The 72,089-nt window shown below is 39.1% G+C and overlaps 1 protein-coding gene and 1 non-coding gene across 2 annotated transcripts; one reads left to right on the top strand and one right to left on the bottom strand.

The window, feature by feature from the left end:
* Positions 1 to 41,139: 41,139 nt before the first annotated feature.
* Positions 41,140 to 51,137, bottom strand: LOC110881510 (transcription initiation factor TFIID subunit 3-like). Its single transcript, XM_022129740.1, has 5 exons — positions 49,766 to 51,137; positions 49,535 to 49,669; positions 41,747 to 42,218; positions 41,479 to 41,560; positions 41,140 to 41,364 (listed from the first exon to the last, which is right to left on the bottom strand). The coding sequence occupies exons 1-5, from the start codon at positions 51,135 to 51,137 to the stop codon at positions 41,140 to 41,142; spliced, it is 2,286 nt and encodes a 761-aa protein (XP_021985432.1).
* A 16,475-nt stretch (positions 51,138 to 67,612) lies between these two features.
* LOC118483537 lies at positions 67,613 to 67,718 on the top strand. Its single transcript, XR_004870827.1, has one exon. It is a non-coding gene; the product is annotated as a small nucleolar RNA R71 (small nucleolar RNA).
* The last annotated feature ends 4,371 nt before the right edge of the window (positions 67,719 to 72,089 follow it).

Raw genomic sequence — 72,089 nt, 5'->3', positions numbered from 1 at the left:
TGAGTTTAAGTTCTTAATAAACCTAATTCGTATCCTGAACATATTGAAAATTGTGTGAGAATTTAAGTGGATCAGCATATCGACAATCTAAGCGAATTGTTTAATTCTAAGTATGAAATTAAACCTTAACGGTACTAGTGACTTGTCTGATAGCTGATATGATTCCCTAACACGCTCACCAAAAATATGTATGTAAATAGTTTACTTTATTACATTCTGCATTTAAGTTTCTGTAATTCATTTTCTAGTTTAGAAACTTTATTGAAAAAAATTCAAAAAGATTTTTCATTTCTGCTTTATTTTCCGACAAACCAAAGTGGAAAGTTGATCTTCAGAATCAGAATGTTGGAGCAGATGTAGAAAGATTCTAGCTGGATGATGAGTTGGGAGCTTAATCTGTTACTTGAGAAATTGGAAAGTCGAAACAAGTTCATTAATTTGAAACTTGTAATTTTCAGAAAATGTTTGAAAATTCTTGAACAAAAATCAGTTTGTTTTGTCACAGATCAACCAAGGTCATTAAATTGGACTTGGTAGATAAATTAAGTAATCGGGTCATTAATTTGGACCTGAATACTTAAGTGGATTTCTAAAACTGATGAACAGTTGAAAATTTTTAAGTTCATATAGATTGTAATGTTATATGTTTGAGAAACAGGAAACAGGATTCAACATCCCCATGGCAACAAATTGTTAAAGATTCAACCAGAAATTCGAGTCCCAGATTACCGAGAGGGGGAGTCTGTGAAAGGGGGAGTCAGAATTCTGGATCAATATTGAAAGGGGAGATTGAAGATAGAAGATTGAAGGGAGTTTTTACAATGCCAAATCAAATTGGAAAGAGATAAAGGCTGAAGACTCGACGCCGAAGACTTCGTCAACATCCAAGGGGAGTCTGTTGGTGCATCTAGTGTCTGTTAAGTTCTTCTTAATCGAGTCTTATGTCTAGAACTAGATAGATCAGGGTTCGGAAAACAAGAAAGTGTGAAATTAGAGGTAATTCCGCTTGAAATGACACTAGGTCATTTCAAGCGAAATCAATTGATTATAATTCCGCTTGAGTCTTACATGAGTGATTTCGCTTGAGACTGCTTGGAGCGAAATCAGGTTCCGCTTGAGGATGTTTCAAGCGGAATCAGCACAACTATAAATAGGAAATGTGTTGTGTCATTTGAAGCGGAATCAGGTCATTAGTTCTGAGTCGAGGTGTTGTCCGTTTTTCATTTGAACGTGTAAAAGCTCAGGAAATCAGTAATAGAAAAGAATTGAAAAGGAACAAGCTGTTTGACATTGTTTGCATTGATTCCGCCTTTGTAAATGATGATGAACTACTCATACTGACTGTTTAGGGTCACACAACGGTCCAACACTTTGTTTCATTATTTCTTCGATTGCTCACATGTGAGTTGGTTGGATCAATTTCAAGCTGCACTTTCAAGTAGTTCCTCGACTTCAAACCACTGAACTACGATGGCACTGGAGGTGCAGTGGCATTTGTACGTTGGACGGAAAAGACTAAAGCCACTATCCGCATGAGCAAGTGTACCGCGGATCAGCAAGTCACTTTTGCTGCTGGGTTGTTTGTCGATGAAGCTCTTACGTGGTGGAACTTACAAGTTCAAACTCTGGGTGATGATGCTACATACAGTATGACATTTTTAACCCTCGAATTTACATAATTTCAAGGTTTGTCAACGAGGGGTAAATATACTGTATAGTAACCCTAAATGATGCTCGTACCTTCAAACGAATAAATCATGGATCGCACAGAGCGAAATGCGGAAGAAAGTGAGAGATTACAAACTACAGGGGCTAATTGTGTCAACATGTTTAATTTATACCTCTGAGTGACCCTTTGACGAACTCGAGACTTTGTAACAGTAAAATACGCTCACTAGAATATACAATATAAATTTCGCGAAGTTCCGTTCTAAAATGAGAAAGTTATGATCAAATTCGTATGCGAGGGTTAAAAGCGTCAACAATGAAAGTTAAGGCTTTTCGGATAGTAATTAAACTAACCGGGGACATAACGACACGGGTAAAAGTCACGAGGCCCTTATTCGTAAATAATCGAGGGCCAAATCGCAAAGTTACCCCTTCGAAACCGAAAGGTCAGGCTAATCATGACAAAAGATTGGAAAATCTTGATTTACAGGCCTCAGGCGGGCCGCGTTAATGAAACAAGCAAGCTAACGCAGGCCGCGAGCCATGTGCAGATTCGTTTACTGACTTAAGGATTCAGGCGGCCAGCGTGAGCCTAGCCTGAATCCTAATGCGGGCCGCGTGAGAGTGCCAGATGCAGAAACTTGGACAGATTCATTGTTTGAGCTTGTAAACGATCATTGATGCATTAATTGAAGCATGGGCGCCCTCTACATGTCCCCTAGCACTATAGGACACCTGCTGATCATCCATGAACAATTGTAGGATGAGTTGTAATGATCTTGTGCATCATTTTTCACTATAAAAGGCCATCTGATGCACCAATGTTCAACACACCTCAAACCTGCCTTCTAGTTCACTTCTGGAGCTCCAAAGCATTCCTCTAACATCTCTAGTCGTGCACCAAGCTTCTGTAAGTATGCCTACCCTTTTGTGGCTTAGTTTTTGCATAGTTTAGCTTAAAAGTCAATCCGTCGTAATTAACGATTGACTTTGCGATAAATCACAAATGGTCCAGTGGTTTGTTGAATCAAAGGTAGTTATACGTTGGTAATCATGTGGGCTTTAAACCCCTAAAAGGGCACCCTCTGATTCCAATTCTAACTAGTCCGAATGTCGAGTCAAACTTGCTTAGAAAAAGTCAACAGAAATGCTATTTTGCGATTTTATGCATAACCAGTAATGTAGATGGTGTGTAACCTGTTTTAACACTCATAAAACATGATAATAAGTATATTATCTAGTCTAAGCTTGTTTGATACAACCATTTACTGTTTTGACCCGGTTCGGAGCCGAAAGTCGCAAAACTTTGACTTTTGCTTTGACTTCAGTTCTAACCCGTTAAAGTATGATTTAGATATGCCTTAGGACTCTCTTAGGACCAGGTTACATGATGGTATAACCCTCTGTGACAGGATCGTTGTTCGTCCGAGTCTTTTACACCTTTCCGTTAAATGCTTAAAAGTTGACCGTAACGCCCATTTTAAATTAAAACGAGAATTTCGGACATGTGAAAGGACCATAACCTTGGTTACTGATTTCTAAGCATGTCCCTAAAATTTCACGTCAATCCGAGGTCCAGAATAGGAGTTATGCTAAATAGCGCAAATTACGGAAACATTAGTAATTAAATAGCGCAATTAGCATAACGCCTATCTAAACCCAGATTTCGACACCAAACCTTTTACACATTGATGTAAAATAATATTTTGGGATTTTTAAAGATTTTTAATTATTTTTAACCTGCTCATAACCTGCGGTTATGGCAGCGGTTCGGTAATTACCGAATATACCCTTTTCGGACATAACTTGAGTTCTACAAGGTCTTTTGACCCGATTCCAGTTGCTACTGATTTTAAATAATAAATAGATTATTTTGAACTTTATAAACTGTTCGGAAAACTCAGATTTCCTGTAGAACTCAGAAACCACTTTTATAATCTTTAAAATGACTGAAATACCCCTACGGGGCATAAAATGGATTTAAACTCGTTACGGGCATTATGGAAGGTATCCTACTGATACCACAACCTCTTTAAAGCATATTGACTTAGGAAACCTGTGTAGGACTCTTACGGTTACCCGTTACGCCTTTTGTGCGCACGGTTCGGTTTATGTAACTAGTTTACATAAACTAGCCGAAACGGGTCAAACCTTATTGATTTGACCCCAAAATCCAGAGTGTGATTATTATACCCATATAAAACAAGTCTTCAAACTTGTTGGGTCCAAATCACATTCTATTCCCGGTTTTCGCCTTTGACGCGATTAAACCGTAAGTATCCTTTGAAACCGACCGGTCTAAGCTACGGCTAAATTAAAGACCCGTTAGGATTCTAATAGGTTATTTTAAACCTTCGTTCCAGAATAGGAGACCAGTAAAAGCTATTTTCAATTTATTCGATTAAGGATTTATACTTGCAAAGGTAAATACTTTTAAGTTATTTTCCGTTATACGGGCTTGGGTTACGGTATATAAAATACCGCTTGATCGGGCATCAAATCTTCCATCGTTTGGTGGTTAATTGAATAACTTGATCGGCTCGTTTAAACAGTTTTGTTTACTTAAAAGCCTTTGGGGGTTAATGACCATGTCCCGGATATCCCTGGCAGCATTTTACGAAATGGCCACGACCTAAGCGCGGAGTGTAGGCGTACACTCGTTAGTGCATAAATAGTTGATGTGGCGCGTCTATTAATCTTTAACCCGGACAAGATCCGGGCTACTGAACGCATAAGGAACATGTAATACGTTCACAAGATTATAAATTTAAATAATTCTCCCAAGTTATAAAAGAGTTTGTGCCTTGTGCATTCAAATCAATTTTTATAAACATTTTTCAAAAGTGTCGGTTGAATGTATTTACCAGTGTAAACTGACGTATTTTCCCAAAAAGATTAAATGCAGGTACTAAGCGTAATTGGCTGGATAGTTCTCCTTAGCATCCATAAAGAGTCTCGCAAGCTTAAGATGCCTACGTCTGTTGAACAATTATTTTTATCTTATTATTGATCCCCTGTGGATTTTATTTCAACGAAGGTGATACTTTGATATTACATTAAATGTTGAAATATATTTATCTTTATGCTTCCGCTGTGCATTCATTTAATTCTGTGGTTTGACTATATTGTTGCCAACTACGTCACGGTAATCCCCCACCGGGCCCACCGGTGAGACACGTGGAAATTGGGGTGTGACAGGTTGGTATCAGAACCAACTTTGAGTGAATTAAACACTATCCTGATGTGTTTAATCTCAATGACACAATTGCACGTACTTGAGTCTAGACAAGAACATAGGACAAATTCAAATTGCTATTCTAGTTTGTCTTTTATTGTATATTGTTGATTTAAAAGTTTGAAAGCAGGAAATATGCCACCAGCAATTAGAAGAGGAGGAAGAGGCAAAGGGCCGATCACTACTCATAATGATCACGAGGCCGGACCTTCGAACATGTGAGCTCCTTCCAGTACAAAGAGTGAAGAACCACAGAGGCGTAGAAGGAACCTCTTTGAACCTGCTAGACATTCTACCTCGCACAGTTCAACACCTTCATACCGCCACTCGTTGGACCAAACTCAGAAAATGAACCCAATAACCCTCAACCTTCGTTTATACCTCTCCAGCGTTCAGCTTCACATCGTTCTTTTGGCGATCCTTCTCCTTTCTTCCGAGGACAGTTCAACCCAGCGGATTATGTCCAAGAGACAATAGGGTATAACCCTTTAGGACCAGAGGATCACTTTTCCGAGGATAATGCAGTGGATATGGACGAGGATACGGACCCCGTCGAGCCTGCAAGGGGTACTCCCAATCATCCAATCGAGATCTCTGATGGGTCATCCTTTCATGGAACACCCTATCAAGGTCCCGACAGTTACCAGGCGAGGTTTGACCAATGTAATTGGTACTTCACACCTTCTCATCATTTCTCGCCTCATGACCAACAGCAACAACAGGATCCTTCTGAGGATTCACGGTTCGTGGCAGTTACGCCACCGCCTCCACCGCCACCAGCTCAACCAGTACTTCCAGATCCGCCAAGGCGTAGGAGATCAGGCGCGCGGATGTCCACCCAAGGAGGGGAATTCCATTTTAGCAACCCTCGCCACTCGAGTGCGAGTCACTTTCCGTCAGTTCCTGAAGAACCACAATTAGGTGAACCTTCGGGTCACCCTGCAGAGGTGAATTCTGCACCAGTTGCACCACCTCCGCCACCTTTCGGCTATGATAACCAGATACCAGCGTACGGCGGTTCCACCGCGTACAATCCGTTTGAGCAGCCGACTCACACGCACTAAAACTATAACTATGATGCCGACCCATACGTGGTAGCGGCTAATTACAATGCCCTCCATGGAACCTCTTGGAGACCAGATTACTCAGCTCATGGGTATCCAATACCTCCTAGACCTCCGGTTCAGCAACCGTCGCAGCAGCCACGTTTTTCTCCACCGGAGCAAGAAGAAATCCTCCACCGACTAAACCGAGTGGAACGAGACTTCGAACAAGAACGTAAGAGTAATCGTGGATTCCTCAAAGGCCTAGCAAACCTACTAAAAGGGAGGAAGAAACGAGATCATTAGTCTCCTTATGTATTGTTGTATTTACTATTGCAAGCAAAATCCCTGCGAGGACATTTATTTAGAGTATTTTAGTCCCTACGCGGACAATTACTTTCAGTCCCTGCGTGGACTTATCTTTTAGTCCCTGCGCGGACATCTATCTATGTATTTGGTCCCTGCGTGGACTTGTTTTCTGTAAACCTCTGCGTAAGTATTTATTTGTTTAAAAAGTCCCGTTTAGGGTAGCGTGTAATCATTATTATAAGAAATGGAATGTTTTGTTATAAATTTCATTTTTGTTATTATATACGAAATAAATAAAAAATCATTCTTTTTTTTTCAATTAATCTGCCTAAATAAAGAATCTTAATGGTGAAACCTAGCCAGGTGTCATTATAAGACCCGGCCAAGATGGTAAGACCTGATTAAAAGATTCAGATTTCCAGTTAACATTCTTGGCAGATGTGATTCGTTAAAATCGCACGCGTCATTCTCATATAAGAATCCTTCTAAGGATTCCGAAGCCCAAGGTTATGATTTATAAAACATGGGTTAAATCGTCAATGAAGATGATCATTTATTAAACATCCATTAGCGATGTAGTGCCTACGGGCCAAACTTATTAAACATCCATTAGTGATGTAATGCCGACGGGCCCTACCTATTGTCATATAAGACAAAAGGCAGTTGTAGTCTATGACTCCCTGTCAGAAAAGGTAAAAGGACCACGGTTCAAACCTTCATGCCTTGATTCTCTGTAATCCCGGCTTATATTATAAAAACGTCCTTGTGACTAGGCTTTTATGCCACTAACAATATTGTTTGTAATTAGGATAAGTTATATTCAAATCCTAAATAAAAGTGAGTAATAAATTAACCAGATATGGTCTATGTCTACCATGGTTAATGAATTGCCATAAAAGACAATTCCGTAATAAACTCCTAAATAAAGCTTTGTCATTATCTTCTGTAGCAGATTCAAGTTACAATGGCTGATCCCAATGAAGTGAATAGTCACTCGAAAGAAGATGAAAATGATAATGCCTAGATTCATTTAACGGGCGCGGAATTGAAAGCACTAGTCGACGGCGCTGTTAAGGCAACCCTGGATCGACAGTACGAAGAATACACTGAGTCCCGGAGCAGAACCATATCTAAACCACACTCAAAGCCGAAAACCCACTCAAAATCTGACAGCAAACCACCCTCAACTCCGTCTAAGCCCAAAAAGGACGATGATAAACACTCATCCAATGAAAACAGTGTTCGTCCTAAAGAAAAAGTGTTTACTGATGCATCTCGCGCCAGGGGTTGCACCTACAAGTATTTCGTATCTTGCAAACCCCGAGATTTCACTGGGGAAAAGGGCGCGGTAGATTGTATGACATGGTTAGACGAGATGGACACCGTGGTGGACATCAGTGGTTGTGCAGAGAGAGACGTGGTAAAGTTTGTTTCGCAATCATTCAAGGGCGAAGCCCTGGCTTGGTGGAGGTCGTTGGTTCAGGCCTCGGGGAAGGCTGTCTTGTACAGCATGACGTGGGAGGAATTCATTTCTCTCATCAAGGAAAATTACTGCCCTCAACATGAGGTTGAAAAGATCGAGTCCGACTTCTTATCATTGGTTATGACAAACCTTGACTGTCAAGCTTACCTCACGAGCTTCAACACAATGTCCCGGTTGGTTCCGTATTTGGTAACCTCGGAGCCAAAGAGAATAGCTCGTTTTATCGGTGGTTTAGCCTCTCGGCCAGCGACCTTTAGATCTATAGCTGACATATCTTTGTCCCTCACTCTGGATGCGGTCAGACAAAGATCGCTGAGGAACAAAGAGGCTGAGAAGAGAAAGCGTGAAGATGATAATTCACGTAGGTCGAGCAAGAAGCATAGTGGAAACGGTGACAACAAGAGAGGGTCTGAGTCAAGGAAAGATGGGCAACAAACTGGTGAGAAGCCCAAGTGCAAGAATTGCAAGAAACAACACTTTGGAAAGTGTAGACTCGAATCGAACTCACAGACTCAGTCAAAGTCATTTGCTAGTGGGATATGCAAGTCCAAGGACCACAAGACCTTGGATTGCAAAAAGCTGAAAGATGCAACTTGCTACAGTTGAAATGAGAAAGGGCACATTAAAACCAACTGCCCTAAATACGCCAAGAAGCCTGAAGAGGCCAAGAAGACTAATGCAAGAGTCTTCAGGATGGATGCGAAAGAAGCTGTGCTAGACGATAACGTGATCACAGGTACTTTCCTTGTAAATGATGTCTTTGCAAGATTACTTTTTGATTCAGGCGCTGATAAGTCTTTCGTAGATCATAAATTTTGAAAATTGCTAAATATGCCTGTCAAAACCTTGAGTATAAACTATGAGGTAGAGTTAGCAGATGGCACCATAGAAACCGGCTCTATTGTATTAGATGGATGTGTGATATCCATTAAGAACCACTCTTTTCCTCTATCTCTACTTCCCTTTAAATTGGCCGGTTTTGACATAGCATTGGGTATGGACTGGTTATCTCACAACCAGGCCCAAATCGTCTGCAACAGAAAGCAAGTAGTGATAAAGACTCCGTCTGGTGAATCGTTTACCATTCGGGGAGATACCCAGTACGGATTACCTGAGCAAGTGACTATGCTCAAGGCTTCAAAATGTTTAAAGAAGGGTTGTGTCATCTACATGGCACAAGTGATTATTGAGGAGCCTAAACCGAAGATAGAAGACATCCCCGTCATTTCTGAATATCCAGAAGTTTTTCCGGAAGAACTACCTGGTTTACTACCAAGTAGGCAAGTGGAATTCAGAATTGACATCATCCCTGGAGCAGCTCCTGTTGCTAGAGCACCTTACAGGTTAGCACCAACCGAAATAAAGGAGCTGAGGACACGACTAGATGAACTGCTAGCTAAAGGTTTCATCAAACCTAGTTCGTCTCCCTGGGGAGCACCTGTCTTGTTTGTCAAGAAGAAGGACGGATCGATGCGTCTGTGCATCGATTATCGCGAGCTTAACAAAGTCACGATAAAGAATAGGTATCCTTTGCCCAGGATCGACGATTTGTTCGATCAGTTGCAAGGGGCAAGTTATTTCTCGAAGATTGATTTGAGGTCAGGCTACCATTAACTGAAGGTCAAAGATGAAGACGTATATAAAACCGCATTTAGGACTCGTTATGGTCATTATGAGTTCCTAGTGATGTCTTTTGGGCTCACTAATGCACCGGCTGCGTTCATGGATCTCATGAATCGCGTTTGCAAGCCATACTTAGACAAATTCGTCATCGTTTTCATCGACGATATTCTTATCTACTCTAAGAACCAAGCTGACCATGAGAAACACCTTCGCTGTATTCTCAAACTCCTACATCATGAGAAACTCTATGCCAAATTCTCTAAGTGTGAATTCTGTCTTCGAGAAGTCCAATTCCTTGGACATGTTGTCAGCGAGCGTGGTATCCAAGTGGATCCCGCTAAAGTGGAAGCTGTCATGAATTGGTAGGAGCCAAAGACGCCTACAGAGATTCGTAGTTTCCTGGGGTTAGCAGGATATTATAGGCGTTTCATTGAAAATTTTTCAAGGATTGCTGCGCCCTTAACTTCCTTGACCAAGAAGAAAGTAAAGTTCGTTTGGGGCCCTAAGCAGCAAGAGTCCTTTGATATTCTGAAACAGAAGTTGAGCAACGCTCCTGTGCTGACATTACCTGAAGGTACCGAAGAGTTCGTAGTTTAATGCGACGCATCACACACTGGCATGGGATGTGTACTTATGCAGAAAGGCAAGGTCATTGCCTATGCTTCAAGACAGTTAAAGGTGCATGAAAAGAATTACACCACCCATGACTTAGAGTTGGGTGCCGTTGTGTTCGCACTAAAACTGTGGAGGCATTATCTGTATGGTATCAAGTTTGTGATCTATTCTGATCATAAGAGCCTTCAACATCTGTTTGATCAGAAGGACTTAAACATGAGGCAGCGCCGTTGGATGGAGACATTAAATGATTATGATTGTGAAATCAGATACCATCCCGGCAAGGCGAATGTAGTCGCTGATGCCTTGAGTTGGAAGGAAAGGGTGAAACCCATCCGAATCAATGCCAAGAGCATTGAAGTGAAGAATAATTTGATTGAAAGGTTGTTAGCTGCACAGAGGGAAGCTGTGTTGGAAGCTAACTATCCTAATGAAAAGCTAGGAGTAACTGAGGAGCAGTTAACTCTTAGCAAGGAGGGAATTTTATGATTAAATGGACAAATATGGGTTCCAATTTACGGAGGACTTCGAGATGTCATCCTCCGGGAAGCCCATAGTTCTAAATACTCCGTTCATCCTGGAGCAGATAAAATGTACCAGGATCTAAAGGCAAATTATTGGTGGATAGGCTTGAAAAAGTCTGTAGCCGCTTATGTAGCCAAACGCTTGACTTGTGCGCAAGTCAAAGCTGAGCATCAAAAGCCGTCAGGCTTGCTACAACAGCCTGAACTTCCCGAATGGAAGTGGGAAATGGTAACCATGGATTTTATTACCAAGTTACCCAAGACGAGGAAAGGAAATGATACAATATGGGTTATAGTTGATAGACTGACTAAGTCAGCACATTTCTTACCCATCAAGGAGACTCATAGCTCCGACATGTTGGCCTAGTTATACGTTGATAAGATTGTAGCCTTACATGGCATACCTGTGTCTATTATCTCTGACAGAGATACTAGATAAACGTCGCATTTTTGGAAAAGTTTCCAGCAATCTTTGGGCACCCGTTTGAATTTTAGTACGGCTTACCATCCTCAGACAGACGGTCAGAGTGAGCATACTATTTAGACGTTGGAAGACATGCTGCGTGCATGTGCGATCGATTTGGGTGGTAGTTGGGATAAGAACCTACCATTAATCGAATTCTCCTACAACAATAGTTACCATACCAGCATTAAGGCTGCGCCCTTCGAGGCATTATACGGTAGAAAGTGTAGATCGCCCGTGTGTTGGGCGGAAGTTGGAGATGTCCAATTATCAGGACCAGAGATAGTCTTCGAAACGAAGGACAAGATTGTCCAGATTCGAGACCGTCTCAAAGCTGCCCGAGATAGGCAGAAAAGTTACGCAGATCCAAAGCGTAAAGATTTTCACTTCGAAGTAGGTGATAAAGTGTTGCTTAAAGTGTCACCCTGGAAGGGAGTGATGCGTTTTGGTAAGAAAGGCAAGCTAAGCCCGAGATACATAGGACCTTTCGAGGTTATCGAACGTGTCGGGTCAGTTGCCTATAAGTTGAACTAACCTGAAGAGCTCAATGGAATTCACAACGTGTTCCACATCTGCAATCTGAAGAAATGCTTCGCCGATGAATCACTGGTAATACCCCATACAGATGTGCACATAGATGAGAGCTTAAAATTTGTGGAAAAACCTTTGTCGATTGAAGATCGACAGGTAAAGAAGCTTCGAAGGAAGCATGTACCTATTGTTAAGGTCAAATGGGATGCCCGTAGAGGTCCCGAATTCACGTGGGAGGTTGAATCCACGATGAAAGAAAAATACCCTTATTTTTTATAGTAAATCTCGGATCGAGATTTATTTTAAGGGGGTGAGGATGTAACACCTCGAAATTTTGTGTCCAATAATGTGTTGACACGTGTCATGAGTTAACACGTGGTATTTAATACTAAATAAAGGACTAAAGTTGACAAACCTTGAAATTATGTAAATTCAAGGGTTAAAAATGTCAACGAGGGGTAAATATACTGTATAGTAACCGTAAATGATGCTCGTACCTTCAAACGAATAAATCATGGATCGCACGGAGCGAAATGCGGAAGAAAGTGAGAGATTACAAACTACAGGGGCTAATTGTGTCAACATGTTTAATTTATACCTCTGAGTGACCCTTTGACGAACTCGAGACTTTGTAACAGTAAAATACGCTCACTAGAATATACAATATAAATTTCGCGAAGTTCCGTTCTAAAATGAGAAAGTTATGATCAAATTCGTATGCGAGGGTTAAAAGCGTCAACAATGAAAGTTAAGGCTTTTCGGATAGTAATTAAACTAACCGGGGACTTAACGACACGGGTAAAAGTCACGAGGCCCTTATTCGTAAATAATCAAGCGCCAAATCGCAAAGTTACCCCTTCGAAACCGAAAGGTCAGGCTAATCATGACAAAAGATTTGAAAATCTTGACTTACAGGCCTCAGGCGGGCCGCGTTAATGAAACAAGCAAGCTAACGTGGGCCGCGAGCCATGTGCAGATTCGTTTACTGACTTAAGGATTCAAGCGGCCCGCGTGAGCCTAGCCTGAATCCTAATGCGGGCCGCGTGAGAGTGCCAGATGCAGAAACTTGGACAGATTCACTGTTTGAGCTTGTAAACGATCATTGATGCATTAATTGAAGCATGGGCGCCCTCTACATGTCCCCTAGCACTATAGGACACCTGCTGATCATCCATGAACAATTGTAGGATGAGTTGTAATGATCTTGTGCATCATTTTTCACCATAAAAGGCCATCTGATGCACCAATGTTCAACACACCTCAAACCTGCCTTCTAGTTCACTTCTGGAGCTCCAAAGCATTCCTCTAACATCTCTAGTCGTGCACCAAGCTTCTGTAAGTATGCCTACCCTTTTGTGGCTTAGTTTTTGCATAGTTTAGCTTAAAAGTCAATCCATCGTAATTAACGATTGACTTTGCGATAAATCACAAATGGTCTAGTGGTTTGTCGAATCAAAGGTAGTTATACGTTGGTAATCATGTGGGCTTTAAACCCCTAAAAGGGCACCCTCTGATTCCCACTCTAACTAGTCCGAATGTCGAGTCAAACGTGCTTAGAAAAAGTCAACATAAATGCTATTTTGCGATTTTATGCATAACCAGTAATGTAGATGGTGTGTAACCTGTATTAACACTCATAAAACATGATAATAAGTATATTAACTAGTCTAAGCTTGTTTGATCCGACCATTTACTGTTTTGACCCGGTTCGGAGCCGAAAGTCGCAAAACTTTGACTTTTGCTTTGACTTCAGTTCTGACCCGTTAAAGTATGATTTAGATATGCCTTAGGACTCTCTTAGGACCAGGTTACATGATGGTATAACCCTCTGTGACCGGATCATTGTTCGTCCGAGTCTTTTACACCTTTCCGTTAAATGCTTAAAAGTTGACCGTAACGCCCTTTTTAAATTAAAACGAGAATTTCGGACTTGTGAAAGGACCATAACCTTGGTTACTGATTTCTAAGCATGTCCCTAAAATTTCACGTCAATCCGAGGTCCAGAATAGGAGTTATGCTAAATAACGCGAATTACGGAAACTTTAGTAATTAAATAGCGCAATTAGCATAACGCCTATCTAAACCCAGATTTCGAAACCAAACCTTTTACACATTGATGTAAAATAATATTTTGGGATTTTTAAAGATTTTTAATTATTTTTAACCTGCTCATAACCTGCGGTTATGGCAGCGGTTCGGTAATTACCGAATATACCCTTTTCGGACATAACTTGAGTTCTACAAGGTCTTTTGACCCGATTCCAGTTGCTACTGATTTTAAATAATAAATAGATTATTTTGAACTTTATAAACTGTTCGGAAAACTCAGATTTCCTGTAGAACTCAGAAACCACTTTTATAATCTTTAAAATGACTGAAATACCCCTACGGGGCATAAAATGGATTTAAACTCGTTACGGGCATTATGGAAGGTATCCTACTGATACCACAACCTCTTTAAAGCATATTGACTTAGGAAACCTGTGTAGGACTCTTACGGTTACCCGTTACGCCTTTTGCGCGCACGGTTCGGTTTATGTAACTAGTTTACATAAACTAGCCGAAACGGGTCAAACCTTATTGATTTGACCCCAAAATCCAGATTGTGATTATTATACCCATATAAAACAAGTCTTCAAACTTGTTGGGTCCAAATCACATTCTATTCCCGGTTTTCGCCTTTCACGCGATTAAACCGTAAGTATCCTTTGAAACCGACCGGTCTAAGCTACGGCTAAATTAAAGACCCGTTTGGATTCTAATAGGTTATTTTAAACCTTCGTTCTAGAATAGGAGACCAGTAAAAGCTATTTGCAATTTATTCGATTAAGGATTTATACTTGCAAAGGTAAATACTTTTAACTTATTTTCCGTTATACGGGCTTGGGTTACGATATATAAAATACCGCTTGATCGGGCATCAAATCTTCCATCGTTTGGTGGTTAATTGAATAATTTGATCGGCTGGTTTAAACAGTTTTGTTTACTTAAAAGCCTTTGGGGGGTTAATGACCATGTCCCGGATATCCCTGGCAGCATTTTACGAAATGGCCACGACCTAAGCGCGGAGTGTAGGCGTACACTCGTCAGTGCATAAATAGTTGATGTGGCGCGTCTATTAATCTTTAACCCGGACAAGATCCGGGCTACTGAACGCATAAGGAATATGTAATACGTTCACAAGATTACAAATTTAAATAATTCTCCCAAGTTATAAAAGAGTTTGTGCCTTGTGCATTCAAATCAATTTTTATAAACATTTTTCAAAAGTATCTGTTGAATGTATTTACCAGTGTAAACTGACGTATTTTCCCAAAAAGATTAAATGAAGGTACTAAGCGTAATTGGCTGGATAGTTCTCCTTAGCATCCATAAAGAGTCTCGCAAGCTTAAGATGCCTATATCTGTTGAACAATTATTTTTATCTTATTATTGATCCCCTGTGGATTTTATTTCAACGATGGTGATACTTTGATATTACATTAAATGTTGAAATATATTTATCTTTATGCTTCCGCTGTGCATTCATATAATTGTGTGGTTTGACTATATTGTTGCCAACTACGTCACGGTAATCCCCCACCGGGCCCACCAGTGAGACACGTGGAAATTGGGGTGTGACACGTGCAAAGCTGAATCCACGATACATCGGACCATTCAAGATTTTGGAAAGAATTGGTACTGTGGCTTACAAGTTGGAATTACCGGAAAAACTTAATGGAGTACATGATACGTTCCATGTATCCAACCTCAAGAAGAGTCCAACACAAGAAAACGTGATCATCCCTGCGGATGAAGTGCATATTGATGACGCCCTCCGATTTACAGAACAACCCGTTGAGGTTACCGACTGAAAAGTCAACAAGACCAGGAGGAGCAGTTTAAAACTTGTCAAAGTACGTTGGAACTCTAAGCACGGACCCGAGTACACGTGGGAACGTGAAGACCAGTTCAAAGAAAAGTATCCCCACCTGTTCAAGAAGACTCCTGCGAGAGTTAGTTCATCCTGAATTTCGGGACGAAATTCTTTTAACGGGGGGAGACTGTGACAACTGGCACCAAACCGGTAATTTCCGTACAATTTAGTTAATACTTAATGACTGCAATTATGTGCTTAAATGTCAACATTGTTCGATTACATGATATACCTGTGAATTCATGCATGTTATATACTACAAGAATTACTTTATGCATTAATGAACTGCGTTGCGTCAAAAAAAATACTAATAAACTCAACGGTAAGACACATTGTGTCGACAATTCTGCAGAAAGCAGTTAGACAATAGAATTGGAGCCTAGGTGTAGGTCCAATGACAAGAATACATTAAAACCCAAGAGTACATACAAGGATTAACATATAGATATTCCGGAAGCTAGAATATGCACTAAAAAGCACCCGAAACGCACTTTAAGTGCAGAATTTTACAAAATACAGCTATATTCAGCATTTTAACACATAAATATTGTGCAGAATTCATGTTTTATTATCCAGAATAGCCTCCTAAGTGTTGGGAATTAAAAGGGTGACAAAAGGATACATAAAGGACACTAAACGGTCCAATTTAGCACTTTAACGAACCGGTATTTAACCAAACAACCGGACATTACCCGGAACATAAAAATATTACTAGAAGCGTTGTTTTAATGTTTCTAAACTAGTTATGGTCCCCGAACACCATAACACCCCTTATAACGAAATAACACCTCAAGTCCCTAAAAATTACACATGAAAACTTACTTATTTATGAAATTCAAGATTGAAGTTTCACATTACCCCCCCCCCCCTCTCTTTGGAACGGTCACCATGGACCCCACCAAAATCACCAAAGATCCTACAATATTCACTTGGATCTTTCTTGGATTTGATCTAGATTGTGTAAGATTTCAATAGATTTTGTAAGATATTGCAAAGATTATTTAAAGACAAAAGCTCATTCATCACTTCACACCATCTCCTCCTCCTCCCTTCCCCTACTCTCGGCCTCCATCCATCACCACACCACCATTATTTTCAGCCATTAATCCTTCATTCCAAGACCTTTTTGAGGTGCAAGAAGCGAGATTTGAAGGTGTGGAACTATTGGAACTTGAAGGACCTCCCTTGCTAGCTTTTATCTACTCAGTTTCTTCATTGTTCTTCCCAAGCTTTAAGCTAGTTGTAAGCATCTTGAACACTCTCATTTACTTCTATTTTTAGTGTTAAAAGACTTGTTATGTTGAAAATCTTAAGAACACTAAAGAATATGAACATGAAACTTGAACATAAAGCTTATATACATGATGAATCTTGATGAAATAGTGATGTTTTGCATATGTGTGATGTTTGTTGTTGTTGTTTATTTGAGATGATGATGATTAATCATCACACGAAGCTTGCTAGGTGATGTTTAAACACTTAATCTAGCAAGTAGGGGGATGATTATGTAACATCCTAGAATAATCGACATGAACTTGAAGAATGAATGATTTCTTGGAAAAATATTAAACAAAGCAAGCTAGAAATCTTGTGAATCTAAGATTCATGAGTGGTATTTCTAAAAGAACCAAGTTTAAAATATGATTTTTAGAAGATCACGATTTTTTTTACTCAAACTTACACTATCTTTAATGAAATAAGTATAAAAATACTAGAGAAACAAGAAAATGTTACAAATAAACATTTTTGTGAAATTTGATTACAAGTTGTAAAGGACCAAATCCTTTAATAACATGATTTACAAACAAACAACCATGTTTTTAAAGGTAACTGGACCTACTAAATAACATAGTAGGTTACTACAAGATTTTACAAGAACTTCAAGTTCATGATGTAGTGTGAATTATATGATTTAGGCATATGGTAAGACTTGATTGTGTTGTTGATGTTGATGATGATTTAAAAAAAAATAAACACATATTTTGAAAACATTGGAAACCTCCATTTTTAGGGGAAACTCTGTCAAAATTTCTATAGAATTTTGACACTTAGAAAAATATAAGTTTTTGAGAAACTTATTCCCTAAAAATGTATCTAAAAACATTTACCAAGGTTTCCCCTAATTTTTGTTAAGAAATGATGATTTCTTCAAGACTAAAAATTGAAATTAAGTATGTATATTTTTGAGAAAATATATATATTTATTGATCACCGAATTTTGTGTTAAGTGTATGTAGTATGTATTACATATAATAGTGTATTAGGACTGGAAAAATACAATAAATACTCCCAAGAAGTAAAAATACAAAAACACACATACAACATACTTAGACAAATACAAGAAAATATATTTATGAAAATATATTACTTGATAGAATAAATAACTTGGACAAGTTATGAACATGAAATGAGGTTGTGGACAAAATACCTAATTCGGGTGAAAAATACAAGATACTTATATTTATATTTGAGAAAATAATATAAGTAAGACATATAGTTAAAAATATAAATTATTTTTAACACAAGAATACATACACAAAAGATAGTGACTTGTACTTGTGCGATACAAGTCTAGTGACTAAGGTTAATAAAACATGTTTAGGTCACGACGCTAGATAAGCAAATCTGGTGAAGTTTACGGCGCAGGAACGCAAAGTTGTGAGTTCATGCTCCCCTTTTTCCTTTAACTGTTTTCAGTTTTATAACTTCGGGGGTGAAATACATGTTACAAATATTACAACGTTTATAAATGGTATGATGGATAAAATACAAGAAGCACTCTTGGTGATAACTAGTAGCAAGTATGATCCGTTTTGAGGAATGATACGAGAAATCGTGTCACGAATAGGAAACCATAAGCACCATTAATCGTGCACATACTTAGACCGCAGAACAAAAGGTTAGATCAAATGGGTACTAGGACAGCCCCACTCTTGGTGATAACTAGTACCGAGTAGTGTTTTTGTCTCTCCGTCGTGAATTGACAACTAGAAAAATGCCTATGGTTTGGTTGCTTCCGATGTCGTGTCACATGTTAATGGCCTTGCAACCCATTAACAACTTGATACATACAGGAATACTTGAGTTATACAAGAATACATGATTTATACAAGAATACTTGATTTATACATGAATACTTGATTTTCACAAGATACATACCATGTTTTTCATACAAAGTATACAAACGTTCAATACAAGAACTGCATGAATTCACACCAACATTATGTTGACGTTTTTCAAAACTCATATGTATTTCAGGTAACTAAAAGTGGATGTGCGCTCGGTCTTACTCATGCTTGTGGATGTCGTTTATGTTTGTCTTAAATAAGTTGTAAACTTTCATACAATATGTTGTTTCATGATGTAAACACTTAAACTATGTTTTCTGTTACGTAATGGTAATGGTGTTTGAAGTTATTTTTATGAGCATGTAGTATGTTTACCAATCGTATGCAATGAAAACCTTTCATGATCACACCTCGTGCTTCCGCCTAAGAAAGGGGTGTGACATGCATCATAATTTTGTCTAACAGGTGGTGGACATTTCTTGTATCCAATGCACGTGACATCCTTTTTCTCTTTTTGTATGTTAATGATGTGATCTAGCACATATCTAGAGTTTGAGTAACTATCTAGCTTAAGCTGGATTGCCTCACTTTCACACTTTACACAGGCTAACTCTTTTTGCATGACCTCGAGACGATTAATGTAACAGTTTATGTCAGTTTGTTTTCTTGAAACCATTTTAGTTAGCTCTGTTTTATCTTCTCTCAATTTGTCAATCATCGTTTTAAACTCTTTTTCATGGTTTTCATAAAACATGTTAGCCTCTTTGCATTTCGAAAGATCCACTATCAACTTTTGATTGTGGATATATGTCACGTCATACTTGCTTGCAAATCATCATATTTGCTTTGCAAATCCGACAATTTATCACCTAATCTAACACATTTATCACATTTATCAGAAGTTGGTTTATCGACACATACCTGACTTGATGAACCGCCAACATTAGCCATAAAGGCTGAATGAAGAAAAGAAGAAGAATAAGCAGCTTGATCCACCAATATAGATCTATTATGATTTCCTGCTGCAGCTTCTCCCAATAGTTCATCAACATCTGCATCGACTGTCACACTTGATGCTTCATCCAAATGATCATCGCCTGATGTTGAGGATTCTTCATCTGAACTTCTACTGTAACCAGAACTGTCTTTATCTTCAGAAGATTCACCACCACTGGCGGAAGATTCTCCATCACTGGTGCGTTTCAGATCCTTTACAACCTCAGCGAAACAAGTTGTTCCATCCTGAACATCACTTCCCAATTGAATCGACCAGTCACAACCTTCATCGACTTGCAGCACAAGAGCCTGGTTGGCATTTGATGCTCCTGCTTGATTTGGATTGTTCACAGGCATCAATGTACGCTCGTTATTCCTGTTTTGATTCTGATTCTGCTGGTTGCCTTGATTCCTGAACATATTCTTATTTCCATGCTGAGCTGGCTTGGTACATTCTCTCTTGAAGTGAGCTCTTTCACCACAATTGAAGCACTTGACTGATTGTTTGTCGAACCCCTACTTGGTATCCTTCTTGCTTTCCAAGCTGGTTCTACCAGTCCTTTCCATGAAGTCCTTAGCTCGCCTAACAGCACTAGCGAAAGCCCATTTGATGTCCATCAAATCCATTTCCTCCTTATCAATCTGCTGATAATCTTCTTGTGTCAGATTAATGTTCCCAATCTGACCTGCGATTAACCCACAATACGCGCTCACCAAAGTGTTTAGTAGCTCCATATGTTCTTTAGCTACTTCAACACTTACTTTCAAGAAGCTTGAAGTGTCGAGCCGAACTGTATTCGGATTAGATGACGGACTAGCAGATGAGGTGCTTCCATAACAAGCTTGTTGGGGAACTGGTATAGGATTTCCGTACATATCTCTTGCTCCGGTATATTGATGGCTTTACTTTGAGACTTCTGGTTGTTGATTTCCGTACATGTCAGTGCTTGAGACAAAAGCCATTTGAGTTGAGGATGTTGGTAGTGGATTTCCGTACAAATCTCTTGATACAAAGGTCGTTTGAAGCTGAGCATGTGGAGCAGGTCTTGCAGTAGTGCTAGAACCTCCACAGTTTCCATAATACATTTCAGGATTCCGTGGTACTGGAATCCTTTTGGCCTTCCTGATTTCTTCTTGATCTTTGTTCTCCAAGAGCTGAATGAAATCATTGATGTTTGTCGCAGCCAAAGTGCCATTGTATTTCAAGATTTCCAAGAAACCATTCCATTGAGCTGGTAATGCGTCGGCAAACTTCATAACAACTTCTTCTAGAGTCACTACTACCCCAAAGTTACTTAACTCAGTCAACAAGTGATAAAATCGACTTGTCAAGTCTCCCAAAGATTCCCTTTCCATACACGTGAAGACATCAAACTCCTTCTTGAGTAGATTATGTCGCAATTTGCGTGACGCTTCATTTCTTATACCTCTCGTCTTCAATGCATCCCATAAACGCTTTGTCGTCTTGAAGCTGACAAACTGATGATATATATCCTTGCTCAACACTTGAGTTAGAATAGAATATGCTTTCTTTTCTAAATCATATGCCTTCTACTCATCTGCCATAAGATCTGCAAATGTCGCGGCAGTTGAAGCGGCAACCTCAAGTGCTTGATCGAAATCTGTAGTAAAACATAACCACAATTCCGTGTTTTGCCCAAGGACATACGTATGGAATCTTTCTTCCCATCCAGGATATTCATTCATGTGCATTAGCTTCGGTGGACGGTTAAGGCTTCCGGTTTCACTTTCGCTTAAAAGTATACTTTGAATACTTTGAGTTTGATTTGAAACGAACGCCCATTGACTTGACAAAATTTGATTCGCTTGCGATGGAATAGACGAAGATGCGGATGTGGGAGATTCGGCCCACGATGGCGATAATCCCGTGCTTCTATACTTGCTCTCCGTATTGGATGGAATTCCCCACCAATCCGAACTCGTTTTAGATGAATAATAATGAATACCTGATTAAATCACGTGAAACAAACAGTTAAAACACTTTTGCAAAGCCTCTGTGAAAAAGTTACAAGTGACTCGAGGAAACACAGGATCTATGGCGAAACACTATTTGATGAAACACTCTATGACGAAACACTGTTTGACTAAACACACTTCGATGAAATACTAGAGTTTCGTCAAAGTGGAATTTTCGTTAAAGACCAATTGTGAGTAAAAATTAGAGTTTCGTTGACTTATGTTGCAAAGGAAAGATATTTTCAAAATCCAAATCTTATCTCCTGACACACACAAAGTTGGTGAACCAATTTTTTAAACACCCATACCTTTCATCATATTTTCAAACACGGACCATTATTTTACCAACTTTTGTTTACCAAACATTACAGTAACAATATTATAATAATAACATCAATAGTGTAGTCTTCAAACAAACCCAAAGAATGAAGAAAAATATGTGTTTTCCGGTGAAAGTTATGAGTTTTCCGGTGAGCCGAAAAATTTTCGAACACAATTTTTGCAAGAAAACTTCAATAAAAACCTTGACACCACATATATATAAGAGATTTAACAAGGTTTTGTATGAACTATTCAGCAAAAACACCAAGTTTTTCAAAGATATAGACTGATTTTCCCAGAAAGAAAGTACGAACTCCAAACACAAGAAAACGCTCGGTTTTAACAAGGAAGAGAGCCTTGGCTCTGATACCTCTTGTAGGTCCAACTAGCGGAGGATCTAGTCGCCTAATCCTTGTATACGAACAAAGCCGGTTGTGCGGAATCCAACCGGGAAAGCAAACCGAGATATAGAACACGAACACAAATATTCAACGTTTAAATAGCTCAAACATATTCGAACCAGAGAGTTTGTTAAAAAGATTACAGAACCGTATAATGCTCTCACAACCTCTCACTTCTCTCTCGGTTCTGTGTTCTCTGTGTTCACTACTGTCTCTCTGTCTTCAGTGCTTCTTATATAGAGGAAATAGTCGATGAAACTCCTTCAGCCGGCGAAAGTCCTCGACGAAACACCAATGTGACGAAACAAAGTGTGTTTCGTCACACTCCCAAGTCGATGAAACTTGTCTCTTCAACAGAGTTTCGTCAACAGCAGGTAACAGCAGGAGTTTCGTCATGTTACATTGAGCAGGAGTTTCGTCATTCATGAGTTTCGCCAAAGCAGGATTTTCGTCGCAGACATACAGCAAACAGAAAATAGTTCAGTACAAAGTATCTGATATGATCCGCACATGTAGATCAGCAACTTTCATCGAGACTTGATGGAGGAAATCAAGTTTTATAGCGATGTCGAACCGAACGAGCCGCGTCCACATATATGCATCAACAAACCGACCTGTATAAAAATATAATTAGAAACCAAAAACACAGTGGGGTTTGGTTCAAATTGGCATTTTAAAAAATGGGTGGGTCGAGTAATGGGTTGCAAACAATCGGTTTTGACTGTTGGAAGTTTGGTGTGAATGGAAAGTCTCAAGTGGTAAAACCACCTTGTCCCACATTGGTGTGGGAACAAAAGAAAAGGCAATTTATAAGGCAAAAGCTTCTCCAAGCAATTGTAGTCTTATGACATGTTTTACCACAAGTCCTACCCGCGCGTGCGCAGGGGGGGTGCAAAAATTTGAGTTTCGGAGCTGGAATTTGGTTGAACTCGTGCGTGCCCGCACGTCCTGCGGACACGAATGCAGCTCCGAAAACCCGGGCCCGCGTGAGGCCAGTTTTTGCACAGACTCGTAACTGTTATTCTCGTTTTTAATTATGATCATTCTTTTCAGTTTCTAGACTGTTATGATTTCTTTTTAATGATCATTATGTTTCAGTTTTAAAACTGATTCAATAATTGCAATAATGACCATTAGTCTGGTCTTTTAATATGCTGCAATGATGTTGAGAACACAGTTACAATTTTATGGCTATAAAACCGAACCTTTTCGTTCAGTTTAGACACACCGAAATCAACAGTCTCTTCTCTTTCTCTCTACAGCATTCTCCAGTTTTCTTTCAGGCAAGTGTTCAAGTCCGGCAGCGCTCGGTGCTGTTTCGAACCGGCGTACCCTGGGAACAGACGGCGAATCTGTTTAAGGGAATTGTGTCAAACACAAGCCCGGTTAAATCGTTTACTGTTTCTTTTATACTTCTATTTTTGCAACCTTTCTAACCACTGTTCTGATCAGTGGTTCTGTTTCATCTTGCCACTGCTTCAACCGACAGTGGTTGATCAGCGGTCAGACTGATCAGTGCTTAAAACTGATAAGTAGTTAAGTTCATCAGTAGTTAGACAAACTGATCAGTAGTTTATCAAACTGATCAGTGGTTTTCAAGCAATGGTTATTTTTCTAACAAACTTAAACAGATTTTATTTACTGATTACCAGTTTTCTTTCAGAATGGAATCTCAGCCGATGACTACTGCTGTTTCTGCTGTCATGACCAGTGCTGTTTCTGCGGTCATGACTTCCGCTGTTTCTGTCACTACCGGTCTGGTTGCACCATTGCCTAATGCAGTTTCGCATGCTGAAAAACCAGAGAAATTCAATGGTGTGAATTTCAAACAGTGGCAGCAAAAGATGTTCTTTTATCTGACCACGCTGAATCTGGCAAGGTTCTTGACTGAACCGAAACCCCATGTTGAGGAAGGGGAGATGGATGCTCAAACTGTGAGCGCGATGCATGCTTGGAATCATTCGGATTTCCTGTGCCGCAACTTTATCTTGAATGGTTTGGTGGACACATTGTATAATGTGTATTGCAAAGCCAAGACTGCCAAAGAATTGTGGGAGTCTTTGGATCGCAAATACAAAACAGAAGATGCGGGCACTAAGAAATTCGTGGTGTCAAAGTTCTTGGACTTTAAAATGATAGACTCAAAAACTGTCATGAGCCAAGTCCAAGAATTGCAGGTTATCCTTCATGATATTCATGCGGAAGGAATGATGCTCAGCGAGACATTCCAAGTTGCTGCAATGATCGAAAAACTGCCACCAAGTTGGGTTGATTTCAAGAACTATCTCAAGCATAAGCGAAAGGAGATGACCATTAAAGATCTTGTTGTTCGTCTTCGGATTGAAGAAGATAACAAAGTGGCCCTAAAAAAGGTTGATGGTTCTGAAACTGTGAAGGCCAATCTTGTTGAACATGGGCAATCTTCAAAGGGAAAAAACAGTGGAAAGGGCGGAAAGAAAAGTCATGGGAAACGCTCCAACCTTGGTCCTAAGGGGGGAGTTGGGAAAAAGAAGTTCCTTGGAACTTGTTACAATTGTCAAAAGCAAGGCCACAAGGCTAGCGAATGCAAGCTTCCCAAGAAGAAGGAAAATGCTCAACAAGTGAACATGGTAGATGAAGTCGATAGCTTGTTGCCATGGTCACGGACCTCTCGATTTTGGTCACGGAAGTGAACATGGTTGGGCAAAATAACAAGGATTGGTGGGTCGATACGGGGGCTACTCAACATGTGTGCTTTGACAAAAGCCTTTTCAACACCTTCAAGGAGGTGACTAATGGAGAAAAGGTTTTCATGGGAAATTCTGCCACGGCAGAAATAAAAGGCGAGGGTAACGTGGTTTTGAAGATGACTTCGGGAAAGGAACTCACTTTGTCCAATGTGTTGTATGTTCCCGAAATTCGTAAGAACCTTGTGTCGGGATGGCAGTTGAACAAGTTTGGTTTCAAAATGGTAATTGAGTCGGATAAGGTCGTGTTGACCAAAAATGGTGTTTATGTTGGTAAGGGCTATGCCCTCAATGGAATGTTTAAACTGAATGTAATTGTCGTGAATGCAATGAAAGAAAACGCTACTAGTTCTACTTATTTGATTGAGTCTTCGAATTTATGGCATGGTAGACTAGGTCACGTAAATTATAATTCCATTCGTCGTTTAATCAAACTTGATTGCATACCAACATTCGATATCGACTCAATTAATAAATGTGAAACTTGCGTAGAAGCAAAACAAACGAAATCGTCATTCAAAAAGGTGGAACGATTCACCGAACCCCTCGAGATGATCCACACTGATGTGTGTGATCTAAAAGCAATTCCTACTCGTGGCGGGAACAAGTACTTCATCACGTTCATTGATGATAGTACAAGGTATTGCTATGTGTACTTACTTAAGAGTAAGGACGAGGCTATTGACAAGTTTATCTTGTTTAAAGCCGAAGTTGAGAATCAACTAAATCGGAAAATCAAAATTGTAAGGAGCGACCGAGGAGGTGAATATGTTTCACCTTTTATTGACGTATGTGCAAAAAGTGGAATCATCCACGAACTCACAGCTCCTTACTCCCCTCAATCAAATGGCATAGCGGAACGAAAAAATCGTACCTTGAAAGAAATGATGAATGCCATGATGATAAGCTCCGGTGTAAACCAAAACATGTGGGGGGAAGCAATCTTATCGGCAAATTATGTGTTGAACATGATACCCAATAAGAAAAAGGATGTAACGCCATACGAATTATGGACGGGAAAGAAAGCACCATATAAATCCTTGAAAGTGTGGGGGTGTCTAGCTAAGGTGGTGGTCACACCACCTAAGCGGCTACTAATAGGTCCCAAAACGGTGGATTGTGTATTTATAGGATACACCCGTCCTTATGGACCTTATCGTTTTCTTGTGCATGATTCTAAGAATCCTGGAATATGCAAAGGCACCATAATTGAATCTAAGGATGCATCATGGTTTGAACATGTGTTCCCATGCTTAGATAAAAGTGAACCGAGTTCTTCTAGACCGGTTGAGGAAATTGTTCCCGAGGGAGAAGTTGAAAACGATGAACCTCGAGAACAATCTAAGACCGAGGAAGTTGAAATCAGGAAAAGTAAACGACAAAGGACTGAAAAATCCTTTGGACCTGAGTTTCTTACCTATATGATAGAAGATGAACCTCAAACGTACCAACAAGCGGTACATTCCTCAGAAGGACCTCAGTGGAGGGAGGCAATCAAAAGTGAGATAGACTCTATCTTACAGAACCATACCTGGGAACTAGTGGACCTTCCTCAAGGATGTAAACCACTAGGATATCGATGGATCTTCAAGAAGAAGATGAAACCAGATGGAACCATCGATAAGTACAAAGCAAGGTTGGTGATCAAAGGATATAAACAACGAGAAGGTTTAGATTACTTTGATACATATTCGCCAGTTACGCGAATAACATCCATCAGGTTGGTGCTTGCCATTGCCGCCATTAGAAATTTGGAAGTTCACCAAATGGATGTGAAAACAGCTTTCTTGAATGGGATTCTCGAGGAAGAAATCTACATGGAGCAACCCGAAGGCTTCACAGCTATTGGGCAAGAAAAGAAAGTGTGTAAACTTGTGAAATCCTTGTATGGATTGAAACAAGCTCCAAAACAATGGCATCAAAAGTTTGATCATGTCATGCTTGATGCTGGGTTCAAAATCAATGAATGTGACAAGTGTGTGTATGTGAAGGACACATCTGATGGATATGTCATTTTGTGTCTATATGTAGATGATATGCTCATTGCTGGAAGCGATGACAAAATCATAAAATCTACAAAGAACATGCTAAAAGCAAGATTTGACATGAAAGACATGGGTCTGGCGGATGTGATTTTGGGGGTCAAAATCACGCGAACCCAAAATGGACTCGTTTTAAGTCAATCCCACTATGTGGACAAAATTCTTGAGAAGTTCAATGCGAATGACTCTAATGAAGCTAGAACTCCACTTGACACAAGTCAACATCTAGCCAAGAATAGAGGTGAACCCGTAAACCAGTTGGAATACTCAAGAATTATTGGTAGCTTGATGTATCTTATGAGTTGTACTCGACCAGACATAGCATTTGCTGTGAGCAAGCTAAGTAGATACACAAGCAACCCAAGTTCAATGCATTGGAACTGTATCACTCGGTTGCTTTGTTACTTAAGATACACTCGAGAATACGGGTTGCATTATAACAGATATCCAGCAGTTATAGAAGGACACTGTGATGCAAATTGGATATCTGACACGAATGATTCCAGAGCAACAAGTGGGTATGTATTCACACTTGGAGGTGCAGCGATATCGTGGAAATCATCAAAACAAACGGTTATTGCTAGATCCACGATGGAATCTGAGTTCATCGCTTTAGATAAAGCAGGTGAAGAGGCAGAATGGCTACGTCAATTTGTTGAGGATATACCAAGATGGCCTAAGCCGGCAACGGCCATTTGTATACATTGTGATAGCCAATCGGCACTTGGCAGAGCTCGTAGCACAATGTATAATGGTAGGAACAGACATATCAGACGTAGACATAATACGATACGACAACTAATCTCTACAGGAATTATCACTGTTGACTACGTGAGGTCAAAGGATAATATTGCGGATCCGCTAACAAAAGGCCTAAGTAGAGAGTTAGTACAGAAGTCGTCCATGGGAATGGGACTGAAGCCCTTGAAAATAAGTTCATATGATGGAAACCTAACTCAGTAGACTGGAGATCCCAAGAGCTGAGTTCAATAGGAAAACCTAATTGTATGAATTAATAAGGTCACTGTGGGAGATAACCCTACGTATATATATATAAGGGAGTTTATTGCAAGGCTTAGTAAACTTCCTAGTCCATTCCAAAAAGTGACAAGTGTGAGGCTAAGCCTATGGCTTTTAATGATTCGACTAAGATAACCATACATGGTGAATCACCTATGTGAGAGAGAAGTGGGGTCGCTTCGAAGGGTGTTGTTGGGGCACAATACCTAATGGCTCTCGCAGAACCAGGCTCATGTTCATGACCATAACGAACATAACTATGAGGACTTGACTTTGTCAGGGAGAGTCTTGTGTGAAGTGCATTGTCGTCTACACAAACGGCAGACGAGTTCAAAGACATCGAGTTCTACTCAGAGCTAGTGGGCTAAGTGCATTTCATGAGCGAAGGTTCAAAGGGTAACACCTACCTATCGTATGCAAAACTCAACTGCTGAAATCAAATTGGAATAATGTTGTTTCTGAGATCGACCTCCATTCATGTGGGGGATTGTTGGAAGTTTGGTGTGAATGGAAAGTCTCAAGTGGTAAAACCACCTTGTCCCACATTGGTGTGGGAACAAAAGAAAAGGCAATTTATAAGGCAAAAGCTTCTCCAAGCAATTGTAGTCTTATGACATGTTTTACCACAAGTCCTACCCGCGCGTGCGCAGGGGGGGTGCAAAAATTTGAGTTTCGGAGCTGGAATTTGGTTGAACTCGTGCGTGCCCGCACGTCCTGCGGACACGAATGCAGCTCCGAAAACCCGGGCCCGCGTGAGGCCAGTTTTTGCACAGACTCGTAACTGTTATTCTCGTTTTTAATTATGATCATTCTTTTCAGTTTCTAGACTGTTATGATTTCTTTTTAATGATCATTATGTTTCAGTTTTAAAACTGATTCAATAATTGCAATAATGACCATTAGTCTGGTCTTTTAATATGCTGCAATGATGTTGAGAACACAGTTACAATTTTATGGCTATAAAACCGAACCCTTTCGTTCAGTTTAGACACACCGAAATCAACAGTCTCTTCTCTTTCTCTCTACAGCATTCTCCAGTTTTCTTTCAGGCAAGTGTTCAAGTCCGGCAGCGCTCGGTGCTGTTTCGAACCGGCGTACCCTGGGAACAGACGGCGAATCTGTTTAAGGAAATTGTGTCAAACACAAGCCCGGTTAAATCATTTACTGTTTCTTTTATACTTCTATTTTTGCAACCTTTCTAACCACTGTTCTGATCAGTGGTTCTGTTTCATCTTGCCACTGCTTCAACCGACAGTGGTTGATCAGCGGTCAGACTGATCAGTGCTTAAAACTGATCAGTAGTTAAGTTCATCAGTAGTTAGACAAACTGATCAGTAGTTTATCAAACTGATCAGTGGTTTTCAAGCAGTGGTTATTTTTCTAACATTGACATGTTATGTTTGAAACTGGCATTTTAGAAACGACCCTTTACCCCAACCAAAGGTCGGAACATGTTCTGACTCAACCCAATTTGACCTTTTTTTAAACAGTTTGTTTTAACATGTACATAGTTTGGGTGGAACTCATTCTTACCCAAACTCCACATGACTGGTTACCCCATCCAACCCCACCCCTTTTACCAAGTTTATGCCGTATACGAAATATATAGAAATTTTCAAAAACGTACAAATATATTGTTTCCTCTTCTAAAAGGATCCTTGAAAATGATTTGAGGATTGTTTACCCAAGGATTTAGATTATTTAATTATCATGGTTATTTTTGTATTAATTATCTATAATCTTTTTTGAAAGCATACAAAAAGTGTTTGTGGTAAATACGACCCGACCCATTTTGACCCATACTAAAATGACAAATTTTAATCTTAACTAAAACCTATTTTGACTTCTTATCCAACCCTCTCATCTTGTTATCACTTAAGAAAAGAAAAGTGATTTTTATTCTAGAAGCGACTTACCATCCTTCACAATGAACTCAATTTCCTGGGATTTTGAAACTAAACTTCCATCATCAAGTCATGCCTCATACTTGACTGCATAACAAGAACCTATGTCACAAAAAAAATAATAGAAAATAATTTATTGGGAAAACTATAAAATAATAAATAAAAGACAAGTGGAGGGGTGGACCAAAAATGTACCTAGAAGACTAGAACTTTATCTGGATCTTTAGGGGTCTGCCAATTCACTCCTCCAGTCAGTATTGTTTTCAAAATACCTCAGTTTTTACATATATCTTTCACCTTGGTCCATGATATCATTATGAGCTCAATTTCAAACTGAAGTGTTGCTTTAAGAGGGATGGTTGGTGCCGATCTGGATTCACCATGTCACACCCCCAAATTCCACCTGCGGAGTACCATCCGCTTGAGGGCGTGACTGACCAGGATCCAGCCACCAATTATACTGAATAATTGAATTAATAACCATAGTAATACTTACTAACCATACGATTAGCAAATATCATGTTCAGAGCTTAAAGTTTTAAGTTCAAATAGTAGTAAGTAGCGGAAGCATAAGTAAAACAGTTTAAAACAAGGTTCATAGTTCATGTTTATTTAACACCCAACACAGGGGTGGATGAACACTACTCATCCCCAAGCAGCAAGCTCCTCAGTCACTGGTTACCTGCAAAGCATGCAGTAAGGTGTCAACAATAATGTTGAGCGAGTTCACTAGCTGTCCAGTTTTAATTACCAAAAACTTCAGTTAATTTATCCGTTTATACATGCCATGGGGAGCTACCCCAAAAGTAAGCGACTAAACTGTTTTTCCAATACTGAATACTAAGTTAACCCCGCGTTTCCGCTGTGCCCCGTTTGTCAATGTTCTATCATCATTGACGGTTGTCGGAGTCTATTAGTTCACGCCCGTTCCCAGTAACAAGGGTCGGTGTGAGGCTGGTTAGACCTAAATAGCGCTATCAACTAATAACCCGTTCGCCAGACCCCGGCGACTAATCGGTATAATGCAGTAGGGACTTAAGTGATAGAGTTTCGTTTAGTGCCGTTTGTTGCAATCCGTATAAACAGTAATTAACTAAAGGTTCCTAATAACAAGGGAAGAAAAGTAAGTTGTATCCCTCACAAGGGGATAGTGTTGTCTTTAGTTCCGTTTCCCAAACCACCGGGAACGCATGCTTTAAGTTGTGAACTCACCTTGGGTTGCTCGGTAGATAATTACCCGGTCAATCACGTTGGTCACCACGTCCTAGCATGGTCACCAAATATAGGTCAAGTTGGGGTACAAGTAATCACATAAATCCTACACAAGCTAACACATAGCATGCATACAAACATACATTGGGTTATTGGGCCGGCCCTAACATTTACACAGTCATTCAGAGTTTAGCAACACATAGTTCAGTTAAACAGGTAGCCCAATTAAACAAGATGTGGCCCAATAACCAAAGCAGGCAGCCCAGTCGAGACAAGGCGGTCTCAACTCGAGAACACACGGTCTCGAGTCGCAACTAGGAGATCTCGTGTTATCATGTTTTGGTCTCGAGTGGTGCTGGTCAGGAGTCGCAATCTCAGAGGTCTCGAGTCCAGTCTCGAGTCGAGATCATGAAGTCTCAAGTCGAGACTTTGCCGGTCTCGAGTCCCTGAAGTCCGTCTTTTAAACACTATTTATTTTTTAGCCCCTAAACTTATTACACTTAAATCCCTGACTTTTAACAAAATTATAGATAATTAGTTACACTTTTCCCCCTCTACAACAAACTTATAATTTCGTTATGTATTCTTGACATATCTTCTAAACTATAATGTTTAAAAAAATCCAAAGATAGCACGATGAACTCCACATTTTTGTCGACGTTTCGGTAGTTGTTTTGTTCAATATCGACACACGGATTAAAAAGTACAAGTTGATGATGCTTTAGTGTACAAGTGATTATTGCATTTATAAATACCTTTGTAGCAATTTAACGTAAATTAATCACAAAGAAGGTAGTGAAAAAATGGGATGATCCGAATAAAATTTTCATAGATGTCCAATGGGAAGTGCAATTTTATAAATACCTTTCTAGCAATTCCCTTCGTGTACGGATATGAAACATATACGTTAATATATCAGACGTATTATTATATAACTGTTTCTTTATTATCATAATTATTAGTGTGTTGATAGTAACATTGTTATCATAAGTATTATTAACCTATAAATTTTTTTATCATAAACACACACTCACCATTTGAGAGAAAAAAATTATACATGTTTTTTAATCAACTAAACTTCCCAATTTAAAGGGGTTCTTTTTGACAATTTTTTTTTTGAAAGGATAACTTCATTAAAAAACCGGAACACCCGAGAACCGGGCCCGAAACCAAAACAACAAAGCAAAACTACCCTACATAATTACAAATTTACACCAATCTGACCAAGAAACGAGAGGGAACTTGGACCTATACTTGAACCAAAGGAACCCCAAGGACCTCACCTCGCTAAAGATATCCTCAACTTTAACCACCTCCTCTGAAAACACAGCCTTGTTCTTAGCCTTCCTAATGCATCAGCACGCCACTCTAACTATACCTTGAATGACCATTTTTTTCTGAAGCACCGACACCGCAGAAATTGTAAACCTCCATAAGATCCGAAACCGAAAAAGCAAAAATGTTAGGAATTCGACCAAGTTTAACTAAGATAAAAATTATGTATTTTAATCAACAAAACTTCCTAATTTAAAGAGGATTCTTTTTAACAAGGTTAACAAAATAAAAGATAAAAGTACCCTAAAAAAATTGGAACTAGCTGATTAATCATGTTTTTACACTTTAGTTTCCTAATCTAAAGGGGGTTCTTTTAAACAAGTTTAACAAAATAAAAAATAAAAGCAATGGTAAAAAAATTTATAACCAATTGATTGAATATGTTTTTACACTTTAGTCAAATATCAACAAAACTTCCTAATTTAAAGAGGTGAAAAACTCTTATAGATAACCAAGTGGGAAACAAACTTTTAAAATTTAATTCCTAAAGTGCACAACTACGTTAAATATATAGCAATACACACCTATATTTCATTTGCTAAATCATTTAGGAATGGATCGAAATATAACTTCAAAGGTCGAACCTTCTAAGGTTAGTTTGCTTATGTTTTACTAATTATACCGTTTCAATATATTCGAATCATGATAATATAGTTTGTGTGTTGTTTGGATCATTGTGTTAATTGGTACATTTAACATATTTTATTTAAAAGTTGATATTATATGAAAATCTAATATATTAACATGATTTCAAGAAGACGAATGCACATATGATTTTATTTTACTCCTATGTAAATCTTAACTTTTTTTCTTTTTGCAAATTCATTTCGACGAAGAACATACTGATTTGAACAAACCAATAGCCATACAATCGTCTAAGGTTGCGTCTGAGGTTGTACTTTTTTTAAAGTTAAGCTTTTTTTTGTATATCTTCTATATTAACATGTTTGGTATGTTATGTGGTATATTGTATGTGTTTTATTGCAAGATGATGGCGATAATAGTCTTAGATCATTTGTTATGGTTCAATGTTTAATACATACAAGTTTGCCTTTAATGTGAATTCAGTGAAAAGGTAATATCATATTTATTTAATCTTCTTTTAACTTGTGTATTCAAATTTTGTACCTTTTTATAAGGATTTGATGTTTGAAACTCAAAGAAAGATAAAAAAAAGGCTGTCTGAATAGATATGGAGCCAAGTTGTTAATCTAGCCACTTCTAATGACAATGTGTAACGTTTATGACGTATATCTACCACAATGATGCTACAACAATTATTATACGATAAGAAACCAGTACCGCAATATAAATTGTCGCCCCCGCCGCATCGCGCGGGTTTTCTACTAGTAATATAGTATAGATTATTCAAAGTTTTGTTTATTAGATAAATATAATATATATAATTATAATTTAAATTAAAATGTGATATAACACTAAATCATTAGATTTACTCTTCATCATTTTACTCATCAGATACTAATATTAATAAATTAATCAAAGTTCATTGTTCATCATATGTATAATTGTCAAAACGTGTAAATTAAAATGTGATATAACACTAAATCATTAGATTTACTCTTCATAATTTTACTCATCAGATACTAATATTAATAAATTAATCAAAGTTCACTGTTCATCATATGTATAATTGTCAAAACGTGTAAATTAAAATGTGATATAACACTAAATCATTAGATTTACTCTTCATCATTTTACTCATCAGATACTAATATTAATAAATTAATCAAAGTTCACTGTTCTTCATATGTATAATTGTCAAAACGTGTAAATTAAAATGTGATATAACACTAAATTATTAGATTTACTCTTCATCATTTTACTCATCAGATACTAATATTAATAAATTAATCAAAGTTCACTGTTCATCATATGTATAATTGTCAAAACGTGTGTTTCTTTAACTCTCTTGGGCCATCTTTACCATGACACATAAGAGTTAGTTTAGTTTCAGCCCACAATTAGTTAGTGGCCCAAACACATTAGTAAGCCCATGCTAGTTATTTTTATGTCTCGTGAACTCCACAACATGTGAGCTTCCTTAATATAAACTAGTGTATTTCCTTCGTACACGTGGTGGGAACTCAGTGAGTATTGGTTTGGTTTGTTCCGTATTTTACATCAATCAAAAATCATAAAAATGAATACCGATTTGGATACTACCGTACCAGTATCAATGTTGTTTAGTCGAAATTGTCATAGTACTAATATGGTGTCGATATATGTATAGTTTACTTTGAAAAAAAAATATGTTATTAATACAACTCCCTTTTTTAACAAAAATGTGACACCCCGTTGAAACGTTCTCATTTACACTAGCTTGACAGTGGCTGCCTTAACTTTCGGGACGAAAGTTCTTAAAACTTGGGGATAATGTGACACTCTGGGATTTCCCCGAGCATTATCTTGTATATCTTTGTGTATATATGCATTATTAAATGAAAGTTGCGTATTGTTTTGATGTTCTATGTGATCCTTGCATTATGTGTATGTATGATATATATATATATATATATAGGTATGTATGTGTGTAGTGGGCCGAGACCACGAAACCCAACTCGAGACCACCCGGTCTCGAGTAAACCGTGGACGGTTGGGCCATTTGGGCCGCATCTCCTTAAGCCCGTGAATTGGGTTATAAAACCCTCACATAGGTCACACCCTCCCATTCTTTGGACACTCAAACCCACAATCATTCTTCCACTCTCACACTCTCTACCTCTCCCTCACTAAAACCCTAACAAACATCACCCTCTCCTCCTCTCCTTCTCGGATCCAACCGGCAACAAGAACACCCTCGGATTGGCTTGGAATCATCACTCGAAGGCTTCATTTTATCACCTACTTGAACACCTTTGTGTCACGCAACAACCGGTTAGTGATTCCTTGCATTTTAGAGATGATAATGTTGTATATGTTGGCTTGTTAAATCATATGCATGACAAATATGCCTTTCCTTGTATAGTTGATGTTATTATTGTTGTTTATTGATGATGAAAGTGATTGTTTGATAAAGTAAATGGTTACTTGTTACTAAATGGTGCTTATGTGATGATTGAGTGTCTTGAATGTGAAAATGGTTGTGTTATCCGGTTTTGTCATAATGAGTTGTTAATTGGTTTTGTTATCCGTTTGATGTTAGAGTTTTGGTTAGATGGTTTTTGATACCGAATATTATGCATGATTGTTTAAATCTTAGAAGATATGATTGCTTGATAATATGATGAATATGTGTTTAAAAAGTAGGATGAACATATGAAGAACATCATGAATGTTATGAAAATATTTGAATATGCTTGTTTTGATCTGTTTTGATTATAATTTAGACAACAAAACATGTTTGTGTATTCTGATTGGTTAGTACCAAATTACATGAAAACATAATTCTACTGGTTAGTACATTAGGACAGGTTCTAGAAGGATTCAGGTGCACGTAACTGAGGTTGCGAGTCGGAACCCTTGGTTGCGACTCGAGACCAAGGCATGACGACTCGAGACGGACTTCAGGGACTCGAGACCGGCAAGGTCTCGACTAGAGACTTCATGATCTCGACTCGAGACTGGGCTCGAGACTCCTGAGATTGCGACTCGCAAACAGCAAACTCGAGACCAAAACGTGATTCTTCGAGATCTCCCGGTTGCGACTCGATACCGAGTATTCTCGAGTCGAGACCACCCTTGTCTCGACTGGGCTGCCTTCGTGTTATTGGGCCACGACTTGTTGGGCTAACTGTTGACTGGGCTGCATGTGTTTCTGTTACTGTTTGTTTGTGAATATGTTAGGGCAGGCCCAATAACCCAACTGTTTGAATGTATGCATGCTCAGTGTGTCTATACGTGTTTGCCATGCGTGATTACTTGTACCCCAACTTGACCTATATTTGGTAACCATGCTAAGACGTGGTGACCAACGTGATTTACCGGATAATTAATCTACCGAGCAACCCAAGGTGAGTTCACAACCTAAAGCATGCGTTCCCGGTGGTTTGGGAAACGGAACTAAAAACAACACTATCTCCTATGAGGGATACAACTTACTTTTCTTCCCTTGTTATTGGGAACCTTTAGTTAATTACTGTTTATACGGATTGCAACAAACGGCACTAAACGAAACTCTATCACTCAAGTCCCTACTACATAATACCGATTAGTCGTCGGGGCCAGGCGAACGGGTTATTAGTTGATAGCGCTATTTAGGTTTTACCAACCTCACACCGTGCCATGGTATGGGATCGGTCGTGAACTAATGTACTCAGGCATCCGTCAATGATGATAGAACATTGACATCGGGGCATCCTGCGGAAACGCAAACGGTTACCTAGTGTTCGGTATTGGAAAAACAGTTTAGTCGCTAACTTTTGGGGTAGCTCCCCATGGCATGTATAAACGAGTAAATTAACTGGTGAAACAAGTTTTTGGTAATTAAAACTGGACAACTAGTGAACTCGCTCAACATTATTGTTGACACCTTACTGCATGCTTTGCAGGTAACCAGTGACTGAGGAGCTTGCTGCTTGGGGATGTGTAGTGTTCGTCCACCCCTGTGTTGGGTGTTAAAGAAACATGAACTATGAACCTTGTTTAAAAACTGTTTTATTTTATGCTTCCGCTGCTTACTACTATTTGAACTTAAAACTTTAAACTCTGAGCATGATAATTACTGATTGTATGGTTAGTAAGTATTACTATGGTTATTAATTCAATCATTCAGTATAATTGGTGGCTGGATCCTGGTTAGTCACGCCCTCAAGCGGATGGTACTCCGCAGGTGGAATTTGGGGGTGTGACAAAAAATGTTACCGACACTCGTATAGTTTACTATATAAAATAATACATTATTATGAATCTAACTCTGTTTTCAATAAAATTTATACCAAAATATCGAGAAAAAAATTAAGCACAACTACGTATTCAGTTTTTTAACAACTTAACAAATGCAAGTTATTAACGAAAAAATCAAATTAAAAGCAATTGAAAACCAGTCATTGACAGATTTGAAAGCAAACTTTTATTATGGAAGGCGCGGACACTATCATTTGGCGGACGAACGACACTTGTGAAAGCAGTCCTAGGTAACCTTCCAACTTACTATTTCTCCTTATTTAGTGCACCACTACATGTCATTAAATATTTAGAAAAAGTAAGGCGTAAATTACTATGGGGAGGTTGTTTAGATAAGCATAAGATGAGTTGGGTACCTTGGTTTAAAGTTGTGGCACCTAAACAACAGGGGGTTAGGTATTGGCAACCTGGCTTCAATGAATAAAGCTATGATGGTAAAGTGGATTGTGAAATTTAGAAACGAAACATCACATCTTTGGGCGAAAATTATAATGGCGATACATGGTAAAAGACGTACCTATATGCCTATTCCAATGAAGAATTCGATAACTGTTGTGTGGAAAAATATTGTGCAGCTAGGAAAGGGGTCGAATCTTAAGTTGTCAGATGTACAAAACAGGCTGGAGGTGAAATTGGGCCGTGGTAATAAAATCTTTTTTTGGTTAGATAAGTGGGTAGGCGAACACTCACTAAAGGAACGATTTCCTAGCCTTTTTTGCATTACAAACTGACAAATCCTGTTTGGTTCAGCAACGATACAGTCTTATAAATGGGCATATCTCGTGGAGTTGGGGTGGTGACGTGATGTCGTGGTCACAATCAAATTTAATCCAATTACTACTAAGTAGATAGTGGCAAGTGGGTATCGAACACAGGGAGTTTGTTGAATATGTGTTATTTAGAAGATTATCTAACTTGACTAAAATTAAAATAATTTGCAAGTAAAGTAAAATTCAAGAGTTGATTTGAGTGAATTGGTTTTAGAACTAAATTTAACTAAATGACTTGCGAAAGAGAAGTTTTGGTTGTAAGCAAATTATAGACAAATGACCATCCTGGATTTCCGGTTTGCTTCGATATTCATATTATCATTTCACTAGAAAGAACTACATAGACATAGCTCATGTGTGCTTACTTGCAGTGATGAAAGGGAACTAAGTACTCAGATTCCTAGAACGTGAGGTTGTACCCCATGATTAATCCACCCTTACCCTAGCCTAACTATACCCATGATATCTCGAATGCCAACGGCACCAAGAACGTATGGTTTCTAATTAGTTCAACGTAAGAATCAACACGTTACTAACAAACAATCACACACCATAACAACAAATCATAAAGATAAAGATTGTTATTCTAGAAATTAGAAAAATCAAATATGAAATGTCTCAATCAAACCTTCAATCCAGGACAATCATCAAGTGTTTAGCCACTCATGGCTTGAAGCAACATCATAACAAAAGTTCTATTGTTTATCAAGATCAAAGCAACAAAAACTAATGATAAGGATAGTGTTCTTCCCTCCAAAGTCTCCAAGAATACTCCAAAATTCGTTCCCAAAGTGTGTGTACCCGAAATCCCATGATAGGACCTTAATAATCATCATCAAAAGCTTAATAAATGCTTAAGTTACAATTTGGGAACAGTCGGTGCCGTAAGCTACGGCGGCAGTCAGCAAAGTCTACAAAGTCAAAACAGTGTCGTAAGCTACGCCAGGTACCGTAGCTTACGGCACTCATCAATCCTTTACCGGCGGCTTGAGTCTGACCTACGGCAGACATATAGGCAAAAAGGTGGAGGGCCGTAACCTACGGCAGAAGCCGTAGGTTACGCCACTAACTGAACTTCTTTTCTTGTTTTCTTTATAACTTTCTCGTTTCAACTCCGTTTTCTTCGCCGTTTTCGCCCACGTTCTCGTATTTTCATCCTCTATCATGTGATATTCTTAGTTCTTCCATTCCAATATTTTATTTTTTTTTTATTGATGCTCAAATTCCTTCCCTTTTAAGCTCCATTTGTACCTGCACGTCCAAACAACTAGTAGTTACCAAGTTCAAACACTTAAACGTGTAAAGCATGGGATTTTAATCTTTTTAAGGCACTTAAGGGTTGTCCTACGGACCACCCGTCACATCCCCACACTTACCCGTTGCTTGTCCCAAGCAACCCGTTCACAACCACAAACAATCAATCATGTAAACCAAGCTAAAATGTGCCGTTATTCTACTAACTTTCAATCATACCTCAAGACACACCCCTCACAAAAATATCTAGGTGACAATCTTTATTAGCATATAATGCTAAACCACTCAATGCGTGTGTGTGTTTGTGCGACAATACGCTTGTATAAAAATCAAGTTTCCTCCTATCAAATATTTAGCATGCTTATGAATCAAAAAGGACCTATGGGTTGTAACGAGGCTATGTGTAAAGGTAGGAAATAGTGGGAATGTGAAAGTAGCTCATTAATTCGACCCAGTTTTTATTTCTACTACTAAACAACTCTTTCTTTTTGCACTTTTCTCATTTTTTTTCTCTTTTTTTTAAGCATAGAACTCAACAATATATACAAGAACATCAACAATCACAAACTAAATTCCTAAACCAGGTAATCTCAATAGGTAAAGTTTTGTAGGAAATAGGTTTGGGTCACAACCGAATGGTATAAGGCTCAAACATGGCTTTCTAAAGACCAAACCCCCATCCCTGACAATACCAAGCTCATATATGTAACGTATGAGGTCCAACCCCCCATTCCCACACTCTCACACATCCAGACGAGGCTACCTAACAGTTCCCTATCATATTCACAAGCATGCTAACTCTAAGATTCAACAAGAATTCATACACAAGTTCTATTAACACAATATACACACCGCCACTCAAAACAAGGAAAGTATCTGTAATAAACATATGTGGCTCAAATTCTCACCAAGAAAAGACTAGGAATGGGTGTCGGTGTGTCAAGTGGAACAATATCAAGTTTTCTAATTTTGACAATTTTCGCTTGAGTTTACAAAATTTTTAAATTATCAAAAATTCCCCCCATCCCCACACTTGGGATACATTGTCCCAATGTATGGTTTTGAGGGAAAAATCGCTTAAACACCAAAAACATCAACTTTGTTTTTTTTTTTAATAAACAAAAACAAACTAATAAACAACGATATTTCAAAGCTAAAGAGCATGACAAGTCTAAGGAAAAAGTACATTAACCTATGAAGTTTGACACAACAGATATTGTAAATGATCCAATTTCCTATCACCACCTTCACACCAATCTCCACACATCTTTCCCACACTTGAGTGTTGCCATGGCCCTGAAACATAGAAAACTAAAGAAAAAAAAAGATCAGTGAAAAACCTTGTAGGACCGAGTTTGACAGTCTAATGAGTCAATTCGAGCTAGTACCTACCGAATATGTAGCGGAAATACATATTTGGCATGAAACAAAGCAAATCAGTAGAAGAAATGAGTAGAAAACAAATAGAATACACTTTTAACTTGCTTTCACATTAATTCTTCAAAAAACACACGGTCAGCAGTTCGGCTACCTGATGACATCAAAGTTACAAATGTGAAAGACTGAATGGGGTATATATAGTGGAGACAGGTTCGCTTATATGGACATGTCCATATAAGCAGACCTCTTCTTTGTAGATCCGCTTTTATGTCAAGTGACCATATAAGCGGACCTAAACCATTAACATAACAAAATTACACTATTAACCCCTGTACTTTACATAAACACCTATTAGACCCTATACATTAAACTAACAAGACTAAGACGCAGGCTTTAGACATTATGCACCAACAAACTCCCCCTTGGATACAGCCGCAGTCTTCGTCTTGTCTTTGGGTCTTCAGACAGCTCTATATGACTCTTCCCTTGGCTTTGGCTTCCTGCTCAGCGCAACCCTAATTCTTTCATTCTCTTTCTTCTTCGCTTTCTCTTCTTCAGCTTGCATCTTCAAAAACGTACCTTTCTTTTCTTCAAGCTTTTGACGTTCACGATTAGCTTTTCTTTTCATCTTTTCATCAAGCGACCACCAAGATGATTTCCATTTACTCTCAGAATTGATACCTTTCTGAAAGCAAAGGGAAACAACACGTTAAAATTGCTGCGCTTGTTCTCTATCTGCTGGTTGATAGTGAATCTTGTTGATGAAAAGACATTCTATATCCTTTGCCGAGCAATTTACCAGCCACATTGGATCATAAACATGTATCTCTCTAATCTCCCCTCCTGCTCTATAAGTAGTTACCGCTTCGGTAGTAATATAACTATACACCCAACCAATGAAGCCTTTATAAAAGTCTTATTCCATCTGAGGCATTGGAATTGTCTTCATTGTTCTCGGAGGCTTGACATTAAGGATAGTCTCTGTAACACCAGTATCTGGATCTACCCTCTGCACATGCTTTGGATGATGTGGCTTCCATTTGCGAAATTCTTTCAAAGATTCATACTTGATGTATCCCCACATAGCAACATCATTCTTTCGAACAGGGTAATCCAAACATCTAACCTTCGGCGGTTCATCTACATCCCACCATGGTAATGACATGATGTCATATAAACGTTCAAAGTACTGAACTCCGCACTCTCGTCTGATCGCATAAGCATTTACTTGCGGTAAGTAACCCCAACTGATAATGTCACCGAGAGACACGCTTCTATCACGCTGATAATACTTCAAAGGTCTCTTAAACTTTCTCTCGTGACTTTTTCTGAACCACTTCGATCTATATTCTTTTTCCATTTCCTTTTGAGTACTATCAAAGTTCTTTTCTTTCATAGCCTCAGTCACCTTTTGTCTCAATTCTTCTCTATTTTCCTCAGCAAAGAACTCCATAAGTGTAGGAAACTTAGAAGTATCTTCAACTACATCTTCATCATCTGTCCAGTCTTTAATCTCAACTCGATCATACTTATCAGCCTCTTCAACATACTTATATGTGTATTGTGACAACCCGTATTTTCGAGGTACAAGTCGTTCGTTTCGCTCTTACGAATAAACGGATATACTTATCTATTTTCGACAAATTAAATTTATACTCGTTTAGTATCGTGTGCAAACTTGTAGTCGAAACCGAGTCCGTTGGTGACGAACCTACCCGAACCGTTTGAACCATGACATAAACCGCATAGCATCAAGTTTTGAGGCCCGAACCCTTAGCGTGAATATTTTACATTTATGTTATATAAATCTTTATTAGTTGATATTAGGTTTATAATAATAACGATATATGATAAAGTACCGAAGTAATATAACCCAAATCAAACTCCCTGTAAATATTCAGCCCAATCAACACAGTGTTGTGACAGCCCAATTCGAGCCCTTAATCTCTACATGTTTCAACACTACTAGTTGGGCTTGAGCCCATTATCGGCCAAAACAGAAGCAAAGGGAACCGACTATCTATTGTTATTTATTTGCACGTATCATGTATGTTATGAGGGAATACAAAAAGAAAGTGTAACCCTACCCTTCTCCCAAGAATACGGACGACAGCTGATACCCCTCCCCACCTCCATCGAAACCTCTTCTTTTAGGGATCACCCTTCGTGTCTTAAGTTCCTGGTTAGTCGATCATCCTTATTCAATTCTTGGTTTATTGTTTGTTCTTGATATATGCTATTTGGATGTTATAGTTACACCCGATATCTGATTGAGTTAGTGATCGACCATTTACTATTGTTTGATTTAAAGCACTTGACAAATCATTGACTGCATGAACTAACTGTTGGTACATAATGTTTGTGATCTTATGAATTGAACGAACTTGTATGTAAGGGATCTGTTATAATCTTGCTAGTGTTGATGATCAGGTTATGTTGTTGGTATGATAGTAGAATTAAATGTTTGCGGAATAAGAGGATATAGTGCTATGGTCATCACGTGGTAACGTGTTAGGATCATGATTATTATGTTAAATGGATAAGTCATGGGGTAACATGTTGTCAGATCTATTGTTTTAAATTAGTGGATCACATGACAAAACATAATGAAGGAATCTGAATTAGACATGGTTTGAATGATGATTTGTATTGTACGGATAATTGACCATTTAAACGACTGCATTAGTTCTGATTGATCATTGTTGTTGTAGTCATCGAAAACTGTTAGTGAGGATTAGAGTTTTCCCGTGACTGTTGTTGATAATGATTGAGATCAGCGAAAACTCAAGGACCAACGAAAACACTCAGTGTTTTCGTCACATGGGGGATTTCGGCCCAAGAGTTCCGGCCCAAAGGTGATTTCGCCAGCTTAGGTGATTTCGGCTTTAGAGATTCGGCCCAATGTGATTCCGGCACATAAGGTTTTCGGCCAATAAATCGTAACTAGTATGTCAAGTCTAAGTATATTAACCCCGTTATTTACTAACTCTGTTAAGTATGTAATCATGATTAGTCTATTTACTGAGTTAAGTTCATTAACTCAGTTAACTTTATTAACTAAGTTAGATTCTTGTTTGTTATTTCTACTGTGTATATGAATCTTGTTAAACTATTAACCTTGTAAAGCTTGTTAATTCTGTCAAGTATGAAAGAGAATAATCATGATAGAATAAACTGTGAAGGACTTGTATATGAAACATGAGTTACATGAAATTGATTTGATTAACTGTTACGTGTTACACGATGGTAACTGCTAAGCAATATGTGATGTTAAATTTGCATGCGAGTCATTACGAACGAAACTGATTATATATGTGTGCGTACTATAGGTCGTGACTGATTATTTGTGAGCACTTAAGTTAGCATACCGAGCAAACCAAGGTGAGTTCACACAGCCAAGGCATGGGGTTCCCAGGGTGGGAATGGGATTAGATGATTTATTCTTACATACTCAGATGATAGATTTTTATGGTCCTCAGGGTGAGGATGGTAAATGATAAGATACGGCTAGACTAGTATACCAATTGAACCGATCTTCGCACACACGCCAGGGGTTGGCCGCGATATTATGACTGATCTTCGCACACATGCCTTGGAAAGGCCGCGAACTATATACTAAAACTTCGCACACATGCCAGGGTGGCCGCGATACAAATATACATAGTCTAGAATATTTGGGAATATTTCCCCTAATCTTCGCAAACATGCCGAGAGGGGCGCGATGGAAACTAATACGAAACATGACTTAACGAACGAACATAATGCTACTCATACTATTACAATTACTGAACTGTACACTGTGAACTCGCTCAACTAGTTGTTGATTCTCTGCTGCATGCCTTGCAGGATCTTAGGTACTTATGGAGCTTGCACAAAGAGGAGCAGGTCGTTGTGGGCAATGGATCGTGAATGCTTACTAAACACTTATGACATTTCGTACATTATTATTTATGTTGGGTTTTACTTACATGCTACCGCTACTTGAACAAGTTTGAATTGAACGTCAATCGTATTGAATTGGGTTTTATGAATTACTTTAACTATTATACGCTATGTTTGATATGATTGATGGCTTGATCCTGGTCATGTGACGCCTCCAAGCGGTGGTACTCCGCGTGTGGATTTTGGGGGTGTGACAGATTGGTATCAGAGCCATTGGTTATAGAGAACTTGGGTTTAATATGGGGGAAAACGTTTTTATTAAAACCAGACTATAACCAGAACAGTGCTCTCAACGATCCACAACGACGCTTCGCTCCACGTGCAAGACTCGACATCCTAGGTAATATGGTTTATGTTTATTGCCTACATGCTAGAATTTTATAGAACTTTGCTCGTAGTATGCTTAGATTACATTGCTCACTACTTGTTATTGCTTGAGAACACTTGTGTGCTTACCCTCTTCTGTCATCGCACTACTCGCGAACCATTCTCACTTACACTACTTTTACTATGAAGAACAATGGCTGGACGCATTAACATGACTCAAGCCCAGTTGACGGCTCTCATCAATGAACAAGTAGCTGCGGCACTTGCAGCTGCACAAGCAGGTGGTATACCCTGCGGATGGAATACACATTAGGATCCTTGAATCCTACATTCCTAAATCAACCTTATGTTTAATATTGTCCTATTCTATGCACAACAGGTCAGAACGCACCGCAACCTGTCTGCACATTCAAGAACTTCATGGACTGTCGTCCAAGCACTTTCAGTGGCACCGAGGGGGCAGTGGGACTACTCCGTTGGTTTGAAAAGCTCGAGTCAGTGTTCGAAATGTGTGAATGCCCTGAGGCTCGCAGGGTCAAGTACGCCACTGGCACCCTCGAAGGAATAGCGCTAACTTGGTGGAACGCGCAAGTACAGATCCTAGGGTTGGCAGCTGCTAACGCCACACCTTGGGAAGATTTCAAGGAACTGATCAAACGAGAATACTGCACGCGTGATGACATCCACAAGTTGGAGGTGGAACTGTATCATCTGAAGATGACGGGGTCAGAAATCGAAGCTTATACGAAACGGTCAAACGAGCTGGCCATCTTGTGTCCAACGATGGTGGACCCTCCAGTTAAGCGCATTGAGTTGTACCTCAAGGGACTTGCGCCAGAGATCCAGAGCCATGTGACATCGGCTAACCTCAACAACATCCAAGACATCCAGCGTCTTGCTCATCGACTCACCGATCAAGCAGTGGAACAGAACAAGCTGCCAAAACGCATCAGTGCTACCACTACTGCTGTTACTACTTCTGCTACTCCCAATGACAACAAGAGAAAATGGGAGGGGATTCCAGTAAGGGATCAGTTTCTGTTCAGTCTCAAGCACAGCAGCGCAAGACTAATGACTACCAGAGTCCGAGTCAGCAATCATCAGATAGTCAGGGGCAGGGTGGATATCGGGGAATTCACCCACTGTGTAACAGGTGCAACAGACATCACAGTGGTCAGTGTCGCAAGGGCCGCTGTCAAAGATGTCTCAAGATGGGTCATGAGGCCAAAGATTGTAGAAGCTCACGGCCAGCAAATTAGAACCAGCAACCGCAACCACCAGCACCACAAAACCAGCAGCAGCAACAACAGCGAGGCAACAGGGGATGCTTTCAGTGTGGTGCTGAAGACCATTTCAAAAGAGACTGCCCCCAGCTGAATCAGAATCAGAACAACAACAAGGAAATAGGAACAACAATGGGGGTAACAACGACGGCAATGGTGCTAGGGGAGGTGCCTTCGTGATTGGCCAGGGTGAGTTCCTACTTGATGACTTTTATGTTACTGTTTTATTTGATTCGGGTGCCGATACTTGTTTCGTGTCTTTCAAAGTTAGTCAAATGCTTAATCCTACCCCAATACTTTTAAACACCAAGCACATAGTAGAACGGTAAAAGTCTAGAGGCCACACACATAGATTAGGGTTGTAATCTTGTTCTTGCTGATCAGACCTTTTCTATCGACCTCATTCCTATCGTTCTGCGGAATTTCGGGACGAAATTCCAAACCAACGGGGGGGGTGATGTGACACCCCAGGAAAATCAGGAAACCACACAATCTAACTAGCTTCCTCAGTAATAACGTACTAAATTTCGGGACGAAATTTCTTTCAGCTTGGGGATGATGTGACAACCCGTATTTTCGAGGTACAAGTCGTTCGTTTCGCTCTTACGAATAAACGGATATACTTATCTATTTTCGACAAATTAAATTTATACTCGTTTAGTATCGTGTGCAAACTTGTAGTCGAAACCGAGTCCGTTGGTGACGAACCTACCCGAACCGTTTGAACCATGACATAAACCGCATAGCATCAAGTTTTGAGGCCCGAACCCTTAGCGTGAATATTTTACATTTATGTTATATAAATCTTTATTAGTTGATATTAGGTTTATAATAATAACGATATATGATAAAGTACCGAAGTAATATAACCCAAATCAAACTCCCTGTAAATATTCAGCCCAATCAACACAGTGTTGTGACAGCCTAATTCGAGCCCTTAATCTCTACATGTTTCAACACTACTAGTTGGGCTTGAGCCCATTATCGGCCAAAACAGAAGCAAAGGGAACCGACTATCTATTGTTATTTATTTGCATGTATCATGTATGTTATGAGGGAATACAAAAAGAAAGTGTAACCCTACCCTTCTCCCAAGAATACGGACGACAGCTGATACCCCTCCCCACCTCCATCGAAACCTCTTCTTTTAGGGATCACCCTTCGTGTCTTAAGTTCCTGGTTAGTCGATCATCCTTATTCAATTCTTGGTTTATTGTTTGTTCTTGATATATGCTATTTGGTTGTTATAGTTACACCCGATATCTGATTGAGTTAGTGATCGACCATTTACTATTGTTTGATTTAAAGCACTTGACAAATCATTGACTGCATGAACTGACTGTTGGTACATAATGTTTGTGATCTTATGAATTGAACGAACTTGTATGTAAGGGATCTGTTATAATCTTGCTAGTGTTGATGATCTGGTTATGTTGTTGGTATGATAGTAGAATTAAATGTTTGCTGATTAAGAGGATATAGTGCTATGGTCATCACGTGGTAACATGTTAGGATCATGATTATTATGTTGAATGGATAAGTCATAGGGTAACATGTTGTCAGATCTATTGTTTTAAATTAGTGGATCACATGACAAAACATAATGAAGGAATCTGAATTAGACATGGTTTGAATGATGATTTGTATTGTACGGATAATTGACCATTTAAACGACTGCATTAGTTCTGATTGATCATTGTTGTTGTAGTCATCGAAAACTGTTAGTGAGGATTAGAGTTTTCCCGTGACTGTTGTTGATAATGATTGAGATCAGCGAAAACTCAAGGACCAACGAAAACACTCAGTGTTTTCGTCACATGGGGGATTTCGGCCCAAGAGTTTCGGCCCAAGAGTTCCGGCCCAAAGGTGATTTCGCCAGCTTAGGTGATTTCGGCTTTAGAGATTCGGCCCAATGTGATTCCGGCACATAAGGTTTTCGGCCAATAAATCGTAACTAGTATGTCAAGTCTAAGTATATTACTTGATAACCCCGTTATTTACTAACTCTGTTAAGTATGTAATCATGATTAGTCTATTTACTGAGTTAAGTTCATTAACTCAGTTAACTTTATTAACTAAGTTAGATTCTTGTTTGTTATTTCTGCTGTGTATATGAATCTTGTTAAACTATTAACCTTGTTAAGCTTGTTAATTCTGTCAAGTATGAAAGAGAATAATCATGATAGAATAAACTGTGAAGGACTTGTATATGAAACATGAGTTACATGAAATTGATTTGATTAACTGTTACGTGTTACACGATGATAACTGCTAAGCAATATGTGATGTTAAATTTGCATGCGAGTCATTACGAACGAAACTGATTATATATGCGTGCGTACTATAGGTCGTGACTGATTATTTGTGAGCACTTAAGTTAGCATACCGAGCAAACCAAGGTGAGTTCACACAGCCAAGGCATGGGGTTCCCAGGGTGGGAATGGGATTAGATGATTTATTCGTACATACTCAGATGATAGATTTTTATGGTCCTCAGGGTGAGGATGGTAAATGATAAGATACGGCTAGACTAGTATACCAATTGAACCGATCTTCGCACACACGCCAGGGGTTGGCCGCGATATTATGACTGATCTTCGCACACATGCCTTGGAAAGGCCGCGAACTATATACTAAAACTTCGCACACATGCCAGGGTGGCCGCGATACAAATATACATAGTCTAGAATATTTAGGAATATTTCCCCTAATCTTCGCAAACATGCCGAGAGGGCCGCGATGGAAACTAATACGAAACATGACTTAACGAACGAACATAATGCTACTCATACTATTACAATTACTGAACTGTACACTGTGAACTCGCTCAACTAGTTGTTGATTCTCTGCTGCATGCCTTGCGGGATCTTAGGTACTTATGGAGCTTGCACAAAGAGGAGCAGGTCGTTGTGGGCAATGGATCGTGAATGCTTACTAAACACTTATGACATTTCGTACATTATTATTTATGTTGGGTTTTACTTACATGCTTCCGCTACTTGAACAAGTTTGAATTGAACGTCAATCGTATTGAATTGGGTTTTATGAATTACTTTAACTATTATACGCTATGTTCGATATGATTGATGGCTTGATCCTGGTCATGTCACGCCTCCAAGCGGTGGTACTCCGCGTGTGGATTTTGGGGGTGTGACATGTATTCAGGCTGTTGATTGATATCAAAAGACTCCAAATCTTCTTCAAAATCAAACTTGAACTCCGGATCCACAGTATGCATCATTTCTCTGTAAACATCTAATCCCAAGATTAACTTTTCCGTATGTTCAACTATTTGAGTTTTACTGGACTCCCCCTTTCCACTTACTTCCCCTGATTCTTCATTTACCGAATCATTCATCAGATCATCAACCTTTTTCTCAGTGGAAGCTTCTGCAACTTTCAAACCTGTACCACCTGCAGCGTCGTCATCATCATCATCTTTACCAGATCCATGACTACTTGCAGAGAATACTTTTTCATCCTCTTCATCTTCCTCTTCATCCTCCTCTTCATCATCTTCATCATCACTGTTACCCATTAACTCTTCTAGATGTGTTTCCTCATCAAACAAACCAGATATTGCAGTGATAGGCTCGGGATTATCAACCACCATAGAAGGTACTATCGATCTTTCAGTCACAGCTGAACTACCTTCAACTCCCTTACCTTTATCTTTCATTTGCTCATCTATTTTGGCTTGACGTTCAGCTCTGAGCTCTTCAACCTGCAGCTCTTCAAACTTTTGTTCTAACGATGTTCCAAGCATGCTTTCAACAACTTTGTTCAGCATATAGAACTCGTGATCTCTTAATGCTTTGGCTGCTTCAAATTCTTTGTTCTTCAACTTAAAGTACTCATTCTGTTCATCACATCTAGCCTTTTCTTCTTCAAGTTCAGCAACTTTAACCTTCAAGATATCAATTTCTGATTGATCACCATCAATCTTTTTCACCAACTCTTGATTTTCATTCTCTAACTTCTTCACACGCATCTCAAGAAGTCTTTCTCTATCAGACACTTTCTTATTTTCAGATGCCAGCCTCTTGTTCTCAGCAACAACTTCTTCTACTTTCTTTTCAACATTTCTGACTTGTGAAGTGTTGGCAAAATCAAAATCTCCAACATCTAAAAGATTATCCTGTGGAGTATAAAGACCTCTGCTAGACAAACCAGGTTGCACTTGGGTGAGTGGAGGTGTTTGAAATAGTTCTTGTGAGGTAACAAAAGGTTGTTGTGGTGGTGGTGTTTGATGAATAGGTGATGGTTGTTTTGGAGGTGTTGGTTGTTTAGGTGGTGAGGATTGTTGTGGTGGAGTAGATTGTCGTGGTGGTGATTGGAGAGGTGATTGTGGTGGTGTTGGTTCATGTGGTGGTGTAGGTGGTTTCTTGGTTTGTTTCTTCTTTTTGAGCACAGTCTTCGTTACTTTGATCTTTGGAGAGGCTTTGACAATCTTTGGAGAAACCACTTTCTTCCGACCTCCAGCTTTCTTTCTAACTCTTGGAGAAGATTGTGATCCTGAGACATTCTCTGGAGAAGGCACATAAACATCATCGTCGTCCTTTTCCTGTCTTTTTCTCTTTCGTAACAGCTTCTCTTTTTCAATCTCTTCTTGAATTCTTTTTCGACTTTCAATCTCATCAATACCATCATCTGAAGAACTTGATGAACTTGTTGTACTTTTATCCACATCATCACCCTCAATATCATCAACAACTTTTTCTTTCTCTTTCTGTGCTTCAACATCTACAACTTGTTCAACATTAGCAACAACTTCTGGCCCTGTTTCCAAGACATCTGTATCAAATAAAACATCAGTATTAAATGGATCATCTTCAGTAGCTGCCACTTGTTCCTTTTCTGCAGTTGCCACCGGATTATCTTCTTCTGGTTCATCAATCAAAGACATTGTTTCTGCTTTCTTTTGTTTCTTTCTTGGTTTTGATGACGACGATCCTTCACCTTCTCGAACAATAGGAGTTGCCTTTCTGCGTCATCTTCCTGATTCTTTCACATACCATTCATTCTTTGTATTTTTTAAATCTGCAAGTACTTTCAACTCATCAGCATATCTTGCTTCTTTCATTTCAGTTTCATTTCTCCAGTTCTGATGATTAACTGGATCTGGATCAACATATTTAACATCTTTAATAAAACCGAAAGGCTCGACAACAAGTGTTGGCTCTGGGTGATTTGGATGATATTTCACAAGCTGCTTCAGCGTTTTATTGGACATGTGAGCTTGCACCCACAAATCATCTTTAATATTTCGATCAATCTCTGGATATGCATGGTCAATCAACATCTGTACAAACCTTGGATACATCCAGGTCTTGAGATCCGACTTGTTATTCTCAGCCATATAGTGGAATACTATATGTGAGAAGTTATACTTTTTGTTCAACACCAATGCCGTAATCATATTCATTTGGTAATCGCGCATTGCATCATATCCTCCTTTAGTATGACTTAATGAAATCAGTACACAATGAATCAAAAACTTATAAGGCTTCTGAAACTTTGACTTTAAATAGTTTCCGGCATTTAAAGCTCCATTATATCCCATTCTCAACATGCACCCCTTCACCATTCTCTCTGGAAATCTTGTTGGATAATCTTGCTCGTCAGGAAAGTTAATGACTTCACGAATCAGTGCTTCAGTGACTAGAATCTTTTCTAACTTTCCATGAACTTCAACGACCGACGAAATCACTTTGCTTTGATCGTCATAACTTGCATTGTTCCAGAAACGCTCGATGTGAGATTTGTACATAGGCCTTTGGTCAGTCAATGCTTTCTGGATAGGAATACGCCCCATAAACTCCAAAATACTTCGGAAATTCTCCAATTCGGGATTTTTCTCAATATCCAAGTCACAACAGCTGTTGTGAAAAGGATCAAATATAACATTAGAAGCCTGCACAAAAATCACAGATACATTGAATCAGAATTCCTTAAAAAATTTTCAAAACATTAAATTTCCACAACATGTTCATAAAAGCGAATCACATTATGTTCATATGAGCGGACCAATAAATGTTCATACAAGCGGATCAACTAACGTTCATTCAAGCGGACCAACTAATGTTCATACAAGCGGACCTAAACATGTATACATGAGCGGATCTATATCTTGTACGAATGAACGAACCTAAATTTGTACATTCAACCGGACCTAAATATACACACATGAGCGGATCTAAAAATTTTTCACACAAAGGAACCTGCCCATTTCATTCAAACGGACCAACATATGTTCTTTCAAGCGGATCTACCCATGTTCGAATGAACGAACCTATATCTGATCATATGAGCGGACCTACTGTGTACAAATAAGTGAACCAACCTAAGATGACCGTTCAAGCGAATCTACTCTCAAAACTTCAAAAAACTGATCAAATCTTCAAATTGACTTCCCTACTATGATAGCATGAGGAATCCGACACTAGGGATTAGGTTTAATTTCATCTTTACAGATAACAAACCCTAGATCTAAACCTGTTAAACTTGAACATTGACACACATCAACAATCAATCGATTTGATACAATCAAAGCATACCATCAGAATCTACACAATCATACGACTACAATCAAAGCATACCAACCTAAGATGACCGTTCAAGCGAATCTACTCTCAAAACTTCAAAAAACTGATCAAATCTTCAAATTGACTTCCCTACTATGATAGCATGAGGAATCCGACACTAGGGATTAGGTTTAATTTCATTTTTACAGATAACAAACCCTAGATCTAAACCTGTTAAACTTGAACATTGACACACATCAACAATCAATCGATTTGTAAAGTTTTAACTGTTAAGACTCAAAAACTACACTCCGTTCACACAGACATGCCGACATCACGAAATAGACATGATATTGATCAAATTAAGTGAAGACATACCTTGCCCATGATTGAAATACTAAGAAAATAACTAAATCTGGTGAAAATTTGGCAGCACAACGTCTGATTTTGGTCGTGAAAGAGATTCGCTTCAAATCGTCGGAGACACAAAGTCACAAAAGCGGACCGTGTAAAATGTGTAAAGTGACATAAAAAGCGGACCACTGTAACTTATATATGTAATGTAGATCCGCTTTTATGACACATGTCATATGAGCGGACCACAATGTATTTGACATAAAAGAGAACCACTATGAAATGTTGACTAAAAAGCGAACCTGTGATGAACTTTTTCAAAAATTTCAATTTTTTTATTTTTTTATTTTTCAGATTAAACACAATTACTCCCAGCTGACCAAGTCCAAATCAATGACCTTGGTCAACTGTTTGACCCACCAAGTCCAAATTAATGGCCTTGGATGATCAGATTTATGAAGTTTGTTGTTATTTTTTTCTGAAATCAGTTCAACTGAATGAACTTTTGACCAATTTGAACTTCCAAACACATTTTAGATTTCAAACAATATACCAATCACCGTACAGCAATCTCCAGCTTACCCATCCCTCATCAAAACACTGACATGTTCTGCACATAGGCTTTGATCTTCCAATTCCCAGCATCGGTTGTCGGAAAAATAAGATGAGAAAAGAAAATCTTTTTGGATTTTAACTGGATAAACTGAAACTATGTACACACAATATTTTTGTGAGTGTGTTAGGGGATCATATCAGCTGCCGACCAGACACGAGCACCGTTAAGCTGTTTATTTCATGCTAAGCTTTTAAACAATTCGCGTAGATTGCTGATATACTGATCCACTTAGATTCTCACAAAATATTCAATCTGTTCGGGATACGTGATTAGTGTTTTAAGACTTAACAATCTACATGTGTCCCACCTCAGTATATACTCCCGTATCCGGATCCCAGTAGTCAGTCTTACAGGTGAGTATACCACAGCTGATATCTGTTAAGGGGTAATGTGCGAGGGCCGTGAGAGCTCAGGTCGATACTTCCGTATACGCAGAGAGATGACGGCTTCGACTTTTAGGTGTGTCCCCTTTAGAGGATCTTTTGTTTTCAACAGCAGCGACTATCAATTTTATTGTTTCATCAGCATGCTGAGGGCGAGCTTATATTTCAAAGCTTTTGCAGAAAGTATTATCCGGGGACTAGGTCAGTATTTCCATACAGCAGAAGTCCTGGGATAATACCCTAGATATCACTGAGTATAAAGACCTAGTATCTCAGAATACGGGACCTTTCAAACAGGATTTCAGGGGTTACCTATATATCCGGGAGGTGTTCCCCACGTAAATGCAAGTGAATTTTATTGTTTATATCCCAAACTGGTCTACTAATTTTGCAAAAACCTATCAGCACATCTTTAGCGAGACTGCTTAAATGCATTTTAAACACTACAAATCTTTAGCGTACTATGTCCGTCTAGCTGATGTACTATCATTTCCCCTATTCTACACAACTTTTTTTGAAATTTTCTAATGTTTTTGGATTTTATGGTTTTCTATTGTTTTTGTATTTTTTGATTTTATCATGTTTTTGTATTTTTCTGCGAATATCTCCCCCTAAAACTAAAACATATTTTTGTGTTTTTATTTTTATCGAAAAGCAGAAAATACAACTGTACAAAAGAAATTTTACAACACGACACAGGTTCATGTCAGATCGCCGCCCAACTCGGCTTCACATTCGATTACCCTCCCAGATTGTAGATTCTTCATCCCGTTTAATCGTAAAAGATAATAAAATCTCTTTTTGTCGAAAGGTTTAGTGTAAAATCCGCTTTCTGATCATCCGTGTTAACATGTTCAATCCGAATTAACTTTTTCTCGTGACAATCACGGATAAAGTGATGACGGATTTCAATGTGTTTAGTTTTCGAATGGTGAACCGGATTTTTAGTAACATTAATGGCTGCTTCATTGTCCACGAAAATCGGTGTATCCAAGAATTGCAAACCAAAGTCGCGCATCTGCTGTTGGATCCAAAGGATATGCGAGCAACAGCTAGAGGCTGAGACATACTCAGCCTCACATGTGGAGAGCGCAACTGCAGTTTGTTTCTTGCACTGCCAGGTGACGAGCCGAGTTCCGAAGAACTGGCACCCAGCAGTGGTGGACTTAGCATTCTATTTACAGCTACCAAAATCAGAATCAGCGAAACCGGACAAAGTAAAGTCACCCGAGCGAGGGTACCACAAGCCGATGCTTGGGCAACCCTTCAAATACCGTAAAATACGTTTCACTATAGTCTGGTGCGACTGCTTCGGATTCGACTGATATCTGGCGCAGAGAAACGTCGGATACATGATGTCGGGATGGGAAGCCGTGAGATACATCAACGACCCGATGATTGATCGATACAATGTTTCGTCCATCTTCACACCTTGCTCGTCGGGACAAATTCCATGATTCTGCGTGAGGGGGTGGATGCAGGACTACAATCTGTCATGTCGAACTTATCGAGCACGTCCTTTACATACTTTGACTGGTGAATGAAGATTCCGTCGGGCATTTGTTCCACCTGCAGCCCGAGGAAGAACTTCATCTCCCCCATGGAACTCATCTCGAACTTCTTCTTCATTACCTTCTCAAACTCTTTGCAAAGATCGTCGTTGGTGGATCCAAAAATGATATCGTCCACATAAATCTACACGATCAACAAGTGGCCTGCTTCTTCTTTGGTGAACAAAGTGCTGTCTACTATGCCTCTTGTGAACCCGTTGTCCAGCAAGTATGTCGAAAGCGTCTCGTACCAGGCTCTCGGGGCCTGGTGAAGACCGTACAATGCTTTATCCAGTAGATACACTTTGTTCTTGTGTAGTGGGTCTGTAAACCCCGGTGGTTGCCCCACATACACTTCTTCTCTGATTGTGCCATACAAGAAAGCAGATTTGACGTCAAGTTGATAGACTTTAAAATCTTTCCAAGATGCAAAGGCTAGAAAAATACGAATTGCTTCAAGCCTTGCAACCGGTGCGTAAACTTCATCGTAATCTATTCCTTCCTGTTGGCTGAAGCCTTGAACCACAAGTCGTGCCTTGTTTCTCACCACGACACCTCTGTCATCACGCTTACACTTAAAGACCCATTTCGTCTTGATTAACTTCATTCTTAGGCAAATCGACAAGTCTCCAGACGCCCAGCTTCTCGAACTGTTGCAGCTCCTCCTGCATTGCATTCACCCAGCTATCTTCGGTCAATGCTTCTTTGTAGGTTCTGGGCTCTATCTGCGAAATAAAACATTTAAGTGAGACTTCTTTCTGCATATCAGCAATAGAAGAGTAAAAACAAGTAAAAGCTTGATCTATTTGATGTCGGGTCTTGACACCACTTTGTAGGTCACCAATGATCTGTTCTGATGGGTGGTAAGACAACGTCCGTGGCATAACCGTGTCAGGCACAACTACTTCCGATTCCAAATTCAAAATATCGAGATCAACGGCTTGATCCACAGCATCCTCTGAATTATCATTTGGCTCCTCGTCAAAGGTAGGAGCGGGTTCCTCCTCTGAGTCGTCAGAAACGTCAAATGACGGAGCTGGTTCCTCTGGTGGTTCATGAGTAGTTCCACTTGGCCCTGCTTCATTGTCGTGAGTACCCACGGTGGGTTGAGAAACTTCTAGCGGACTAGACACAGGCTCTTGCAAAGTATATTGCTGATACTGGTACAGAAAAGCTAGTTCGTCATCACTCGGCTCGACAGGCAGTTGAAACGACTCCCAGAGTTTGTCGTAATCGAATAGGAATCTTTGTCCGGGAAGTTGTGGCGATGGAGTGTGCTTCTGACAATCCACATGTTGGACTTGAATCACCTTCCCCAGACATGGTACGAACACCCTCTTCAGCGGGCTTGCGTAACCTACAAAGAAACTCTCATTAGCTTTTGCTCTAAATTTACCATTTTCATCTATAAACGTGCAAGGTGAGCCAAAAGGTTCTAAAAACTCAAGATTTGGCTTGTAACGGTGCAGCAGCTCAAAGCAAGTCTTCTTGTATTTCTTGACAGTGAGAACCCTATTCAAAGTGTAACAGGCTGCTGAAACTGCTTCACTCCAGAAGTAGATTGGTAGCTTGGAATCGGCTAACATCGTACGGGCTGTCTCGATCAGGGTCCGATTCTTTCGTTCAGCTACGCCGTTTTGCTGTGGTGTGTATGGCGCACTGAATTCATGAAGAATTCCCTTCTCGTTGTAGAACTCGTACATTTTGTTGTTCTTGAATTCCGTTCCGTTGTCGCTCCTAATCCTCCGGATTGGCAGTTTGTACACCGTTTCCATCTTCTTAAAGAGCATCATCAATGACTCGAATGTTTGATCTTTTCGTTCTAAGCATACAACCTACGAAAACCTCGTATAATTTTCTGTCACCACCAAAAATATAAATCCCCGCTAATGCTCTTGACGTTGACAGGCCCGAAGAGATCCATGTGCAATCTCTCAAGAGGTAACCTGATAGAGTTGAGCATCTTCGGTGGATGTGACTTTCGAGTATGCTTCCCCTTTTTACAAGCAATACAATCATCAGTCAAATGAAAGTTTTTTACATTAACACCATCAACTAAATCGTTATGCACCAAAAAATTCATTTTTCGTAAGTAAATGTGACCCATTTTTCGGTGCCACATTACAGACTCCTTTTCAGTAGCTTTAGATTTGGTGACAAAACACTGTTTTTGATGAGTTGTTGGCGTTGCGGCATTGATGTCCAAAATATAAAGATCATTTACCCACGGAGCGCGCAACAACACCAACTCATCAGGGATTTTAAACCCTGGTTTCAACACTAAACATTCAAATTTAGTAAAATGCACACTAAAATCTTTATCACAAATCTGTGATATACTCAGTAAGTTGTTCGTTAACTCTACGATATAGTTCACTTTATCAAATGAGATCACTCCGTTTGTAAGCGTTCCTTGGCCGACAATTCTTCCTCCTTGATTCCCTGCGAACCCAACATAGCTTCCATTGATTGACTTAACATCATAAAGAAGAGCTAAAGACCCAGTCATATGTCGTGATGCTCCACAGTCCATAATCCATCTTGATAGAATTGACTTGGGCAGCCCCTGCAACCAACAAAAAACAAATTACTCAAACAATGACGCCCATGATTTCTTTACTTTCGATACAGTCCCGAACACAACATCACACTTTTAATTTATTTTTGGAAAATCAAAAGTGATATTTTGAACCTTTTCTTTCACAATTGTTTTAACTTTGTCAGTAATTGGAGGAAATTCATCAAGAAACTTATCAACTTCATTTTCAAAATCAACCACATCATCTTTAAAAAGATTTGAATCTTTTTTCAAAACGTTCTCCATTTTCTTGATCTCAATTGACGGTTTCGATTTCACGATCCACGACTGATTTTCAAAAATTTTTGTCTTGGGGTAAAACTTTGAAGTCTTGCTAGTCTTAGAGGATTCGCCGATCTCGAAAGTCGATTTTGGCTTATCCTCTGACTTCAACGATTCACCTCTTTTCTGAATACGGATCGGAGAAACCATTTCCTTTTTACCTTTTGAAACAACTGGTGATTTAGGTCGAGATTTTTGAACCGTTTGTTTTTGAACATTTTGTTTTTGAACATTTGATTTTTCAACCTTTGATTTCTCAACCATTTGTTTTTGAACTGGTTTCTCAACAACATGTTTCTTAAACACTTTTTGACACTGTTTTGCCATATGTCCAATTTCATTGCAGAGATAGCACACTCTTTTATCATACTCGACAAAAGTAGTATTGACCGTTTCTTCTTTAAGCTTCTGTGTTGCATTGAAATCGTCCACAGCTTTTTGACTAAAAATATATTCCTTTTCAACCTCAGTACTAGGACCAGCAACAAAAACATCATTTATTTTTTCTTTTCGTTTAAACACTTGTTTAGCCATTTTCTTTTCAAATCCAATACCTTTGTTTTTAAGCTGATTTTTCTTGTTTTGACCTTTACCAACCCCATCTTTCTTTTCCGAACTAGTGGGACGTGAAGTACCAAAAGATTTTTTCAGTTTCGAAAAGAAATCTTTGTTATTGATTTCGTTAACGTTCAATTCAACCAGTTTAAAAACTTTCTCGACATTTGCGATCTTGACATTCTGAAGCGGGTACTCGACGTCGGAATAAAGTTTGTCAGTTCCAACCATAGTGTATACCACCATGATCGGATCATCATTCGTACTTTTTTCCGATTTCGGCACATATCGATCTAAGAAATTTCCTTCATCTTCAGAATCACTGACAGTCTTTTCAGAATGAGCCTTTTCAGATTTCTCACTTTCATCATCCAACACCTGATCGATAACATTTTTGATAACCTGAGATTCGTTATCAGTGTCAGATGCAGTGAAAGTGATATCAATGCTGTCAGGTAAATCACTCTCAATCGTTTTCAGCTTAAGATTTAAAGCAGCTTCCACCCCATCTGGATATTTCTGAGTGTAGTGATTCCACATTGGGGGTGGAACGCTTTTAAAAACAGGTGTAGCATGTGGCTGTTGAGGGACGATTTGTTCCAAAACATAAGACGAAGCCACATAGCTCATTAACTTTTTATCAATCCTGTCATTCTCTATCTTGGCCAATTCAAGTTCTTTTCTTAGTGACGCAATTGTATCAAGATGATAATTGACTTCTCTTTGTTTATCAAACAATGTAGCTTGTGCCAATTTAGTAGCTTTATCATTTTCAGCGCTTTCTTTTTGAATCATCTTAATTGATCTGGCTAAGGTATCATAAGCTTCTTTTAATTGTTCAAGATCAAACTTAATCATGTCTGTATGATGTTTCAATTCCCGATACTTAGTGTCCTTTTCAAGACACTCCACGCACGATTGTAAACAACGTTGGCATGGCGTTTCGGAGATTGGAACAACTTTTTCATCAATCTTTTCATCACAACCAGCTTTACCGACATGCTTTGACTCAGACACAGACTGTTTGACAGATTCGACCTCCTGGACTCCAGTTTCCTTTCTGTTAACCAACACCTTATCGACAGACTGTGACTCCTTGGGTTCTGAATCTACCTCTTTAAGCTTTCCCATTAAAGCTTTGTCTGCAATGTCTTTCAGAACTTCTCCGGTCATCTCTTTAGACACGTCAATCACTTCTTCGACGGCTTCTTTCTTCTCCTCAAATCTAGGACAAGATCCGGTTCTTGGTTCCTCGAAATAACCTGCAAAAGAATCAAACACATTAGGAGGCATAACTGATTTCATAGTATAAACTAACTCCTCCTGTTGTGATTGATAGTAATAAGCTTCAGCTGCTATTTCCTCAACATCTATAACATTTTCCGTAGGAATCTCCTCAACAACTTCAGAAACAACTTCATCAACAACCTCCGGTTCAGTCACTACCTCAGAAATCTCAACAACTTCTACCATCATTGCCTGATCATCTTTACCAGGGATATATTTATCCCAGCTAAAACCTGCAGCTACTTGTTCATCATCTTGGTTCACAATCAATGCCTTTTCAGGTTTGTTTTCTATCTGTGGCCTTTGAACAGTTTGCTGTTGGTTCGGTCGATGGTAGATTGCCTGTCGATAGTAATCATTGGTGAACGGGTTTTGGTGATTGTTGACTTCACGGTTTGGGCATTCACGTTTAAAGTGACCGCCTTCTTTACACTTGAAACACGGTACTTTCGACTTATCAAATCCAAACTTCTGATCTGGACCTGATAAACTGTTTCTTCCCGTGATTTCCATGAACCTTTGAACACGACGAACTAGGCTTGCCATACCCCATTTAATGTCAATCAGTTCAAGCTCCTCGGGGTCTATTTGGTCATAGTCCTCCTTTGTCATGTCCGGATTTCCAATTTTCCCCGCAACTAGACCTTCATATGCCTCGAGAACGGAAGCGATTAGTGCAATATGTTGCTTCGCAGCAGTTTCCGTTATCTCGTTTCCATTTTTGATGTTTACTGCGATATTACACTGTACTCCAGAATCATACGCCTGATGATTTGATCCGGTAGAGCGTTGAGGCGAAGACTGTTCCTGAACTTTGACAATCGGTTCAAAACTCACGAATGGTGTAGAACTGCTTGATTGATGAGAACTTGATGCAGCATTTGAAGAGTTATCAGCACTGAATCCTGTATGTATCTTTGGACTTTGAAGATTTGCAACTGAAGGACTGCCTTTGTAATATAAAGATACATCTTTTTGCATGCTAGCAGAATTCATCTTCTTTATCTTCAACAACTTAAGCTCGTGAGCTTCGATCTTTTCAATAAACACACTCAGATTGTAATTCACAAAATCAGAACTGTTTTTCAGCATCATAAGATAAGTTCCCCACTCGTCATATGGAAGTGCATCACAAAGTTTATCAATCCATTCTTCATTTGTTTTTTCAATTTCTAATCTTTTCATTTCAACTACAAGGTGACAATATCTTTCGATTAACTGTTTCGTTGACTCTCCTTTGATCCCAGTAAAAATATCGAACTCTTTCTTGATAAGCGCCTTTTTGCTCTTAATCATAGAAGCACTTCCTTTAAACTTCAGTTCTAGCGCTTGCCAGATTGACTGAGAACTTTCGTCATGTTGTACCAATACGAGGATGTCTTCTTTAATGGCTTGCTGCAAGATGCTCACCATTTTCTTTTTAGCTTTAAAATTTGTCTGTTCAGTATCTGTAAAACTTCCAATATTTTTAACCATCCTGAGCCCATCAACTGGAGGTACGTATTTCCTTTCGATCTTCATCCAACACTCGAAATGGTTGGCCTGAACCCAGTTTTTAAACCTTCCGGACCATCCAGAATATTCATCTAAGCTCATCAGTTTGGGTGGCTTTTGCATTGTTTCCAATTCATTTTCTAAGTTGACATTCTGCATGATACTAGCTGAACTTTGGATAGCCGCACCACTTCCCGCAAACATGTTGAAAAATTCTTGGTGTTCCATTTTTAACAACAAATTTGTTTAACTTTTTCACAAAACCGATTGTTTTTATCACAAACTTTCCACACAAATTGAACTTCCAACACTTGATCACGTACACAACGGACTTGAATGCTCAAAATATGAAATTCACACACTAACAGGTCAAATAAGCGGACCTATACACAAAGTGTATCTATGAGCGGATCTGTCAAAGGTCAAATAAGCGGACCTAAGTATTGTTTGTATAAACGAACCACATAAGCGGACCAGACAATGTCACCACAAGCGAACCACTAAAGCGAACCTGACTGTGTCACAATAAGCGAACCACTACAAAGTCACAACGAGCGAACCTCAAAAGCGGACCTCAAATATATGTAACTACAAGCGGACCTCTCAAGCGGAACTCCAACAAATGTGTAACTATGAGCGGATCTCTAGAGCGGACCTACTACACTAATGACCTTATGAGCGGATCTCTAGAGCGGACCTACTACACTAATGACCTTATGAGCGGATCTCTAGAGCGAATCTATAACAAACATGACCTTATAAGCGGACCTAACAAGCGAACCACCAACAATGACAGAAAAGCGGATCTCCTTCACGAGCAAATTTGGGTCACCTTTAAGCCGAATTTAAGCCTGAACTTCTCAAGGGTTTGTTGTTACTCAGTTTTACACTATGTGACAAGTTTTCAGTCCTATATGTCCGTCCGAAATGTCAGAAACTCAAAATGTGTAGGTAAAAAACTTTGAATCGTGGAAACTAGCTCACAATTGGCTCTGATACCAATTGTATGACCGAGTTTGACAGTCTAATGAGTCAATTCGAGCTAGTACCTACCGAATATGTAGCGGAAATACATATTTGGCATTAAACAAAGCAAATCAGTAGAAGAAATGAGCAGAAAACAGATAGAATACACTTTTAACTTGCTTTCACATTAATTCTTCAGAAAACACACGGTCAGCAGTTCGGCTACCCGATGACATCAAAGTTACAAATGTGAAAGACTGAATGGGGTATATATAGTGGAGACAGGTTCGCTTATATGGACATGTCCATATAAGCGGGCCTCTTCTTTGTAGATCCGCTTTTATGTCAAGTGACCATATAAGCGGACCTAAACCATTAACATCACAAAATTACACTATTAACCCCTGTACTTTACATAAACACCTATCTAGACCCTATACATTAAACTAACAAGATTAAGATGCAGGCTTTAGACATTATGCACCAACAATCCTTGGGTTGCCTCCCGAACAGCGATAAGTTTTCAGGTCTTCAGCCAGACCGTGCCTCCCCCATTTAAGGTGGCTCAAAGAAGCGGTTTCTGCTGTCACACCCCAACCGATGGCGGAAACATCGGGATGAGACGAACAAATTGCTCAAAACAACATAACACTAAATGTGACAATATAATTAAATTTCATTTATTAAAATTGCTAAGTTTCATACAAAATATCATAAAAGGGAAATAACAAACATCAAACATAGTTTATTGTAATGTGGGTTTCTAAGCCATCCTAATCAATTCTTCAACTCTTGAATCCTCATCCTGCAGTATGCATTAAAATATAATCAACAAAACATGATGGCGAGTATACAAGTTTGATAATAGTATAATATGTTTGAAATAGATTAACATGCTCAAATCCACGTGACTATATGATTTCATATTAACAGTTATACTCGTAACGATGATATCTATGTGTTCAAACCAAAGTTTAACGCAATTAACATAGCCTAACCCTAGAAGGGTGGTAAATGAGTAACATAGAATAAACCTAACAATACCCATAATATTATGGGAGGGGCGTTTCTCAACCTACAGCGCTGCCATTGTTAGAGGAGGCTTGCAAAGTTAATGAACACACAGTCATAAATGTTTAACAGTAGCATAACGTGATTAACATGAGTCAAATAGATTCACATGAAATGTGGATTGAGAGTGCAAAAATGTTTAACATAGTGTGTTTGATATAGAAATGCATACAGCACCCAAAATGTGATAAAATAGAAAATGGGTCATGTATACTCACCTTGGATTGCGTTGCGTTTCTTGGTAAATACGCACGAGTAAAGAGTTGAGATTCCAAGAGAACAAATAAGAGCGATTAACCTAGTGTAAAAATACCCCACAATAATCTTGTTAATATTTAGGTTACAATAATATTCTTATTTTTTTTTTAAAAAAACATTTGGTGTTATAAAAGGATTATAAAGGTTTGTTAATCATGTTTTAGATTTAATAGTTTAAATTATAAAGGAAAACGAAAAAAATTAGAATTAAATCTATTAATTGTAATTCATTATGGTTTTATTATAGTAAAAACAATTAAATGAATGGAGTTAAAGAAACCAACGAGAACAGCAAGTAAAATTGATAAAATTAGCAATGATTTGGTTTGATTAAAAAAAACCATAGATGGTGCGAAATTGTAGGGGTCGGGACTCGATCCCGTGACCTCTGAGCAACAACACCACCACTGGTCTAAACCACCTCTGATAGAATTTAAACTTTTATTAGATTTAAACAAGTTTAGTTGCGTCATCTTCTTCCGTTTAAAATGCTTAGCCGAACAGTGTACATCTCATTTATACATTTTCTTTTGAACTCTAGTGTTCCTTACTGAGTTTAATATTAGTGTAAAACAAGAATGGAAATAGGAATAATTTGGGCAAGGTATACCGAATAAGTAACGAGTTGGCGGCGTCTTCGTGTCTCCGACCAAACTCCGGTTGTCTTCTCCGATTCCAGGCGAGAGGCTTGGGTCTCCGACGACACTCCGGTCGTCCTCTCCGACGGTGTCAGACTCCTCCGGTGTTTAAAACCAATGTTAGTATACTAGTGGGCTAAATCGAGGGAACAAGAAAATAAAGAAAATTATACCAAACAAAAGGATATTGTGAGTTCCGAGTAACGACTCCGGCGAGAGTTTCAGTGACGTTTCCAAGCTCCAGCGATTTCTCCGGTGAAGCTTGTTCGCTCCGGTAGGTGTTTCGGTGAGGGTTATTCTAAGTGGATTTCTGGGTGGTTGTTAGAGGGTGGTGAGGGACCGAAAATTTTGAAGGTTGGTCGAGTTATAAAGAGGTGCAGGGTGATCGATCGGACCACTTCAGTTACGCAGGTGAAGGGTCGAAGTTTTCTGGTAACAAACTCCAGGGTCGGAGAAGCTGAACAGACCCGGCGGTTGAATTTAAATTCAGCGTTTTTTTAATGAGGGTTTAATTATAACGGGTTCCGGAATTCATAACAATAATGAGGGCAGCCCAGTTGGTTGGAGTGTGTGTTTACTGGATGAGAGATCTCGGGTTCGAAACCCGTCCGAGACAAACTTTTTAAAGCTATTTATTTTAAGCATTTAATTAAAGTATAAAGTTAATTAGATCTCAAATTATAAAGCATGAGACTGGTAACCCAACCGGTGGAAGCGCGTGCGCATGACCCGACCGACTCGAGTTCGAATCCGCTTCAGGGCATTCTTTTTCATTTATTTTTCATATTTACACTTTAGCCCCTGAAGTTTCAACAACTTGGCTAACAGGGTAACTGATTCTAACTGACCTTTATTTAACCAAGTTAACTGGCAAGAAGGAAACAACTAACTGAGTTATTATAATTAACTATAATTAACTAACCAAGTTAATTTAATTGATTATTTAATTTAATAAATTGATTTTATTATTTATTTATCGATTAAAATATTCGTTTAACTTGATAAAGTACCTAATAAAATACGTATTAGCCCGTTTTTATCCCATTCTTGGGTAATTTGCAACTTAGCATCCGTTTAACATGTTTTTGTTCGGTTTTGGGAAATCTCTTGATACGAACATGATTTGAGAGTTTAAATTAGGATCTCTTCCCACTGATTATACGTGATTAAACTTGTTTAACTTGTTTTCAAATGAAATTGATAATAAGTGCATAACATAGTATAATAACAAGAATATGATAAAAATAATGCATTTCCATTATGATTTCAAGTCTCGGATTACAATTTGGAAATGAAATTGAATACAACGAAGGTACAAATTACAAAAATAGAAAGTACGAGTCGACTTGCTAAAAATGGAAAGATTGAAAATGCGAGGCGTTACATCTGCCATCTCCATCACTTCCTTGTGCCATTGAGCAAAATGCATCCATCTTGTTTTGACTCGGTGGGTAATCAAATACGCTCTTGCTTGAACCCATATGCTTTTCTTCACGATCCGGTGGGTGATTTCTTCTCATTCTTTGGAACACCTTTTCACTAAACCCGCTATCATCCGCCTCAACAAACTCGTAACTAATCATCTTAGTCTGAACATTAAATGACAACTTATGGTTCTTTTCGGTCATGTTAATGATTCCTTCTCTACAATCAATTTGAGCATTTGCCGTATAGAGAAACGGTCGACCCAAAATCACCCTTTGTTGTGACGCCATCGTGGTAGTAGCATAATCTAAAACCAGAAAATCCACTGGGTATTCGAATTCTCCCAACCGAATCATAACATTCTTAATTCCCCGTGGACGCCTCCAACTCTCATCTGCCAAGCTCAGCATGGTGTCTACATCTTCAAGCGGACAGAAATCGTACATGTCATATAGCTCACCTGGTAAGACACTCATGCTCGCCCCATAATCCAACAATGCATGAGGAATTTTGAGTTTCCCCACTCGGATAGGCACAATTGGCGCTCCTTACTCTTTATCATTCTTGATTTTGGCATCTTCTTCCAAACCTGCGTTCACTTGATACGAAGAAGTTAGCAATGTTTTATTAAATTTAGTACTAGGAACGGTGCTTACCACATTAATATTAACGCCTTTTATGTTCTTGGGATTTGTCACCGTGTCACTCGGTAGCTGGCCTTTTGCTTTCTTCAATATCGCCACGTCACTCGCAAGTTAACCCATTTGAGTGGTCAACGATTGAATAGCTTTATCACGGATTTCATCTTTTTGAATGCGAGCATCATCAAGTTGATTCCTTCGTTGCATCTCAATTTGCATCGCCTTCAACATCTCCATTACTTCGTTTCCACCCGAAAAGCTTTGACCCGTTTGATATTGCCTTTGAAATCCTTGGTTTCCTTGGAAGTTCGGGTTTGCTTGATTTGAAAAGTTCCCATACCAAAAATTTGGGTTGTTTCTCAACCGGGGTGGTAAGTGTTAGAATTCATGTTATAGTTTCTACCACCCCCTCCTTGACCTTGTACCGCATGAACTTCCTCATATTGCCCCTCCACCATTCCTTGGCAATTTTCATCCGCATGACCTATTTCATTGCAAATAGCACAAACATCATAAATTTGATTAGAGGTTTGAACATTACCATCGTCAACCGCATGCACTTGTGTTCGGGTAATGGCCAGTCGTGCTCTCCTTGATGCTTGAGCTTTCCTCTTTGAAGTAATTGCCATTTGTTCCAAGAACTCCCAATCGTCATTCTCATAATTCGTGCCAAAAGTACCATTTGTGATTGACATTAGATCACGAGCATCTTCGGCACACAACCCCTCGTGGAAGGCATTCATCAACTCCCAAAGTTCAATTCCATGATGCGGGCAATTCTTGATCATCATATTGAAGCGCTCGAAGGCTTCATGAAACATTTCGCCTTGTTGTTGTTGAAAACTCCTCAACCCCTTTCTTGCATCATTGGTCTTTTGGGCGGTGTAAAACTCATCTAGGAAAATTTGTTGCATTTCCGCCCAATTGTAAATAGATGCTGAAGGCAAAGTGTAGAACCACTTCTTTGCCTTATCCTCCAAAGAAAATTGAAATAAAACCAACTTGACATCATCGGCCGAAAAACCTTGACTCCCAAGAGTATTGCAAATTGAGTCGTAGGCCTCCAAATGGAAATAGGGTTCCTCCGTTGCTAGACCCTTATATTTCGGCAAACTTTGCAAAGAATTTGTTCTTACTTCAAAAGTCCTTCCTTGGTTGTTGTGAGGAATGACTACCGGTGAAGGATTATGAGTAATCAGTGGCCTAAAATATGCTTCGATACCCCTCGCATGTTCTCTAAGAAGCCTTCTTGGTACACCAAACCGACCCCTTGGACGAACTGGACCCATTGGTCTTGGTATATGCCCTTGTGGTGCAATTGGTTGTTGAAATTGTTTTTGTGGCATCGGTGGGTGTTGAATTGGCCTTTGGAATTGAGGTTGTACATTCTGTGGACGAACTTGTTGCAATGGTATCGGACGTTGCAATTGTTGTCCTTGTGGCCTTGACCGAATGTGTTGTGGTATAAGTTGTTGTTGAGGCATACCACCAACACTTGTCATTCCTTAAGGTTGGCCTTGTACATTAACAAACTCAACTTGATCTCCATCACCCCCATAAGCATACCCATCTTCATCATAACTGTCACACCCCGACCACGTAGAACATACAAAACGTGGCGGAAACGTCGGGGAGTGTTGTAACAGAATCAATTGTTTCAAACCCATGGCAAATGAAGTTTCGTTTTATAAATCAAACATGAAGGTTTACGTTGTCTAAACAAGAATCAAAGTGTACATAACATAAATTAACTAGTTCTTGTCTCGTTTTAAGTCACTAAGGCACAGGTCCGCCTAAGTATGTCTTGATAAGTCCTATGCGTCATCTCCTGAAAACACATGTGAAAATAGGTACGTCAGCATAAAAATGCCTGTGAGATACATTGGTTTTGTGAAAACGGAATTCATGACTTATGTTTGAGAAAATGTTTAGTAACAGTCAGTCATGAACCTTGTAATTTGCTTTGTCTTGTAAATCGTTTGAAAAACGGTAAGATCAAATGATATGTATAAATAGGAGAACACTGTATGGTTAAACGGATAACCAATGTAAAAATGAGTTTGTATAAGATAAGTCGTTTGTAAAACAATGTCTCGTGAAAAGTGTGTTATTTGTATAAAATGTTCTATGTCTCAAATTGAAATGATTCAAATAACGCTACGATATGTAATACCATACAAACACTTATATATAGGAAGTACCAGCGGCGTATCCACCATGCTTGTATCATATTACACATGCCTCGTTACTTAAATCACTTACTCAAACTAAACCATCAAGATGAAATGTTTAACAACGGTAGAAATGTTTATGTATAGTCAAATGGTTACAACGGTTCAAAATGTAGTATAATGTGTTCATATGCTGGATGAGCATATGCAACAGAAATGCAATGTGAAACAATGTACTACGTATGCACACAATGGGCGTACGTAGCATGAAATGTATTGTAGAGTACAACGGTTCAAAATGTAGTGTAATGTGTTCATATGCTGGATGAGCATATGCAACAGAAATGCAATGTGAAACAATGTACTACGTATGCACACAATGGGCGTACGTAGCATGAAATGTATTGTAGAGTACAACGGTTCAAAATGTAGTATACTGTGTTCATATGCTGGATGAGCATATGCAACAGATATGCAATGTGAAACAATGTACTACGTATGCACACAATGGGCGTACGTAGCATGAAATGTATTGCAGAGTACAACGGTTCAAAATGTAGTATACTGTGTTCATATGCTGGATGAGCATATGCAACAGATATGCAATGTGAAACAATGTACTACGTATGCACACAATGGGCGCACGTAGCATGAAATGTATTGTAGAGTACAACGTACTAAGTACGCACACAATAGGCATACATAGCATAAACACAATGAAATCATGTACTATATATGTACTATCGAACATAGCAGTATATGATGTGAAAACCGGAAAGCATGAAAGTAGCAAGTAGGCACATGTGTTTCACCCCAAAACAGTTTGGAAAACAGTAAAAGAGGGGTTCAATGTACTCACCTGAGATTGCTTTGAATTCCTTGTATAATAACCAGATAATGCTAGAGGTCACGGGATATCAAACGGCACCTAATAGGTAGCTATGTTAATATACCGGATCAAATCGGAAGGATTGGATAGTACGCGGGTTCGTAAACCAAACGAGTATGGAGACTCGTGTAATATGGTTTAACAAAGCCTACATACTAAAATGAAACCTAACCTAAGTGCTTACGGCCCATTATGACCCGTTTTGGTAGCTTATGCTATCTTACGCGTCGTTCGCGTAGAACGCGTCTGGAACGCCTAACATCGTGACCACAAGGTATAACCTCGGAAGGTTACGGCCATGGTCACCTAATGTGTTTGGTCGGATCCTAATGATCGACCAAATGAGTCGGGTTCGAAAGTATAAGCGATGGTTTAGATCGCTTACCTTACGACCCTATATAAGCACTAAACGAAAAGTGACGAGTTAAGCATGTTAGAACATGCTTAACTAAGTTTAGAAAACAGGTTTGGCATCAAAACAAACGGCTTTGATGCTTGCGAGTAGTTTGGTTACAAAATACGCAAGAATGCGCATTTTGGCCGAAACTACGACTCGTCACTGAGCCTAGGTAACGTGGTGATCAGTAGGTATAGTCACTACGGGCTATAACCATCGTGATCACGCTCACGTTATGAAGTTCCATGAACTTCGCATCGACCATAAGCTGGTCAATGCAGAAAGTCAACAAAACGTTGACTTTCGGACTCGAAAAGCGAATAAAAGAGCGAAAGAAGACTTACGGAGGGTCCCCGAGTGCTAATCTAGATCAAATAACTCAGGTATGAAACAATGGTTCCAACTTAGAGCCTTAAGATCAGATTGTTGTGATTTTTACACTAAAGGGGGGGGGTATTTATAGGAAAAGTGGAACCGTTAGGATCGTTTATCGAATATCGTGCCGCGATCTCGAGCGTACACTTGTCAAATTCTTGTGGTAAGTCAGAAATTGACCCTTGGCTCTTGATTAGGTGAAAGGGCATTGCCTCTTGATCGAACGAAAGGCCAACTGCATTAAATAGATACATTGAATCTGTCTGACACTCTCACGCGCCCCGCGTAAGGATTTGGTAAATCCTTACGCGCCCCGCCTAAGGTTCCCAGATCAGAATTTACAATTTTGGTCCCTGCACTTCAGAAACACGTATTTTGGCCCATTTTTGGCACGTTTAAGCCCCGTTAACCTCATTTCAAGGCTCTAAGATGAAGTTAAAGTGTAGGGGACATGAAATATGCTCAAAAATATTCCGGATGTCGGTTCGTTTGGCCGTACGATCGCGATGTTCGGTTAATTACGACGGAATGCGCATAAGCGCGGAAAACGATCCAAATGACGCAACGAATGGATTTTTCTCATGCCGAACACTAAGGCATAATATTAGGATGCTTACATAAATTTTTGGATGTCCGGATGTATTCAGAACGTAAGTTATGCGCGAAAGTGCAAACTTGTGCACTTTTTGACACTTTTAGTCCCTGAATGATCCAAAAGTTTGTTTTAGCATACCAAACACCTCAAAGCCTATTTCTAAGCTATGTAAAGGATATTTAGGGTATGTTTAACTTATGGACATGTTCCGGAATGTTCGTTACAGTTCAAATTGGCATACTTTCGCAGTTTGTCAAGTTTAGTCCCTGTAAGCGAATTAACTTGTTTTTGCTATACCAAAGCCTTCAAAACTTATTTCTAAGTTATGTAAAGTTTATTTAAGGTATGTTGAGTATATGTTGATGTTCCGGAGTATTTGTCGCATTAAACTGAGTACGTTTACGCACCAGTTTGCGTATAATGCTCTAGAAAGCAATGTAGAGTTTGAAATTGAACAATAATTGATATGTGCAAAACATACACATATTTATACAAGATCCCAAGTATGAAATACAATATTTCATCGGCTTGGTATTTGTTTGATGGTCGCGGTGACACAGGTGTCACAGTCTCCCCTACTTTAGGAAATTTCGTCCCGAAATTTATTCGTAGGAGTCTATTTGTGACTCTGCCAAATAACCATCAGCGATATGCAAAGTAATGTCCTGTTATTTCCTTAACGGTCATTCTTCAGAAACGAAATGAACAGACGGGGTCATTTTCAATGGTTGCTTCATCAGAAGTGGAAATGAAGGATTATACAACGGATATTCATTTCCCCAACGGATAAATCTTTAGAAACGAAAATG

Source organism: Helianthus annuus, chromosome 10 (genome assembly GCF_002127325.2).
Source record: "Helianthus annuus cultivar XRQ/B chromosome 10, HanXRQr2.0-SUNRISE, whole genome shotgun sequence".
Taxonomy (NCBI): domain Eukaryota; kingdom Viridiplantae; phylum Streptophyta; class Magnoliopsida; order Asterales; family Asteraceae; genus Helianthus; species Helianthus annuus.
Note: the sequence above shows the minus strand (reverse complement) of the source record. Positions and strands in the feature narration are given on the sequence as shown.

What these genes read in the sequence shown, in the direction of transcription:
- LOC110881510 (XM_022129740.1), bottom strand. Translation starts at nt 51,137, where the DNA reads ATGTCTTTGATTGATGAACCAGAAGAAGATAATCCGGTGGCAACTGCA. An exon ending in AAGTGGAAAGGGGGAGTCCA is followed by an intron (nt 42,219 to 49,534) that starts GTAAAACTCAAA and finishes AGTATGTTGAAG; the next exon opens with AGGCTGATAAGTATGATCGA. An exon ending in GCTATGTGGGGATACATCAA is followed by an intron (nt 41,561 to 41,746) that starts GTATGAATCTTT and finishes TTGGGTGTATAG; the next exon opens with TTATATTACTACCGAAGCGG.